Below are 72089 nucleotides of genomic sequence, written 5' to 3' on the forward strand. Positions count from 1 at the left end.
AGAGGAGGCATGAAAAATTAACTTTATTGGGGACATTGAGACTAGTGGAATCTCAGTTTAATATCTTCTTGGTTTTTTTAGGAAGATAGGGTCATGTTCTAGCATTTGTGTAGGCATGATGCAGTATTAATCCATCTTTTCTGGCTACCTTCATTTTTTTATTGACGTAAGTAATAAAGGTAGGATCCATATTAAAGGACATCCGAGCTATCTTACAAGGGGCACAAGTATTAGATGTGTCCTAAAAATGAGACATACAATTGTTAGTATGTAGGGTAAGTAAGCATTAGAGAGTTCTCCATTATCTACAAAGTGCTATCTATACTTATTATAACTTACCAAAACATGCACCTTTATCTATATAGGGAAAACTAGCAGATGTAGTAATGTTAATCAAAAAAATTAGAGAGTGTAAGGTGTGCAAAAATCAAAGTTATAAGTACATAAACATAATTGTAAACCTACGAGCTCAATACCCGTGTATCGTTAAAAGTTGTATCTAAAGATGTAACTATAGACATCTTCAGACAAAAGGCAAAACTTTAATTAATCAGATAAATATATAAGTATATAACTTATGGGTTAACACAAAAAGGTTAAACAACTATGGTAGATTAATTGCAAGATTTATAGGGGGGACATACGCAATTAATGATCCTAAGCCAATGACTACTATTTTTTTAAAACTATAACTACAAGACTAAATGACTATGCAAAACAGAGTATAGGTTAATGTAAAGAAGGGGGGTGGTTTCGAGTTCCGGTTCCCTAGCTATAGTCATAAGCCTAATTAGCAAAACTCTACCTAGAAGACTACATAGCGGCATTTTACTAATTCCTTATTACATTACATAGGGTTGGTAGAGAGCCCCCATGACGAGACTACAGCAAGGGCAGAGATGTTGTATCTTGAAGGACCATGGCAAGTATGGAGTAGGCAACAGGTGCCAGGGAACATTGGCCATCAAAAACCTACGAACGGATGGCAAGCCAGTTTGGTGCCCACGACTTGAAAGGGGGAGAAGCAAGAACCATCGATAGGGATTTAGTTTATACTATGATCAATCGTTTGGGATGCAAACCTCCATAACCGTGCAGTTATATATCATCCTTTAGCAGAGCTCATAAGATCAGAGTAGAAAGGCACATCAGTGTCTTGGCGACTATTGGTTATGAGAAGGCAGGAAGCATAGAGCTGGTCATGAGAGGAAAGGAGGAAAGGTCAGGCCAACCTATGAGATAGATGCGCCAAAGTATATGCGCTAAGGAAGAATGAGATACGCTAGATGTGTAGTGTTGTAACAAGAGGCAGTGGACATGGTGACCAGTCCCATGCAGGTAAGGAGAACTTAGGACAAGATCCGTCTTATGGGAGCCCACTATTAGTCGTAGTCTCTCAGATGGCTGTGTGACGCGAGAAGGGACACACTTGCACGAGGACACAAGTAGGAGCATAGTAGTCATGGAAAGGTGGAGGAAAAAGGCATCATAGCAGTAGACCTTGTGGGAGCTTCAACAAACTATCAAAAAAAAATGTAAGGATAAAACCAAACCCGTAAAACCAAACCCGTCACTGCGTAATAGGATAAAGCAAAGTAATGTAATGAAGCTTCTAGCATAAGCGGATCTACTTGAGAAGTGGCCATGGCAAATGAATGGAACATCATATGGGGGAGAGTTTATGAGAATCACATATAAGAGCAAAGATGATCATACGTCCCATTGCATGGAGCGGGAGTCTTTTTCAAAGTAGGCAGCACCTCCCTCTAAATTAAAGTTGCCCACATGTTTTGCATCATGAGCCAATAAGGGTATCCTTACCCATCTCTAGTCTATCCACACATATCTCTTTAAATAGGATTCAAACTCATGAGCAATTAGGCATCGTAGAACCACATAGGTACCTTTTATAAATCCCTGGGGTAGCATGAGGTGTTGTCGAACCATAATTAGAGATAAATAAATAATAATAAAAAGGGGGGGGGTAGGGGAAATTTTACAAGAGTTTTGGATCCAACCCACAATTCCAAATAGATATTTAGAAGAAATATTTAAATTTTAGTGAGGAATAGATTAGGAACTATCAAAGGACATCATAACAAGTAGGACTAGCACAAGTATGTACTTCCAAATTGAATATTAGAGACGGATAATATCAAGAGGTACATTATGTGTTTGCAAAGCTTTCCTAGGTCTCACCAATGAAGATTTCCGAGGTAAAGAAACATGTGCGTGCATATGTCATTTGTGTGTATGTGAGGGAGTACAAGTTGGATAGAAGTGTGTGTGTGTGTGTGTGTGTGTGTGTGTGTGTGTGTGTGTGCATTTTCAAGACAAAGATTATCCATCTTAGACTTATCAATCAAGACAATCTATGATAAGATAATCTCTACAAAGAAAGTTTATGAAAAAACTATGTAATTTTGCTCAATTATAAATACCGAATGATATTGAAGGACCTCCACTCACCTACATCCATCCACAATAGGGACAAGTTAGAATAAGAACCCTTAAATTGTGGGACTACAGGCTTCAATGCGCAGCTCCACTTATTATCGGTGTCACAATACCATAGGTTATTCTAATATAGCAAATCAAATCAACCTTGGATGGTCATGAGAAAATTCTGTCATAATTAATAAGGTGCCCTTATCAAAGAAAAATTGGCCAATTAGTCAATATATACGGACTATGATCATTATATTATAGGGTTATATCCTTATGTAGAAGCCAGAAAATGCTTCCTTTTACTAACGTATTTGTTGCCTCACCTCCCCATATATCCAGGGTAAAAAAGAGAGAGAGACTCATCATAGTCATTCCCATTTTCTTATCACACATAGATTAGATGGTCTAATATACCTGAATACAGTAGTCCGAGAGTCGATTGGCTTTTGCTTAGCTCTTAAAGAAATGCCTATATAGAATGATCCTCACATATAGTCTCGAAAAGTTTCTACCCACGATTGGCAGTCACGTTATGTTGAATCTGCAATTAGATCTCTACCAAGGGATATGTGAAGAATGTTAGTAAAGCTCATCTAACGAACAAAATATGTTCACGGTATCCGATCAGAGAGCATCAACCTTTCTTCACCAATTTATTAGTGTAGACCTATGTAGAGGTTATCCAAAATCTAATAGAAACTCACTAAATTGAGCTGGTATTTTGTATAAACTACACGTGATGTCGTAGTCACCTTACCTCCAAACATGCAGAGTGGCCGCTTCTTATGGAAAAAACTGGAAAGAAGTTCCCGAGTGATCTTCAACAGGAAATTTGTGCCAGCCATATGTAGATCCGTCCCACCAAACTTGTAGAGTGGCCGCTACTTGTGCATCCACATTCATATCGTGGGATCATGCAATTGCCAGAAGCGACTATTATCACAAATGTGATTGAAGGTAGAAGGCGGAGAGTATAAGTGATGTGTAGGAGAATAAGGACACCTTATTTGTAAGACAATAGCAATCTTACCTATGCATGGCCAATGATCTTACCAGCAGCACAAATGCGCACCGACGTGATGATAAGCCCTCAGTCTGAGATGCACCGTGGTTCAGAATTCTAGTCACAGGCTTGGTCGTCGTCTCCTCTCCTACGCCACATGAACCACGCAGGTCATATAAGCCCGTCTTAGCAATGTTCCATAGTGACTTCTGTCAACAGGCAACAACTCCAAATATCTGATAGTATCCATCAAGCTTAGAGAGTTCCCGTGAAGGATACTAGACACATGCTTGAGTGGCTAGTGTCAAATCTACTATGAGCTCAGCCCAATGACTGTTTCTACGCATGGGAGGGAAGCAAGATTGCTACGAAAAGAGGGTAGAGAAGCAAGTTGTATATCCCTTGCACTAGCTCAGGAAAAAGGCTACGTAGTGAGTATCCATGGCTAACACAAGGGAGGTTTATATAGTTGTAACGTTCCATATACCGACCAATCAGTTCGGTTCCTCAAGTCATTTCAATGCGGAATTTCATGAAAAGTCATGTGCATGGTTATCCTCATAAAACTTTGCGTAATAGGTCTCAAGAGCATTAATTACAAAATCGTAACCATACTAGTGACTTCCAACAAAGTCACTTTTAGTCCGTAGTGACTATACCAGATACCACCATTTTATTAAAGGTATCCCTTTTATGAGAACCTTATGTCAGCATTAATTATAATCACTTCATGTTATACGAGTTTGGCCTTTATCACGAGTTCTTATGGATGACCAATAGTTTGAAAACTATGTTTATCAAGGTCAAATCATAGGTTTGTACCAAGTCTATCTAGTTGCAAATACAAGTCCAATATGGGCCATAAAATATGTTTTAACCAATATAACTTATTGGCGATGTATACTTCATGTTATATGAGTTTGGCCTTTATCACGAGTTCTTATGGATGACCAATAGTTTGAAAACTATGTTTATCAAGGTCAAATCATAGGTTTGTACCAAGTCTATCTAGTTGCAAATACAAATCCAATATGGGCCATAAAATATGTTTTAACCAATATAACTTATTGGCGATGTATACCCATGCTTAGCTAGGAATAGACTTGGAATCAACTCTCTATCAGATGTATATCTTGAGGAAAACACATCACGGTCTAGCAAAGATAAGCTTGCCAACCCAAATCATGTATACACCAGCGTAAGTGTGTGTGTGTGTGTGTGTGTGTGTGTGTGTGTGCCTCAAATAAATTTTATTAGATCTTGAGTATTGATTGAAGTCCCAGGAAATTCACTGTTAAGGAAGTTATACACAACCCTCCTGAGCCTCAAGCTATTACAACCATTTTTAGAAAAGTATTTGAAAAGTTTACGGATAAAATAAGTGCCTGTATGACATTGTTACAAATGTAAATGATAGGCATAATCTGAGAGCATATACCCATATAGCAAAGTTCTGATGGTCTATTGCTATCTACTTTGATGAATCTTGAAACCTTAAAAGGGAGGGAATCCCTTTTGTCATATTTTAGGATGACGAAGGCTCCATCATGTACTGATGTGATAATGATCTCTGTGCTAAGAAACTTTGCACTAGTTCCAATTATACAACCATTCTCCAATCGGCAAAAGGTTGTGGTATCAACAATTATCTCCACGAACTGAAGAGGGTAAATACAATTTTCTCCAAGGGAACAAAATATCATAGGGTTAGGTATATTGACCAAGCAAATGTCATCGATGTATCTAAAGGGATATTGAAACCATTTCAAAATACTCCATTTGCCCTGTCTGGCCAAATTGATGCAGAATTTGTATTCAAAGTAAAACAAGTAAAGATTGCACCAAATGGGTGAGCAAGCTAAGCCCATAGAAATTCCCTTCTTTTGCCTCTAGGTCATGTTTTTAAGTTGAACATACATGTTAGAAATGAGCCATGAATTAATTTTAATGACTGCCTCCATATCATAGTTTAGCTCAAGTTCACCTGTTAAAGTCCATATCATAGTTTAGCTCAAGTTCACCTGTTAAAGTCCATATACCTTCAATTGGAGAGTGTGGCTTTTTTCGAAAAGAGATAAAATTGAAGCCACTATCCTAGAATGTCATAATGATTACCTTCCTTATGATGTTAACTAGACTAAGTTCCCCTTCTAGAGGAATGCTTTCATAGCATTGTGCTATGTCAGTGGAAAAAATACTATATATTTTGTTGGGAAAATTTAGAGTGTAGTCGTAAAGGGATTCAATCCCCCACCAACAAGAACAATTGACTCCACTTCTGAGAAAGAGTTCATGTTGTGTTTTAGCGCATTTACTTTTAAGTTGTGAAACGCATGTTTTTAATATGCATGTATTTTATAAGTCCAATTTCATCATAAGTGCAACCAACATCATTGGTAATCCACCTAAAAGTGTTCTTATGGGCTTTGTATATACCCATAATAAATGGTAATTAAGTGGATAGAGGTGTTATAGAAAATGCCTAGAGTTCGGTTTCAATTTTCGCTTCTAAATTTAATGTATTTACTAATTCAAAATCTCCATCATTAAGTCTTTCGAAGGCCGTCACATGAGCAAATTTTCGACACACCAATGCTATGTTATTAGAAGCCTTGTCAATACCATGCATGAAAAAATTGTCCTTAAGAGTTCTCAAATTTTCCCAAAAATATTTATCACCCCATACATCCTTCATAAATCTCTTATGGTTGGGTAACTTTCTGTATTGGTTCCATAGCCAATCATAAGAGAATTTTTTGAAAGATTTTAAAGTAGTTCGTAGGGAAATGCCAAGTATGAGGCATAAATTTTTCCAAGCTTGTTCAAGTGCTTTATGAGCATCACGTATACAAGGCCTTTTAACTGGTATGTGGTTAAGACCTTTTTTGAGCTCATTTCTTAATGGTTCGTAATCAATTATACTCACATCACAAGTAACCACATGACCCCATTTTTTATTGATAAATTTACCAAATTTGTGGCATGAGCATTATAACTCAGTATAATTGCAAAATGTGTCTTTAGGAGAATAAATATACCCTAGTAGATTTTTGTGGAGTTTCCACGTTAACAAGATTTCATCAAAGATAGTATTTTCCACTATCACTTTGCAAAAATTACAGGCATTTAGAAAAAAAACTCTCAAAATTATGCCTTCAAGTAAGGGGTTATCAAAAGAACATGGATGAACTATGAAAAGTCATTTTCTCTTGTACTTTCCAACACTTTCCTCCCGTGAACCGAAAAAGAGATATATTTGTGAACCTGTGTCAAAAAAGAATCCTTTTGGTAGGATCCCCATCCTCTATTAGAGATATTCTGGAAGAGTTTTTACTACCCTCCTTTGCATCATATCTTGTGTTACCATGTCTTGAGTTGTCCATCACACATGATCCACCAAGGGAGAAATCAATAGTATCTTGTCTTCTCCCAGCATCACTGCCCCTATTGAACCCATAGGAGTCCACTACATGTTGCCCTTTGCCTCTATGTGTAGGAGGGTGGTAGCCTCCTCTTCTTGGTACACTACCACATCTCCCACCACGTGTTGAGTTGTTTCCCCCTCCAAAACTTCTGGGTTGCCTTTCATCTATAACTCTAGCCCACTGTTTTGGGTTAAGAGACTTGAACAAAAAGTTAATCCCTTTTCCATTAAGCCCCTGAAATGGATCAATGTCTACATCACTTACTGTGGCTCTGATACCTTCATTGACTAAATCCCGATAGCAAGAAAAAATCATGGCTTGTTTAACTGAAAATTGAAGAAAAGAAGAGCACCATTGTATGAAGGCATACATTTTGACTGTAAGGGTGTTGCCATGCATAAATTAGTGTACATGATTGAGTATGTATTACATAGCATGGTGAAACCACATTACTTTGTTGGGGCATTGTAAACCTAAATTGTTACAGTTGCACTTTATGTAGGGTCGCATATAATTCCAAACATCCAGCACTTTTTTTGCAGGTAATAAAGTTTTGTGGCTGCAAAAAATTCCTTGTTTTGATGTGCAAAATGACTCTTCTAAATCATTTAGTGCAAAGAGTTCCGACAAGATAATGTTGTCCGTATGTGCTGTCTTCCCTTCAATAGCCATGTTCTTGTATTCTTTTTTAACAGCATCAATATTCTCAGTAATTCCAGCTAAAACTGCCCACATTTCAAATGTGATGGGTGCTGCAATGCTTAAGTCATTGAGTGACCAAAATTTATGATCTACTTGATGTGCATATGTCCCTTCTAATATCCTTCTTGGAATAAGGGGATAAACTGAAATATCCTTGATAATAAGAGCCAAAGTGTCTAGTGTAGGGAAGTCTTGTGTAAGGACATTTCTCTGTTCTTGAGATAAAGTGTCAAAAGGAATCAAAGAGTGTAATTTTGTGGAAAAAGGTGTAACCATGGCATTACGTTTCCTTCCTCCACCATTATCAAAAAGATACTCTGCATTGTGGTAGCGGTAAAAAGATTTAATAACCCCATCAAATTTTCTCTTATATTTCTCGTATTGTGATTCATCATTGCAAATGATATTACTAATAACCTTTGATAGCTTTTGTATAGTGGAAAGGGCATTGTCAGAAGACTTTGCAAAAAGTTCCTAGATGCGGCACCAATCTAAAATACTTGACTGGATCAATAGGAGTTGTTGGTTCTCTGAATCAGTAAAAAGTAAACCATTGTCATGTTGTTGGATGAATTTATTGATGGAGAGGAGGTCTTATCGGAGAGCAACAGAGAAAGAGAGAACACCAAAATTGTGGGTGCTAACTCACCCAGATCAAGGTAAGCTCTTATTATGTATGTATGGTACAAAGGGGTATATACTAGGCCATTGGCCTTTACCCCAACAACCTCCCACTTAAAGGCCAATGCACCTTTAAGGGAGAAGATGGGCATCCTAATGTCATCCGACACCCATCAATACTCTGCAATGTGCAAATCGCTCTGAGAAAAGACTCTTTGTAAGAAGATCTGTAGAGTTTTCATATGTGTGAACCTTGACAATCTGGATGCGCTTGTCCTCAATCACCTCTCTGATGAAGTGATACTTCACATCAATATGCTTTGTCTTTGCATGGAAGACAGGATTCCATGCCAATTGGATGGCACTCTGACTATCACAGTGCAAAATTGGAACCTCTCCTGCAATGCTCAAGTCTCCCACTAGACGAGTAAGCCATATAGCTTCCTTGCATGCCTCAGTGGCTGCAACATACTCTGCCTTAGTGGTAGACAAAGCCGTACATGGCTGCAAACAAGAGACCCATGAAACTGCACCTCCAGTGAATGAGAAAACATATCCTGTAGTAGACCTCCTGGTGTCTACATTCCCTACAAAATCAGCATCTGCATATCCAACAATAGATGTGTCCTTGCTCCCAAAGAAAATGCACATGTTCTTTGTACCATTCAAGTATCTCATGATACCTTTCACTGCCTCCCAATGCTTCTTGCCCGGATTTGCCATATACCTACTAACAACTCCCACTGCAAAAGCAATATCTGGACGTGTAGCAACCATGGCATACATCAACCTTCCTACTGTGGATGCAGAAGGCATTCACTTCCTCTATATTGATCGTGGATTTCTCTTCCTTCTTGGGCTGCACATTAGCTTTGCCTTTGCCTTTATCGTTCTTCCATTTGTAGCAATCCTTTTTGAAATGGCCTTTCTTCCCACAATAGAAGCATTCCAAATCCTTTTTGGCATGGGATTTTCCTCTAGATTTGCTTCTACACTTGCTTGTATTTCTGTCATGGTATTTTCCCCTGGAATATGACCTCCCTCTCACATTGAGAGCACTTGAACTTTTAGTTCCAGCATTGTTCTTTCTATCTACCTCCTCAATGAGAAGGCTACTCTCAACATCACTGCTTGTCAGGCCTCTTGCACGGGCTAAATTGCTTATAGCAGTCCTAAAAGTGTCCCAACTTTTAGAAAGGGTGACCAATAAGAACATTGCCTTAACTGAGTCATCAAAGGTAATTTTTTGAGCTGAAAGTTGACTGAAAATTGTGTTAAACTCATTTAAATGGCTAGACATTGAAGTCCCTTCTTCCATGTGAAGATCTATGAGTTTCTTCAGCCAATAAACTTGACAAGCGGCACTCTGCTTCTCATAAAGATCATGCAACTTTGTCCACACACCATAGGCACCACTTGCAATATCTTTCACATTGAAATACACCAATCTTGAAAGTGTGAGCATGATCGTGGAGCATGCAAGCTCATCCAATTCCTTCCACTCTTCATCATCTTCCTAATCCTTTGGCTTTATGCCTTTGCATTTTATAGGCTTTACTTGCTTCTTCTGCACCAAAACATTGTAGATTTGCTCCTTCCAATAGGAGAAGTTTATGCCATCTAACTTCTCAATGTTAAACAATGCATTCTCTGATGCTGAATCCATCACAATGGATGACAAAACAACAAGGATACACTGCACCAATGTACCAAACTCAAGCCCAAAAAATATCAACTGCAATGACAACAGCCACACTGCCACTATCACAAATACATGTTCTATTGTAAGTGACCTCAGGGCATCCCAAAACCAGCCAATAGCTTTTGCACGGTAGCTCTGATGCAAAAAGTGTAAACAGAAGAAATGTAGCTTGTAGAAAATTCTACAACTTCTCAGTTTATAGTAAGTCCAAAATCCTTACAGATTTCGTTATATCTGCTAATGGAAACCACCACCTATAAACTCTTACTACTATAATAACAGTCTGCAATAGTTTGGCCTGCTAATGGAAACCACCACCTGCAAACTTTCTGCTGTAATAACAGTCTGTAACAGTTTTGGCCTGTTTTGAACTATCAATATCTTCCCAACCGTAACTCAGTTGCCTTTGCTATAAACACCAAAATTGTAGATAACCAATAGATCTACAAACTTCTAGTTTATTGCAGGTCCAAATTCATTATGGATTTTTTTATATTCACTGCTGAATGCAGCCCCCTGCTCACTTTTTCTAGCTACTGTCATAAACTATCAAAACTGTAAATCATGGGCATACCGGGCATCATAACTTTTTCTCTATATCTTGAATTGAAACGCTTTCAAAAACAAGATTGTAGATTGTCCAAAAAACTAAAACTTCTTAGTTCAACTCAGAAGACTTCCTCATGGATTCTCTGATATTCACTTCTAAAGACAGCCACCTGCTCACTTTTTACTGCTGTCACAAGACTGTAAACTGCCAATCACCAACTTTTCCTGAAGCATTTGAGGCATAAACTCCAATGAAATAGCCCAACAATTCTAAAAATTGTTGTCCAAAAAATTCCCTTAGTGAGAAGAGTATTGCACTCACAAAAATAATCCCTTCGTGGGATACAAGACAGCTTCAGAAAAACACTGCTCACTTATGCTCACTTTCTCAGCTAAACAAAGGCTCAAAATGCATCAATTGTAAGCAATCACTTTTAGCCAACCTTTGGCTTGATATGCATCAACTTGAAGGCATAAACCCAACTGAAATCTGAATGTACTAGCCGCCTTTGATCAACTGGAGTCCGCCACAAGCAAAAGATGGTTTTTGCTTTCAGGCCCCAAAAAAGCAACTTCCAGTGGCTGGAATTGCAAAGCAGCAGGTCGTTTTTTACCGTAGATGGATAATATTCCTTCTCCCCTGCTCAAACAAGGCAATAGATTGCTGGAACAGTCGAGGCAACCTGATATATATGGCTGAAATAGTAAAAACGGGCTAGTATATGTCAAAATACAGCTCCCAGGGGCAGCCCACGGGCAATAGGAGACTCCACGCAACAAGTTTGGACTATTGGCACAACAACACCACAATGCTACAGTCTCCTTGTTGGCTTTGCTCAACCAAGCTCTGATACCAGTTGATGGAGAGAAGGTCTTATCGGAGAGCAACAAAGAAAGGGAGAACACCGAAATTGTGGGTGCTAACTCACCCAGATCAAGGTAAGCACTTATTGTGTATGTATGGTACAAAGGGGTATATACTAAGCCATTGGCCTTCACCCCAACATTTATGGATTTCCTTGCTAGAAATAATAGATAAAAATCCTTGGATCCCAATGGAAGGAGCCGGAAGGGGATCAATATAACCCATTTTGTGCAGATCACCGTGCCAAGTATAGTCCTATGAAAGTACATATAGACAAAGAAAGACCAAGAAAAAGATAGGATAATCTTATGGATGGTAATAGACGAGGGTTATCCTCCCTTCTCCATCCCCCAGTTGTGTGTGTGCATTTTCAAGACAAACATTATCCATCTTAGACATATCACAATCAAGACAATCTGTGATAAGATAATCTCTACAAAGAAAGTTTATGAAAAAACCATGTAATTTTGCTCAATTATAAATACCAAATGATATCGAAGGAGCTCCACTCACATGCATCCATCCACAACAGGAACAAGTTAGAACAAGAACCCTTAATTGTGGGACTACAGGCTTCAATGCACAGCTCCACTTGTTATCAGTGTCACAATACCATAGGTTATTCTAATATAGCAAATCAAATCAACCTTGGATGGCGGCGCATCATGTGGTACCCCAATGCTTGAGTTACAAGTATCCAGATGCTCCATGTTATTACTCTTTTGAGAACTAGCTTTGTACAAATTCCCTAGGAAGGGGCCATGAGAAAATTCCATCATAATTAATAAGGTGCCCTTATCAAAGAAAAATTGGCCAATTAGTCAATATATACAGACTATGATCATCATAATATAGGGTTATGTCATTATGTAGAAGCCAAAAAATGCTTTCTTTTACTAACGTATTTGTTGCCTCACGTCCCCATATAGCCAAGGTCAAAAAAGAGAGAGAGACTCACCATAGTCATTCCCATTTTCTTATCACACACATAGATCAAATGGTCTAATATACCTGAATACAGTCCGAGAGTCAATTGGCTTTTGCTTAGCTCTTAAAGAAATGCCTATATAGAATAATCCTCACATATAGTCTCGAAAAGTTTTCACCCACAGTTGGCAGTCACGTTATGTTGAATCTGCAATTAGATCTCTACCAAGGGATCGTGAAGAATGTTAGTAAAGCTCATCTAACTGACAAAATATGTTCACAGTATCCGATCAGAGAGCATCAACCTTTCTTCACCAATTTATTAGTGTAGACCTGTGTAGAGGTTATCCAAAATCTAATAGGAACTCACTAAATTGAGCTGGTATTTTGTATAAACTACACGTGATGTTGCAGTCACCTTCCTCCAAGCATGCAGAGTGGCCGCTTCTTATGGAAAAAACTGGAAAGAAGTTCCCGAGTGATCTTCAACGCGAAATTTGTGCCAGTCATACGTAGATCCGTCTCACCAAGCTTGTAGAGTGGCCGCTACTTGTGCATCCACATTCGTATCATGGGATCATGCAATTGCCAGTGACTATTATCACAGATGTGATCGAAGGTAGAAGGCAGAGAGTATAAGTGATGTGTAGGAGGATAAGGATGCCTTATTTGTAAGACAATAGCAGTCTTACTTATGCATGGCCAATGATCTTACCAGCAACACAAATGCGCACCGACGTGGTGATAAGCCCTCAGTCTGAGATGCACCGTGGTTTTGAATTCTGGTCACGGGCTTGGTCGTCATCTCCTCTCCTACGCCACATGAGCTATGCAGGTCGTATAAGCCCGTCTTAGCAATGTTCCGTAGTGAGTTCAGTCATCAACAGGCAGCAAGTCCAAATATCCGATAGTATCCATCAAGCTTAGAGACTTCCCGTGAAGGATACTAGACACGTGCTTGAGCGGCTGGTGTCAAATCTACTACGAGCTCAATCCAATGACTGTTTCTGCACATGGGAGGGAAGCAAGATTGCTACGAAAAGAGGGTAGATAAGCAAGTTGTATATCCCCTGCACTAGCTGAGGAAAAAGTACGTAGTGAGTATCCATGGCTAACAAGGGAAGTTTATTTAGTTGTAACATGCCATATACCAACCAGTCAGTTCGGTTCCTCAAGTCGTTTCAATGCAGAATTTCACGAAAAGTCATGTGCATGGTTATCCTCATAAAACTTTGCGTCATAGGTCTCAAGAGCATTAATCACAAAATCGTAACCATACTAGTGACTACCAACAAAGTCACTTTTAGTCCGTAGTGACTATACTAAATACTACCATTTTATTAAAGGTATCCCTTTTATGAGAACCATATGTCAGCGTTAATTATAAACACTTCATGTTATATGAGGTGATTGGTGGATGGTGAGGCAGTCATGTGGTTACTCCATGTTGCATGTTTTGTGTGGTCCACATTGTGTGTGGTTATTGGTTGCATGTTTTTCATGTGAATTCTTGTTTTGGTGAATTGGATGGCTTTCTTGTATAGCTAAGATGTGTTTTTCTATATCCATTCAATGGTGCATCTCACGTAGATGGAGACTTAATCAAGCATCAAACAAAATCGCACTCTTTTCGCCATAATTCATCCATAATTACATATGATAAAACATATAAAAGGCATGGAACAAAGATCAGGTCACATTGAACAAGTGGACAACAATTGAAAATAATATCGACCATTACCATAAGGCATCCTTAGTTAGCACCATCAATGTGTCATGTACAATATTCAACAAAAAATTTGTGCACATGGCAGCCCTCATGTGCATGCATAAATTGAAATTTTGAGTGCTTGTCTCTACATGAAATGTGTGCATCGACTCCAATATGTGCATGTGAAAATCCATTTCAAAGGAAATAATTTATCTACACCTAGTAAGTTAAAGACTTTTTGGTAGGTCAAGATCTTGTTGTTACTAAACTCACTATGCTAAGTCTATATTTCTTCAATAGTAGGGGTGAAAGTGCAAATGTGAGTGAAAAGCAAGAAATCGGTACATGTGAATGAAGAAAATTGTGCCAAATTAGCAATAGAAATGTAATAGTATAAAACAATACTTTAAAAAATTACCATAACTCAGAAGTTGTTTGTGACTATGCCATTGAAATCCATTGTACATTTGATCTTAAAATCATCAAAGTAGGCATAAAGGATTTGTAGTCCTATGCAAGATTGGGAGTCTCATGAGTTACAAGAACTCATAGGAATACATCAAAACATTACAATCAAGCAATATTACATCACTAACTTGACCCAAATCCTCTCAACTAAAAGATCAGCTATGCTCAATGACTACTCACCACCACTTTCAAAACTTGCAACCCATTATTCACTCAATTATGACTTGGTCCAAGCTAATCCTTACTCCTCCAATTCAATCTGTATAATTAGTCCAAATAGCGTTTAAGCATGAAAAATTATGCCCATTTCAAATAACTCTAGTAGATACATCCAATGCTAGAGCCGTGAACTTTTTGTGTATGTATTGTTAATATCACTTTATAGGGAAAAATGGGAAGAGCCTCCATCAGTAAATAAATTTTACAAAAATTATTTGTTCTATACGCCAGCAAAACAACTCCATGTTTTTTAATAAAATTCCCCTTTTGTTGTCCTTACAATAACAATATTGCATTTAGAATGAAAAAAAATGCTCTTTTTCCTATTCAAACATATACCAATATGGCATTTCATAAAAAATTTGTAAAATATGTTGCGTTCTTTTAAAAAATCCAATTGCATTTCTAATGATCTTTCATTTCCTATGCCCTCTATCCAAAAACACAACAAAACAAAATCAAGTTACATTAGTTGAGAAATTAAAGAGATCAATGAAAAAGAAGGGATAAAGGTTGAAGAAGATTGATGACGATAGAAGGACCATGAGAGGGGGAAAGGGGAAGAGAATAAGAAAGACGAGGTGGAGTTGAGTGAATCTTGTCATGAGCCTTGGAGCAAGAACACAAAAGGGAACAAGGGGAAGTGCATCAAGGAGGGAGTGGTGGGGCCAAGTGAGCTCTTATATGAGTTGTCATGAGCCTTATAGAAACCTCAAGGGTACTTGAGTAGTTCTAGTCCAAGTGAACTATAGTTTCAGTAGAATGGAGGGTATTTCTAAAATGTGGTAACAGTACTTTAGAGCTTACATTTCAAAATTTGACTTGTTCCTTTCTCCTTTGCAATCTCAAGATTGCAGTTTTGTTCGACACTTTTGAGCACAAACAATCACAACTATAGTGATAGTATTTCAAGTTCCAATATTTATATTAGGGCCATGTCATATGTAGGGTATTTTACACTAACGTAGTTGGCCACTCGATGCATTTGGTAGGAAATTCCATGCAATCATTCAAATTACAAAGAGAAAATCTTCAAGGAAATTTAGAGTACAAAATAAAGTAGACATTTTGTTTGACAAGCCCCCTCCAAAACAAGGGAATAGAGATCCCAATCCACCAGGGGGGAAACTACAATTCCATAGTGCTAAAGACAAGTCACCAAAGTATTAACATGGTTGATAGACCTTATATTTGTTGCCATAATTGTGCCTAGTACTAGAATAGATTATGTAAGATTCAAATAGCTTAATGTCCTCACTAAAGGCCTCTCTAGATGCCAAATATTTTGTAGACAACTAGTATTCTAGCCATAGTGAACATGTGTAATCACACTTGCTCCAACCATAGTATTCTAGCCATAGTGAACACGTGTAATCACACTTGCTCCAACCATAGTATTCTAGCCATAGTGAACACGTGTAATCACACTTGCTCCAACCATTTCCTTGAAAATATTAATGGAAATTCAAGAGTACTAGAACTACATTAGCCTATATTCACAATAGTGTACACTTATGTAGCTTAATGATATCCTTAAATGTATTTGTAAATTTACGTGTGGCATGCTGTAAATGAACAATGTTGGTGAAGGCAAATGATTGGTCTTTTCAGAGTGAAAGGGACATACCACATTGTAGGTGGGTTCGCCTAATACTAATGCAATGGACCTAAACCAAAGTAAGTTGGATTTCCATGGTAGGTGGTCTTGTCATAGTGCAAGTGACCTACTACATGGTAGAGGGGGTTCACCTAACACTAGTGCAACTTCCTAAACCAAAGTGCAATTAAATCTAGCCATGCATTAGTGTAATTAAGGTTATTACTAACTATGATTAGAGTAAATAACTTGGGGTAGTTTGGAATTGCTGAACCCTAACTAGGTTAGTTGAAACTAGTATGGTCAAGATAACTTAGTTGTAATTAAGCTAACTAATTCAAGATTTGATTAGGGTTTAGTCATATCATCTTGAGGTCCAGCTCATGCTACATGTATTTTTTTATTTTCCATTGCTTAAAAGCATTGGAAAATAAAATAAGCAGGTGAAAATTTGAGGATTTAAAACTTGAAGTTGGACCTCATTGAAAGCGGGTCTTCAAGGTTGTTAAGACCTCAATTCATGGTTTACCCACAAACAAATGTCATTATGGAGGATTATTGGGTGCAAACTAGATCTTCAAAAAAGTTGATTTCAATGCATATTTTGAGAGGGATTCGAGGATTTTTTAATCCAATCAGAGGCCAAGAAAGACAAAGGTGAAGACCCAACTTTGACTAGCTATTTAACATGAGTAAATGTTGTGGGTCATCCAAGAGATTAAAGGTAAAAAACATCTACAAAGACAAAAGTGTATCCAATCTAGTCAAATGTGATGCACCTCAAGTCTCAACTATCAACACTTGGAGAATACAAAGGAACATCCACCATTGATTCACGTAGTTGAAATACCAACTTGCTATATGTGGTGAGAAAACCAATGACATGTAGGGAGAATTACCTAGACACTATGTAGATCTTCCAAAGTATGTGACAAGGTTATCTACATGAGAAAACTTCCATCCTATGATATGCTTCTTTGTCCTCTAATGCAAGAGGAGCACAAAAACAAGAATTTTGGCAATAAAGACTCACAAGATTTAAACGAGCTTTGTCAACAAGAGGCAAACATAGAGATGGAAAATAGAATATCGACAATAAATTAAAGCTTGGCAAGTTATGCATGAAAAGCTATTAATGAGGTAGCATATGAAACTTCATCCAATGGTCACAAGAACAAGTGTACTTGGTATCATAACTTGGTTCACAAGGAGAAGCATTTTTTGAACGTAAAGTGCTCTACAAAGAAGCATGAAGTGCTATAAGAGATGCCATAAAGTACTAAATTGATATTCAAAGGGAAAGGGCAATGATGTAGCAAGTGGTACATACAATGGAGTGAACAATGTTGTCAATAGGGAAAATTTAATGTTGATAATATACAAAATTTTGTTTATAACCACTGATCATGTGAGAAGAATGCTAAGGCAAGAATAAGGTACTTATATTAATTGATAATGCTGTCAAATATAATGTTGATACTACACAAAATGTTGTTTACAAGTGACTTATCATGTAAGAAGAGTTCTAAGGTGCAAGAATGAGTTGCTTATATTCTAGAATCGCGCTATTTTTTATGGAGCCAATGTATCTCTTGATGTCGATGCTCAAGTTAGTCAGTATGGTTGGACAAGATATGATAGTAATGCGCTTGTCTTGTTCACAAGATGTGAAAAGTTATACCACTTCGGAAGTAATCACTTTGGGACCAACTTATGTCTTGTTCACAAGATAATAGTGATCTTGTATTGTTCAAAAGATATGATAATAATGAGCTTGTCTTGTTCACAAGATGGTGAAAAGTTACCAATTAGGAAGTAATCACTTTGGGACCAACTAATTGGTAGACTTGGAGCATTTCTCTCAAGTCAAGTGATATGTCCAAGAAGAAGACCTTCGCACATAAATAAGCTTGGAGGTCTATTTCTAATTCATTTGGTAGATGATGTTGTAAGATTTGAGGCTCTCAATAGTGCTAGTGGTGTAAGGGTGGAAAGTAGTCATGTGAATGTCAGTGCACATTTGCAAATCCGGCTCACATGCAGCCTTGGATTCACATCCGTACTAAGGAATTTGTGTGGTTCATCTTTTTCATGTGAGAGGAAGACTAGAGTTGTCCTTTGTTGGCATACATATTGTTCATGTGTCTCCTTCTGCTTGTTCTACTTGTATTTATGGACCTAGTTCTAGTTTGACAAAAGAGGGTCTAGATTGAGAATAATACAAAATGATTGCATGGAATACATATGAGACTGGAATCGCGTGTACACTCTTTGACCATGTTCTTGTTGATATGCCTAAGAAATGCTTAGTGCTAACCATATTAAAATATACACTTTTTCGATAAAAGGATTAAAATAGGTTTTGCATAGCTGGATATATGGTGGTTCCATGCAATGTGATGTGAGCTCAGAGCACTACCACTATTGTGCCGATACACAAAGCCGAGGACCCTATGGAGACTGGGAACTACCGTACCCTCATGATTGGCCATAATCTGGCCAAGATTTATGGATCAATTTTAGAGAGGGAGCTCAACAGTCATACAAAGGCTTGGGGGCAGCCCGCACTAGGACAGGCATGATTCTGGAGACAGCATTCTACCCTAGATCACATCTTCACTTTGAGGCCTATCATTGAGGACGCAAGAAATGATGCCCACATGACTTGATACATAGTGATGTCATGCAACTTGGTGTGAGAAATTATGATATGTGATTTGGGTCCAGTCCCCGCATTGCGTGACACAATCTATGAAAGATGATGTGAATGTAATGTTAATGGTTTGATGTTGGGAGCAATACACTTGCCTAACTAGTATTTGAAAACTTTAACAACACATCAAGGATTATGCAATTTTCTACACTTTGTAGATCTTAACTTGGGACTTGATTGAAACTACATTAGAACATCTTTGACCATGTTTTCTCTACTAAAATGGAGACCTTAATCCTACCTAAACTCCAAAATATCTTTTTTGTGATGAAACACAATCGAAAAAAAATCTTGCATGGCTTGATACATGGTCACTTTTGAGATTATGAGCAACATGCATACACCATTTTAGTCCGATTAAAACCATATCAGATGCTCCTTATCATCAAGCTACAAGTATGCAAGTTTTTATGAAATAGTCGAAATGGACCCCAAAAGGAATGCTACACAATGGGCCATGTATTGTGACACCATCATCACAAGCTACAAGCATTCAAGTTTTTAAGAAACAACAATCAAAAGGGACCCCATAAGGCATGCTTCCATATAGTATGGCACTACCCTACACAATTGAAATCCATTTGGGGCCAATTCCAACCTTTTTCTCTCAAAGTATGGCCCAACCCGGACTCCAATATGCTCTTCTCTCAATATGCACTTCTTTTACAAGTAGTGTGGAGAAGATTTATGGTGGTGACATGGAAGATGAGGTAGCACACCATCAAAACGATTTTGTTTCTCAACCAAAGGTGGTCAAAGTAGTCCTAACATGGCATCATTGGCCAACCTACACTTCAATATGCTCTTCAATATGCTATTCTCTTCTTTAAAAGTAGTGGCGAAAAAATTTATGGTGGCTGCATGAAAGATGAGGTAACACACCATCAAACACAATTTTGTTTCTGAAACAAATCTACTCAAACTAGTCCTAACAAGGCATGATACATTTCATGGACCATCCTATCAAACACCATAACACAATTTGGTCACATTTGTACCCTCTTTGGCCATGTTGAACGTATGTGTTATTTGGAAGAAAGACAATCAATCAAGGTCCATGGCATGGGTCATTCATGGTGATTGCCTAAACAATAATGTGCAACATCATCGTTCATAATGCGGCTCCAATGCAAGTATGTTTTTTTTGTGGAAGATACATGGGGCTTCACGGGGTAGTGGTGTGTCCACAACGCTAGCTAATTTTCGTTCAAACCTTAAGCTTGGTATAGTGAAAGACCTCTATATTCTCTTAATATTATGGTTTTTAAGATAACTATAGCTCATTTAATTGGATTAAAACAATAGTCAAAGTCCCGGAGTTAGCATGTGCAACCTTATGGCAACTTTTAGTGCATGTGAGAGATGTATGATGATAATGGTCCTTAAGATTTTCTTGTTGAAATGACAATTATAGAGCTTATGCTTCATGTGAGCTGAATGAGCTAGTCAGCACTAGCACATGACTAGCAATATCTTCTTTGCATCAAGCAAGACATGGGCATGAGGTGCAATACAAGCAAGAGTATTGCAATTTATGGTTGCCAAAACACAATGATCGTCACAAATGTAGTTATTAAGAGCGACGGTCAATTGTAAAATTTTTCGAAACAGAACTTTACTTGCGGGCAATGTACATTAAGAGGAGCTGCTGCTCCCTCGCACCTTGAAGGCAACGTGCATTAAGAGGAGCTGCTGCTCCCTCGCACCTTGAACCAGGTGCCAACAAGGGTGCCCACAGCCATGGATGGACGCTGGTAGATGAAGCTTCCAGACAAACTAATTCTTTAAAAGATTAAAGGAAATTTTACTAGCTCTTGAAAAAGCAAACATCTCACCATCATTCGTGCAAAAAAATCAATATAACAGCTATTACTTTTCTTTGAAGTATTAGTGGGATAATTTGCCCCAGCTTCCCCAGGTCACCTTATAGCTGCTGCTGAATTTTCCCCTTTTGAACAAAGCTTCCAATCATCTTCTCTCTTATTTTCCATTATGTGAAGCATTCACTGTATTCGCATCAGTTCTACTCTATTAGAAAGCAGTACGCATGCATTTTTCCAGTTTGATCTTGACAAATGTATTCAATTAAGCAGTTCAACATGTACAGTTCAAATGGTTGTTGTACAACTGTTTTAGACGCACACATCCCATCCAAAAGAGCACCTGCACATGACATACCGAACACAGATACAAACATTTGCATGGATGTATGTCAAGAAACACATCCTACATATTACTGTAGATTCCAACTTCAGAGCGTTAAGACAATTCCGACAGTGCACAAATGAGATCTCATTTATCTATCTCATGAGAAGCTGAAATTCAAACAATCCATCCTCCAATGTCCATAGTAGATTAAACTCAGAAGCCTGCAAAAGGTTCTCTCCCTCTATATTTACGTCCATGTACTCAATGCAGAGTATTTATTTTTCCCATTTAAAACAGATACTATACTACTCCAGAACCACAATTTGGTTCTGCCAATCTTTACAATATACATTAACCTACACCCTTGAACACGTTCATTTTTCCCAGTTCCACATACTAATTCCACACAAGATTTCTGCCTTTCTGTAAATCTTGACAATATGAGATACCTGCACCCTTGTACATAGTTATGACCACACCGAAATGATGCAAGCTCAACGAACATTTCTGTACAAGGTAACCAGCTTCATTTTGCGATCTTGACATATGATGCATGCTTCTTGGTTTCCTACAAGCCATGCTGGCTCATTGTTTCTTTCTGATGCCTGCTATTATCTATATTCTGAACAGCAGAAAAGTTTGTTTCATTCTGCTCACCTCCCCTTCTATTAGATCTGATCAGTGAATAAATGAGGCAACCTCTCGCATGATTGGTCACCCAATGACAATTAAAATTTTGTGCTCTGCACTAATTGACAGACAGCATCCTTAATACCCACCATGTTAATCCAATATACCATCGTTTCAGTAGGGCTAATCCTTATACAACACAGGAAACATAGGAATATGCCAAAACCACAAGAAAGGTGGAATCTTTGCAGTGTTAAGTCAGTTGTCCCGCTAAAGCAAGCAACAACACTTATTTGGATTTGGTGAACCTGGAGGCGGCTTTTCTGAGGGGCAAAACAAGGGAGGGGAAAGAATCAATCTCTCTCTCTCTCTCTCTCTCACTCTCTCTCTATCTCTCTCTCTCTCTCTCGGCAAAACAAGGGAAAGAGAAGAATTGAGAGAGAGAGAGAGAATTCATATTTATATTTATAGCCGGGTGGGGGGATTCCTAATGACGCATATGTTTGGCACCACCTTGTCAGAGGCAATACATTAATGTTGGCAACTTAGTGGAAAGAGAAATGCTGAGCAGCAGGGTTGACCATATCAAGGAGGTAGAGTCATTCATTAGGTGGCTGAGCATCCATTCAGAAAAGGGATCAATCCAATCATCCACAAAGGGGGCATAGCCATTCCTTATATAGACAGCATAGCTGACCTCAATACATCTTTGCACAGGCAAAAATTAACTTATTACATCACCTAGTAGCCAGGAGAGGGGTAATGCCCTTGACTTGGCCTCCTAAGGAGGTTCGAGTACTGGCGATGTGTGGAGAAATTAATAGATAACAACCTGAAAGCTAAACTTTGAAATATTCAAAAAGTGTTTCAAAAAACATTAAACTGAATAATAAATTTTTTTGGCAAGAAACCTGAATAATAATTGAACTAATAATTACTTAAAACATAAACTCGAAAACCTCAATAACAATTGAACCGGTAATCACGTCAAACATAAACTCAAAAACCTTACTGTTTAACTTCAGAAATTACATTAATCCTTACTTGGGTAATGGATCTTAAAAGCACTGATGTCCTATAATCAATTCCTAGGTAGATTTGAAGCTAGCATGAGAAGGCTTAGGCAATGTCCTAGCATTGAGAAGAGTACCAACAATGCAATTGCAGAGTTTACATATAAAGTAAAAGCCAGATGCAAGGAACAAGGGCAATGTTAGAAATGACCCAACAGAGGGTACGCACAGCGGAAGACTGATAGTAATGCCCAAGAGCTCACACAGTGTGGTGTGGGATGTGGAATCACAAACTTCTTAACTTATGTGCATAAAATAGATGTGCAAACTCATCAATAGACAATGAACCAGCCAAATAGAGAAAACACCAAAATAATATATTTCCGTCTAAAACTATGGACACAATACAAAAGAGACGGATCCAGAGTCCCACCAATGGTGTGGTCCTCTGATCTTATCACAAGGTACTCCTATCTGCCAGTTATCTCTAGACTCGAGCCCGCGTGCTCCACCTCGAGCGTCTGTAGACTTTCCGTCTAGTGTGTTCTTCTCCACCTTACTGCCTGTGAATCAGCCTAGGTGGGCAGCCCCTGCCAAGCTTTGTCTACAGCACACAGGTCCCCTTGGTCCTCCTGAATGTAGGCCCCAAGATAGCTGTTCCACTGCTCCAACCTGCTTGTGAATGGCTGCTCCAGAAGATATGATGATCACAACACCTTGCTGCCCTAGAAGACAGCCAAGGTCCAGCCTCTAGGGAACTCAGTCTGCAGCTCACCTTCCACTCTCCTTCACCCCCAGGGTGAGGCCCAAGGGAGTGGCTTCTGGCTGCTCCTACCTACTCCTGAACTTGCTGGATAGTTGGATATGAAATGAGGCCTGAGGCCTCTCCTTTTATAGGCCCTCAAGGGCCCCTTGAAGTAACCGACTGGCAGCCCCTTAGTGGCCGACCACTCTGCTGGGTCCATTGGCCGACCCAGCAGCCCTCCCCATGGGCTCACAGAACTAGGCCCCTTCAGGGCCATTTGCAGGGCCGACCTGCCACGTGGCATTGCGCCACTGGCCAGGGCCCTACTGCCCTAGATTCAGGGCCTTTCGCAGGCCTCACACCTGCCCATAGCCTCTGCCATCTGCCCCGCATCTTTCTTCATGCAGGCACCTTCCTGCTGCAGCATCCTTGCCTCCTGCCAGGCCTATACCAGCCCAGTACAGCCACGTATGCATTCCGTACCTTCCCCGTACTGAAGCGCCATCTGTCCTTGCTGGAAATCCCTCTGCAATCAGGCTGCTGCAGGTCCCTGATGTCCACATGTCTGCCCCGTACATCAAGAGCTCCACGACTTGCCAGGTACCCTTCTTTCTTTGTTTGAGGTGCTGCCCATGTGGTAGCCCCCTCCCTCTTTCTTTTCCTAGGTTCACCCCCCCCATGCTCTCCTCATATGGGGGCTTACAGATGGGGAGGTGACCTTTCAAACAAGCAAGGCTACCTTTAACCTATTAACCACGGACATGAGGAAAAAAAATGAGGACGCATGGCAGCTTGGAGGAGAAGAGCCTACCACGTGTCACAAAGAGGGAGCTCTTGGATGGAGGCTGGGAGAGGGGATGAGGTGGAAAGACAAGAGGCATGCTTTGAGTGGGGAAAAGGTGGAAAGACAAGAGGCAACTTTCGGAAGGAGGAGATAGAAGGTCAATGGAATTGAGGAGATGGAAGTTCAGCTTTGGGAGCTGAAGGAGGAGATGGAAGGTCAATAGAATGAAAGGAGGAGATGGAAGGTCTCAAAGCCATGGGTTAAGACTTACCAAAATTTCAAAAGCCAATCCATTCTGACAATTGACAACACGCATCATGACTAAATAAAATCTTGAAGAGGACGCAAGGTGAACTAATTAGCAATTTAAGAACGGATCAATGCATGTGCCAAAAGCATAGTTACTAGGGAACGGGAACATTCCGAAAATTCGCGTGTCGGAACGGGTACGTTCCGAAGGGGAACGGGGAACGGAAACCGGAACGCCACGTCATACACGACACATCATCATTGGCTTAAAACTATGTTAGAAAATGAAAGAAACTAACATTTTACAGCTTTAAACTTTATATACAAGCTCTAAAATACCCATTTGAAACTTTCAAAGAGCCAAACAAAAAAACCACAAAAAAAATTTGACGTTCCGAGGCCGTTTCGGTCCGGCCTGCTACCTAGAACGGCGTTCCAAACGTTCCAAACGTCGGAACCCCGTTCCCTGGTAACTAGAGCCAAAAGGATCTTTGAGTGTTTAAAACATGCACTTGGCCATTTCTCAATTACTTTTTGGTTTATCCATTTCCTTGATTCTAGCAAATCTTTGCCCGTGCAAAGCACGCGTTCAATACTCGTATTCATGATTTCAGAAAGGGAGCCTTACTCAATTACCGAGTATAAATGGCAAAACCTCTCCCATTAGAGACTTCTCCTAAGAAAATAAAGAGTAATCTTTATTAGAATTGACTTCGGTCAAAGAATGGTGAAGTTGGTGAACCAGGAATAAGTTTTATTGTTTTTACTTTTGCCTTGCATTGGTAAAAAGAGAGCTGTGGAGACGCCCACAAGGGACTAAAAATAGGAACTAGAAAGCATGCATTAGTCAATACTCATATTCTTTCGGCCCCACCCTAAAGGGAGCCTTACTCAATTACCGAGTATAAATGGCAATACCTCTCCCATTAGAGACTTCTCCTAAGAAAATAAAGAGTAATCTTTATTAGAATTGACTTCGGTCAAAGAATGGTGAAGTTGGTGAACCAGGAATAAGTTTTATTGTTTTTACTTTTGCCTTGCATTGGTAAAAAGAGAGCTGTGGGGACGCCCACAAGGGACTAAAAATAGGAACTAGAATGCATGCATTAGTCTAACCTTTAACGGGTTAAAGTGTTGGTTTTTGTTTGTGGCAATGTGTAGGACCAAATGGAGTGCAAAAAGGCTCTAGATTTAAGGGAAAAGTGCAAAAAGCAGGTCCTACAAGGAAAAAAGCACCAAGATGTGGGCACCTACTTTATGGAGGACCCCACAAGGCCAAATCAGCAAAAATTCCATCGCAATTTCCAAGAAAAGCCCCCTAAATCTGGTTTTAGGAAAAGCTTAGCTTTCTAAGAAAAGTATGCCTAATTTAGGCTTAGGAAAAAGCTAAAAGCTAGCCCCATCTTATTAGAAAGGTCTTGCTTTCAAGTTGGACGCTAAGTCTATAAAAAAAGAGCCTCAAAGCTCTAGAACACACACATTGTACTCAGTCCATGCTCTTGTGAGAGCTAGTTGTACAAAGCCTTATTCTATTGCAATAAAGACCTTTGGGGGGTCCAGCCCTTATTTCTCGGCCCTAGTGCTGTGTTTTGCTCCTTACTTCTCTCCCAGCACCCTTATCTTATTGGCGATTCAATTTCCACAGCTCCAGCACATATCTCCAAAAGTGTATGGAATTTCCGGCACCAGGTATCCGGTCCCGGGTAAGGCAATTTTTTGGCTCCACAAGAGTCCCGTGTCGTTTGCGAATTGCTCCACGGTACCGAAGTGAATTGCGATTTTTATCTGGTTTGGGTTACATCATAGTGCAGTTTCAATCTCATGATAGTCACTCACAAGGTTGAAAACCATAAACTCCATCATGCATAGCAGGGACTAGCTACTATGACATCCCCACTGACGTCATCAGCGCCCAACAGTGGGTGTAGACCATAGTATAAAAATATGCTCTCACACATACAAATCCACACACCCACACATACTTGGGCATCCATTTATACAAAGTCTTCGTACTGAGTTTCTGTCAGCACTCCGGAGGTGAAGGGCACACTCAACCATGATGAAGGCTAGCACTAAAGGAGAAGGCTAATCAAAAGGTAGTCCAAAATCTCTTCATTCAAGCTACAACTGCTTGTGAAGTCTAAACATTTTCATTTTAGTCTCTCCCCAACGAGCATCTAAATCTAAATCTAGCTGATAGGGCAACGCATTATTTAAGATAGAAAGAATTATCACAATACCAACAGGCCGCAACTTGGACGAAAACTTCACAAGGTGAAATTTGCATGTCCGCTAATACGGCAGAAGCATATACCTAGATGAATCCATGAACATTCCCAAACTCATCCTCTAAAAACACAACATAGTGCACTTTCAATCTCATGATAGTCACTCACAAGGTTGAAAACCATAAACTCCATCATGCATAGCAGGGACTACACATCCCCACTGACGTCATCAGCGCCCAACAATGGGTGTAGACCATAGTATAAAAATATGCTCTCACACATATAAATCCACACACCCACACATACTTGAGCATCCATTTATACAAAGTCTTCGTACTGAGTTTCTGTCGGCACTCCGGAGGTGAAGGGCACACTCAGCCATGATGAAGGCTAGCACTAAAGGAGAAGGCTAATCAAAAGGTAGTCCGAAATCTCTTCATTCAAGCTACAATTGCTTGTGAAGTCTAAACATTTTCATTTTAGTCTCTCCCCAACGAGCATCTAAATCTAAATCTAGCTAATAGGGCAACGCATTATTTAAGATAGAAAGAATTATCACAATACCAGCAGGCCGCAACTTGGACGAAAACTTCACAAGGTGAAATTTGCATGTCCGCTAATACGACAGAAGCATATACCTAGATGAATCCATGAACATTCCCAAACTCATCCTCTAAAAACACAACATAGTGCACTTTCAATCTCATGATAGTCACTCACAAGGTTGAAAACCATAAACTCCATCGTGCATAGCAGGGACTAGCTACTATGACATCCCTATTGATGTCATCAGCGCCCAACAATGGGTGTAGACCATAGTATAAAAATATGCTCTCACACATACAAATCTACACACCCACACATACTTGAGCATCCATTTATACAAAGTCTTCGTACTAAGTTTCTGTCGGCACTCCGGAGGTGAAGGGCAAACTCAGCCATGATGAAGGCTAGCACTAAAGGAGAAGGCTAATCAAAAGGTAGTCCAAAATCTCTTCATTCAAGCTACAACTGCTTGTGAAGTCTAAACATTTTCATTTTAGTCTCCCCCCAACGAGCATCTAAATCTAAATCTAGCTGATAGGGCAACGCAGACTAAAGCGGCCCAACAAATGGCACTTTTGCAGGTAGGGTCCCAAGACCAAAGGGAGCTGGAAAAGTAATTTCTATTGGAGAGACTCAACATAGGAGAGGAAGTCCCCATTGCTGGTAGCATAGCATTTGTAGTTTGATCTTATGTCACATCAAGGGCTTGAACTAAATCCCTGCATCCAATAGTGAGCAAGTACTCCTTTTTGCCCCTCGAAAGGTACGTGGGCTTGAACAAACAAATGCCCCCTTACTTAGGTCTTGATAATTGATTTCATTTCATTGTTTACATGGAGCTGACACGCGGATCGTGCCGATTATTTGTTAGTAACATTGCCCCATCCACATGCACATTGGGAGCCTCCCATGACAATGAAAACTCAAAAAAGCCTATTAATACTTCATAAGTATGCATATAATCAATCATAGGTTGACAACTTGGGCATGCATCTGTAAGAACTCTGCATAGAAGATATGCCTCTTCACAAGCTACATGTAGCCATTCATACGCATTATGTCTCTTCCAAGGTCCTTGTCATTTATGATTAGCACTTAATAGAAGCTATGGAGCATAGGACAATTTTTAAATTGTTAGACTATGAATGTTAATTGTGATATTTGTATTATTAGGACATATAGATTGACATTGTCAAGAATCAAGATGGCCTATTTTGATGGTCATATATTGACTAAGGTTTTTCAACCTTATGGTCCTAATGGGATATTAAGCCATGGGTGTGGTAAAACGTTTATTATATTGGCCAATTCATAATTAATCATGAATGCACGCATATGCATTAGGCACCTAGGGGGGGGGTATTTGTAGTGCTTAGGAGGATGCATATGGGTCCAAGAAACCTTACTCTCTATAAACTAGTAAAAATGTGCATGAACCCCTCTTCCCTACAGGGTGCCAATCTATGGACAAGTCCCCCTCCACTGGGATGCTGCATACATTTGTAACCGTTTATGGGAGATACATTTGTATCTCACGTGTTGTGCACATACTCACGTGTTGTCTTGTGATTCATGAAGCATGTTGTCTGCACAATAGAAATAAATATGCATAGTGGGCACTCTTCCCCATTTGGAGGGACGATCCAACATCAATCAATGTAATGTGTACAATGTCTAGATTTTCTGCAATCTTTTTATCAGGATGTTATAGTATCACATTTGGTATCAAACTGACTTCTCATACCTCCCCCCCCTGCCCCACAAATCTAATTTAAAGCCTTAACAAACCTCCCATGAGAATAGACTTTAAACCGTTGCTATCCTGAAAATAAAGGAAACTTAACAGGCTCTATTCTCTATTATAGGAAAAACATTCTTGCATGAAACTTGATTTGGGGCTGCATAAAACACATAATAGAAGCGAATGTTGAGTATTAGAGGCAACAAGGAGGGAATTTTGATGCTGTACTATTAGAGTGGCATGCATCGAGCAGGAGTAAGGGGAAGCCCCTCTCACCCAACAACATCTTAGTTTTGCTTAATTTAGGAACTCCTTGGTTTCTTACAGCATTTATTTTAAAGCAGCTCTGTTGCCACAAGCACCAAATTAAGCACCTCTTGAAAGGTATGTCACAATGAATACCCCAAACATCAATAGCAAGTCTAGTCTTAGCCACAAATAAATCCACACTCTATTTCATTTCAGACTATATAGAACAAATTCATACAGGCGAAATGAAATCTATCTTGTTGGAGCTGCAGAGATGACTGAGAATTTCAACTCCTTACAAATATTATAAGCCCATAAAACACTAGTAAACTAGACAGATAAGTGCATTTTCCACTAACCAGGGTTTTTGTCCAATGTTGGAGGATTCACCACCACAAGCATGGTAATGACCCCACCAGGAAGCTCAGCAACAGGCACTCTTGACTCAGCCAGGGTCTTGTTATTCTCCAAAATCTTTCCTGCATTAATCAACTTCATGTCGCTTACTGTCCTTGGACCATTTTCCTTCTCTGAAAAATGTGGCACAATGCAAACACAGCTTATTCCCCTCAAATGTTTTAGAGAGTTTCCCTTTGACCTTCATTAAAATAAATCAACAAGAAAATTTTAATTGTGCCAAACTGTGCATGAAAACTAGAACCATAACAGCTTAAAAGATTAAAAACCAGTCCCTTCACACAGGCCCAAACATAGAAAGTAGATTGTTAAGTGATCTTTTCCTGAATGTATTAGCATCCCTAACATACAAACAATTTCGACTAAGAATCCAAATACGTTGATAATATAAGGCAAAAATGATGCGCCTTCTTACCTTGGTGGAATCTTAGGCTTAGTGCACTGAAATTACTAAACAAGGTCAACCAATCCCCTGCTGCAGGCCTATACTAGGCCCTGGCAGTGCTGTACTTTGCTGTCCTTGCCATGCAGACAGATTTGTTGTCATGCAGTCCTGCTGTCACGCAACCTTTCTGCCCCAATGCTGATGCCGATCCTCCTCCAAACCGGTCCAAAATGTTGCACACCATCCCGCTCAAGGTAATCCTACCTACCCTGTTCTATTAACTACTTGTCCTCAAATGGGGGTTCACACTTGGATTAGTGACCTTTCTAACACCTTGTAGCATGCGGGGACTAGCTGTTAGAAATTACCCAACAGAGGGTATGCACAGCAAAAGACTTATCATAATGCCCAGGAGCTCACACAGTGTGCGTGTGGGATGTGGAATCACAAACTTCTTTACTTAATGTGCATCACATAGATGTGCAGACTCATCAATAGACGATGAATCAGCCAGATAGAGAAACCAACCAAATATATTTCCATCCAAAACTATGGACACAATACAAAATAGATAGATCCAGAGTCCCACCAATGGTGTGGTCCTCTGATCTTACCACAAGGTACTTCTCCTATCTGCTGGCTATCTCTAGACTCGAGCCCACGTGCTCCACCTCGAGCATAAGTAGACTTTCCGTCCAGTGTTCTTCTCCACCTTACTGCCTGTGAATCAGCCTAGGTGGGCAGCCCCTGCCAAGCTTTGTCTGCAGCACACAGGTCCCTGTTCCACTGCTCCAACCTGCTTGTGAATGGCTGCTCCAGAAGGTATGATGATCTCAGCACCTTGCTGCCCTAGAAGACAGCCAAGGTCCAGCCTCTCCCTAGAGCTAAGTCTGCAGCACCTGTTGCACTCTCTCACCTCCTGTAGATAGACCCAGAGAGTAGGCTTCCTGCTGCTCCTTTCTGCCCTGGAACTGCTGGCTGCTGGATATGGAAATGAGGCAAGTGCCTCTGCTTTTATAGGCCCTAAGGCCTGTCATAAAACCGACCAGTCAGGCTGCCTATGGCCAACCCAAACAGGCCGACCAGGCCCTGACCTGGACTGTATATAAACACCCCTTTGGGGCTCTCTTTTCTAGGGCCTTTGGCCCACACTTCCATGCAAGGGCTGAGCCCTTGGCCAGCCCTAGATAGGGCCTGGTTGGCTGGCTTTGCCCAGCCCAACCAGCCCTCCATATGGGCTGCCATGTGCTGCTCTATCCCCCACCATGTCAGTGACTTTCTGTCCTGCTGGTTCTGCCCTCTGCCAGGTTCTTCTCCAGCGCCGTACAGTTCCGTACACTGCTGATGTCATCGTGCCTTTTACCTAGGACACCCCACCAACCATGAATGCTCTAGATCTGTCCCAGATCCACACATCCAGGTAATCTCTCTTTGGGCATACCCTACCCTAGGTCTCCCTCCCCCACGCTCTCCTCATTTGGGGGCTTACAGATGGGGAGGTGACCTTTCCAACACCCCCTCTCACCGACACATCTCAGCCCAATGCCAACACGTCGATGACGATGCTCCAGTAACTCCCTGATCGTAGTCCTCTAGAACTTTTCCGTGTCAAAATATTTTCTTGGCTTTTCATCCAGTGGCTCCAACTCCACCAGGTCTGGTTCCGCTTCCGCACACCATCCTGGTACACAAGTCAATCTTTGGTAGCACCTCTTGGCACCACCTCCTTCAGTCACGTTCCCGCCTTCGAACTCAAGCAACCCAGCCTCTATGATCTTCCAATTGTCCCCCTCATAACGAGTGAACAACCTGGAGTCTTCCAGGCACCATGCTCTGAGGGTCTGTTTCAACCCGTCCTTCCTTTGGCAAGGTCTGCAACAAAAGTACATCTCCAGATAACCTGGACCGCGAACTTTAAATGCACCTGAGTGAACCTGAGTCACCCTCCTTCTCGCAAGGGCGCAATCCTCCAGTCGTGTAAGTCGATTCCCAAGAGCTTCTGAATCAAGGTCGTCCTTCAGCAAGGTCCCACACCAGTGAGCCTCCTACTTGGGCTCTGATACCATGTTAAAAATTACCCAACAAAGGGTACGCACAGCAGAAGACTTATAGTAATGCCCAGGAGCTCACACAGTGTGCGTGTGGGATGTGGAATCACAAACTTCTTTACTTAATGTGCATCACATAGATGTGCAGACTCATCACTAGACGATGAATCAGCCAGATAGAGAAACCACCAAAACATATTTCCATCCAAAACTATGGACACAATACAAAATAGATAGATCCAGAGTCCCACCAATGGTGTGGTCCTCTGATCTTACCACAAGGTACTTCTCCTATCTGCTGGCTATCTCTAGACTCGAGCCCGTGTGCTCCACCTCGAGCGTAAGTAGACTTTCCGTCCAGTGTTCTTCTCCACCTTACTGCCTGTGAATCAGCCTAGGTGGGCAGCCCTTGCCAAGCTTTGTCTGCAGCACACAGGTCCCTGTTCCACTGCTCCAACCTGCTTGTGAATGGCTGCTCCAGAAGGTATAATGATCTCAGCACCTTGCTGCCCTAGAAGACAGCCAAGGTCCAGCCTCTCCCTAGAGCTAAGTCTGCAACACCTGTTGCACTCTCTCACCTCCTAAAGATAGGCCCAGAGAGTAGGCTTCTTGCTGCTCCTTTCTGCCCTGGAACTGCTGGCTGCTGGATATGGAAATGAGGCAAGTGCCTCTGCTTTTATAGGCCCTAAGGCCTGTCATAAAACCAACCAGTCAGGCTGCCTATGGCTGACCCAAACAGGCCGACCAGGCCCTGACCTGGACTGTATATAAACGCCCCTTTGGGGCTCTCTTTTCTAGGGCCTTTGGCCCACACTTCCATGCAAGGGCTGAGCCCTTGGCCAGCCCTAGATAGGGCCTGGATGGCTAGCTTTGCCCAGCCCAACCAGCCCTCCATATGGGCTGCCATGTGCTGCTCCATCCCCCGCCATGTCAGTGCCTTTCTGTCCTGCTAGTCCTGCCCTCTGCCAAGCTCTTCTCCAGCGCCGTACAGTTCCGTACACTGCTGATGTCACCGCGCCTTTTACCTAGGACACCCCGCCAACCATGAATGCTCTAGATCTGTCCCAGATCCATTCATCCAGGTAATCTCTCTTTGGGCACATCCTGCCCTAGGTCTCCCTCCCCCACGCTCTCCTCATTTGGGGGCTTACAGATGGGGAGGTGACCTTTCCAACACCCCCTCTCACCGACAGATTTTCGCCCAATGCCAACACGTCGATGACGATGCTCCAGTAACTCCCTGGTCGTAGTCCTCTGGAACTTTTCGGTGTCAAAATATTTGCCTGGCTTTTCATCCAGTGGCTCCTGCTCCACCAGGTCTGGTCTGCTTCCGCACACCATCCTGGTACACAAGTCCATCTTTGGTAGCACCTCCTAGCACCACCTCCTTCAGTCACGTTCCCGCCTTCGAACTCGAACAACCCAACCTTTATGATCTTCCAATTGTCCCCCTCATAATGAGTGAAGAACTTGGAGTCTTCCAGGCACCATGCTCTGAGGGTCTGTTTCAACCCGTCCTTCCTTTGGCAAGGTTTGCAACAAAAGTACATCTCCAGATAACCTGGACCGGAACTTTAAACTCACCTAACTAAACCTGAGTCACCCTCTTTCTCGCAAGGGCACAATCCTCCAGTCGTGGAAGTCAATTCCCAAGAGCTTCTGAATCAAGATCGTCCTTCAACAAGGTCCCTGCCTTCAGGCTCCCACACCTGTGAGCCTCCTACTTGGGCTCTGATACCATGTTAGAAATTACCCAACAGAGGGTACGCATAGCAAAAGACTTATAGTAATGCCCAGGAGCTCAATAGTGTGCGTGTGGGATGTGAAATCACAAACTTCTTTACTTAATGTGCATCACATAGATGTGCAGACTCATCAATAGACGATGAATCAGCCAGATAGAGAAACCACCAAAATAGATTTCCGTCCAAAACTATGGACACAATACAAAACAGATAGATCCAGAGTCCCATATCCCCTCATGAACAGGTGCACCTATTCCAAGGGTCACACCCCTTCGAATAGGCATACCTCCTAGGCCCAAGTACCTACAAAAGGGAACCTAGAGGGGTAAAAAGGGATAAAAATTAAACCCATCCCCTAACCCTAGGTTACCCTAACTACCCTAGGGTTAACTTAACCCCCAAATTAATTTGGGGCAAATAACCCTTAGGCAGCCCAACGAATCGTTGTACCATTCCAGCCAAAACAAGAAAACTGCAACGTACGAATCCGGACAGCCAGCTTGCGCAAGAATTACGTCAGCCGTACGGCCGTACCTTCCAACGTCATTCTCGATCTGCGCCCCTTTCTCGCAACCAGCCGTACACAGCGCCATTCATTCCATGCGATTTGTGGTGCAGGCAGTCCGTACAGGCCGTACAGCCTGCCGTACAGGCCGTACAGGCCGTACAGGCTGTACAGGCCGTACAGGCTGTACAAGCCTGGCCCGTACACACCGTACGGACAGTTCAGTCCATTCCTACGCTGCCCAGCCCTGCTTCGACATTCTGCGCTGCCAGTCCCTGTTCCTGCCAGCCCTTGCCTCGCCTTTTTTGCTGACAGTCCACTCCTTATTTGCAGCCCTGCATACCAGATTTCCTGACAGTCTGCTGCCCTCTCCTTGTTTCGCCATTTACACCCTGCCAATTCAGCACCAGTTGCCACATTTCTCGCAATGAAGACAGCCCGTTGACAGCCCGGACCAGCCCAGCCTCGAGCACTCCTCGCAAAACACTGCAACATGGACCTCCGGACAACGATTTGCAGCCTTCTTCTACGCAATCATTTGGCAGATTAAAGTATTGCCAGGTGGAGTCTTTCCAATTTGCTTTTTCAGGATTCTTTTAACAAATTACAGCAAATGAAAGAATCCATATTAAAGCATGGAAACCCCTGGTAATTCACCCGGCCATTCAAGGACACATCAGGCACCTGCTACTACACAATATCGTGTTCAAATTGCACAGCCAGCCCATTTTGGAGCCTTTGCATCTTGGGTCTTCTGTGTCACGTGCCCTCCGAGTGACTTGGATCACATCCTCTACCTTCTGCGTGAGGCGCCTCAATTACATTATTTCCTCAGCACAGTACAGGTTGTGTTCCACGAGACACGAAGATATCCGGAACACGATATTCCTCAGGAGTTTGCTGTTCATTTTTGGAGAGAGTTCTACCCTTCACCTTCGGCATCCCCAGGGTACTCTCCACCTCCTTCAGCTCCCCGATATCCTCCTCTACAGGGTGTAACTTCTCCCAGTCAGTATTTACATCCTGAAGGCACTCCCTCTCCTGGATATCCTCCTCTTCCGACAGCAGCTCCTTACCCTTTTTCAGATCCGTGGACTCTGCTACCTACCCCTGTCTTATCACGAGCAGTAACACCTTTCTCAGAATCTCCAGTGTTACCTCCGACAGGACCTCCCTTACCAGATTTCCACGGGTGGTTTCATCCTGCCTCGCCTGCCCCCTCCAATATGAGCAACCTCAGGGAGCAGCCCGAATCCTCTTTCAGGGATGGTACAAACTAGAGCGCAAGTTCGCGCCTCTCTCACAGGGATTTCCGACATGTCGCACCGCTCGCGTGAAGCCTCTCCCGAGATTAAAGAATCAAGTCCCAAAAAGACCCTTGAAGGCAACACCCAAAGTGAATCTCTATTGCAACTTCAAATATCTCAGCTTCAGGACAGCATCTCCGACCTGGTTCAAAAAGTTCAACAACTCCAAGATTCTCGAAGTCCAGCACATACAGAGGACGACGTGACGCAACCCGACGACGATGCGGATTCTTTCCCCCCCGAGGTAGAAAATACTGAACTGCGTACTCTCTATCGATTACTTCAAGCTTCCAAAACAAAACGACTTGACGTCAAACTTCCGGAAGCCTACACTGGTCAACGTAATCGCCGAACTGTTGACCAATGGCTCGCCAAAATGCGCATGTATTTTGACACTGTTGACCTCACGGAAGGCAAAAAGATCGCCTTGGCAGCCTCCCTCCTGAAGGATACAGCATTTCTATGGTAGCAAAGACGCTTAAAGGACGGAAAAAGTGTGTTAACTTGGGAACGTTTTGAACACGTGCTCCGTAAGCAGTTTGTACCTGCCAATGCGGACTTCCAAGCACGATCAAAACTTCGACAGTTGGAGCAAACGGGTTCCCTGTCTTCTTATATCTCTCAGTTCACCACATTGGTGCTACAGATTGATGGTTTAACTGAGGATGATCGCCTTCATGCTTTCATCTCAGGCCTACAACCCTCGTTACGCATTGATGTTCTTAAAGCCAATATCACCACCACAGATGGCGCTATTGCTTACGCAGAGCGCATTACAGATTTCCTAAACACAGGGAAGCAGAGTGCTAATCGCACACAGAACTCTCCTATGGCCAAAGGTAGGTTTCGCAAAAACTTCGGTAATCAAGGTCAGCGACAGTCTCAAGATCCCCAGAAGCCTCAGAAATCATTTGCTGGATTCCAACAGAAGCACTCCCCCAAGGATCGTGTTTCTTCTTCTTCACAAAGTCATTATCGACAGCCCCAACATAAAGGTGCGGCCACTGACAAGAAGAATAACTCCAGCTCAAAAGGACTTTGTACCATCTGTACAGGCGACCATAGATGGTTCGATTGTCCCAAGCGACCAAAGCAAAATTCTAATATGGAACCTAGCACTTCCCCAAAAGAAGATGCTACCTCAGCACAAGACAAGAAAGGCAAAGCTGTTCGAATGGCGAATACTATCCACCTGAGCCTTGCCAGCAACCCCGAACCTTCCCTGGCCACTCAAGTACTTTGTATTCAAGGATCGATTCGTGGAACAACGGTCACCATCCTCATCGACAGTGGCTGTTCTCATAATTTCCTAGACAGTTCTGTGGTCGATAAACTTCAGTTGACCACCAGTCCTAGCCTCATGGACTATCAGATTGAACTCGCAAATGGAACAACTTTCTTGTGCAACACCAGGATTAAAAACTTGTCTTTTCACATCCAACATTATACGGACAAGTTGAACTTCGACATTATGCCTCTTTCTCGGTACGATGTCATACTCGGACAACAATGGCTCTACGACTATGATCCATCAATCAGTTTTCGCAGCCATACTATCCAGTTTGTCCACCAGGGAAAACTTATTGAGCTAACTGGTTCTAGGGATTCTCCTTCAACCCCAGTTGCCTCTGCCCTACAAGTAAAGAAGTGGGTTCGTAAATGCCAAGCAAAGACTTCACTTCTGTTGGTTACGGCAGTCGAGGAGACACCAACAAAGGATCCTCCTGAATACCTCAACCAACCTTTTTTCCAGCCTTACCTGGATCTTTTTCCACAGGAATTGCCAAAGCAGTTACCACCTCGACGACCAGTGGATCACCCAATCGAACTTATTCCCGGCAGTAATCCACCGTCGAAACCTCCTTATCGGGTTTCTCACACTCAAAATGAAGAAATCCAAAGACAGGTCACCGAGCTACTCGACAAAGGTCACATTCGGCCCAGTCGCAGCCCTTTCGGATCTCCTGTATTACTTGTGGAAAAAAAGAACAAGTCTATGCGCCTCTGCATCGACTACCGAGCCCTCAACAAGCTCACTATCAAAAACAAGTATCCATTGCCTCGCATTGATGACCTTTTCGATCAACTTCTACATGCAACACACTTCTCCAAGATTGATCTTCGTCCAGGTTATCATCAAATTCGTATACGAGAAGGCGATGAGTACAAGACAGCTTTTCGAACAAAGTATGGACACTATGAATGTTTGGTCATGCCTTTTGGGTTAAACAATGCCCCGGCCACATTCATGACATTAATGAACGACATCTTCAGGCCTTTCCTCGATAAGTTCGTCATCGTTTACCTCGATGACATCCTCGTTTTCAGCAGATCCCTACATGAGCACAAACAACATCTTCACCAAGTTTTTGAAGTTCTCCGCACAAATTCTCTCTACATCAACATTGAGAAGAGTGAGTTCTTCAAGACCCAACTTGAATATTTGGGACATGTTATTTCAGCTCAAGGTATCTCTGTGGATCCCAAGAAGGTCGAGGTAATCCGAAACTGGCCTACTCCTAAGAATGTTCATGATGTCCGCTCTTTTCTCGGATTGGCAAACTTCTACCATACAAAGGTCTATCAGTTTTCCGAAATCGCAGCTCCTATGTCCGAATTATTGAAAAGCACAGCAATTTTTCAGTGGCTTCCCGAAACAGAGTATAGTTTCCAACAACTCAAGCAAGCACTCATTACCACACCAGTTATGGCTATTGCTGACCCAAATCTTCCATTTGAGGTCATGACCGACGCTTCCGACATCGCTACAGGAGCAGTCTTGATGCAAGAAGGCAGAGTTATTGCTTTTGACAGCCATAAACATTCTGATATCCAAACCCGATATCCGGTTTATGATAAGGAGTTTCTTGCTGTTGTACATGCTTATCGCTCTTGGATGGGTGCCGACTCTGTGGTCAAGACAGACCATCACTCTCTCAAGTATATTTTTACTCAGCCAGTCATGAACGCTCGACAAGCACGCTGGGTTGAGTTTCTGGCCAACTTTCACATGACCATTGAGTACCTACCAGGACTACGCAATGTAGTTGCAGATGCTCTCAGCAGGTTACCTCTAGCATCAGCCATGGTAATCTCTACATTACCTGTGGATGTTCCGAATTCATTCAAAGGAAAGTATTTCAATGATAAAGACTTCGGCACCGCAGTACAGGTTCTTTCCAAAGATCAACCTTCGACTTCCGAACAAAAGATTTTCTCATCCTATTCTTATACGGACGACCTTCTGTATTATCAAGATCGCGTCTGTGTACCACATGACAAGGATGTTCGACGTCTTTTGTTAAAAGAGCATCATGTAGTTCCTTATGCTGCCCATCCAGGCATCAATAAGACTTATCGGTTACTCAGTGCAACATACTACTGGCCTCAGATGAAAAGAGATGTCATCAACATGGTTACATCTTGTTTATCATGTCAACAAATGAAAGCAAGTCGACGACTTCCAACAGGACTTCTTCAGCCTCTTCCAGTTCCAACTGAAAGGTGGGAAAGTATTTCCATGGATTTCATTACAACACTACCACGATCCTCTAGAGGTAATACTCAGATTATGGTAATTGTTGATCGCTTGTCCAAAATGGCACACTTTGTTGCTTGCAAAAGCAGTGCACAGGCCCCGGACATAGCCAAACTTTTCATACAACACATCTTCCGACACCATGGATTACCCAAGAATATCATATCCGACAAAGATCCTAAGTTTACCAGTCACTTTTGGATTTCCCTGTTCGAATCTTTGGGTACTACTCTACTGTTCAGCTCAGCCTACCACCCAGAATCAGATGGACAGACTGAAAGAGTCAACCAAGTTCTGGAAGAAATGCTTCAACATTATGTTCAGTCACGCCTCGCAGCCTGGGAAGAGTATCTACCACTCCTTGAGTTTGCTTATAATAACTCTTTCCATAGTGCCATCAGCATGACTCCGTTCCAAGCAGCTTATGGACACACTCCGATTGTACCAACAAATTTTGTACTTCAACATCGCGTGGCCCTAGCTGAGCAATTAGTTCAAGAAATGCAAGACATTCTACTGCAAGTCAGGGATCATATGCGAAAAGCGCAAGAGCGGTATCAACGGTCTGCCAACAAACATAGACGTCACCTGGAATTTAACACTGGTGATATGGTGCTATTATTTGTAGCCCCACATCGCTATAAGACGGTTAAGTCTGTGTTTCCTAAGTTGCGACCCAGATACTATGGACCTTTCCGGATCGTCAAGAAAAATTCACCTTTAAGTTATAAATTGGAATTACCACCATCATGGGGTAAAATCCATCCAACATTTCATATTTCTTGGCTAAAGACGTACATTCCAGGCGATGAAGCAGTTCCTCCTGCAGGTGATTATGTCCCAGAAATCGAAGACGATTATGTTCTCCTTATTCCTGAGCGTATTCTGGACCATCGACAGCGAGAGACTCGACATCGACTTATCACGGAATTCCTTGTTCTTTGGCGAGATCTGGACGACTCCGACGCTACTTGGCAGTCTGATGAAGACTTACAGCATTACCCTGATCTTTTACAGCAGTATTTTCAGAATCTACCATGATATTTTCTACAACGGTTCATTATCTCCACCAGGGTCTTCTTTTGAGTGGGAGGGGATGTCACGATCTGTGACGTATTCCTTTCTCTTTCTAGACTTATGGATGGTTTAATGAATGGACACTTGTCGAAGGGTATGACCTTTCGACGGGACACTTGCCCTTTCGACGGGACACTTCCTAATGAGGCACAACCCTTCACAAGAGACATTCTAATGAAGAGACATTCCTATTGTAATGTACCCTCTCATCAAGGGTCACACCCTTCACAAGGGGTACACACCTCTTCATGCACATACCCTTTGGAGTACACACCTTTTCATGTGTGACTCTTCACTCTCTATATAAGAGAGGCCAAATTGTATGGATGACAATCACATCCACCCTACAGATATTCAAGCAATACAGTTATTCCTTGTTCTCTGCTATATCAGTCTCTTTTCTGTTCCTTAGCACAGTTCTAAATATAGTAAATCTAGGATTTCTTACATGGAGGATAACCGGGAAGTTGTATAGAGAGACAAGACCAGGAGGAAGAGAACCCCGAGTAAAAGGAGGAGTTACTATGGGCGTACAAGGCACATGTGCATACGCTACACAACCAAATGTACGAAAATAGCCCACATCAAGCTTACAGCCAAACCATACTTGATAAGGTGTCATGACTTTAAGAGCCTTTGTGGGACACCTATTTAAAATATGATTTTAGCACATGATGGCTTCCATCCAAAATTTATGTGGCAACCCTTTTGCTTTTAGCATGCATCTCCCCATCTCCGAAAGTGACCGATTTTTCCTTTCGCCCTTTTCATTCTATTGAGGACTATACCTCACCGTAAATTGATGTGTAAAGCCCTTCTCGGCAAAAAATTGTTGCAATGCCTTGGACATATATTCCCCCCCTCAATCTGAATGGAGGGTTTGCAACCGGCATTCAAAGTGATTTTCAACCAAGGCAACAAAGTGTTTGACCACATTGCAAACTTCAGCCTTCTACATAAGAGCAAAGACCCAGGTAAAACATGTGAAGTCATCTATGGATGTAATATAATAAAGATGACCACCAAGAGATGGAGTGCGCATGGGTCCACAAACATCAGTATGAACGAGCTGTAATTTTCGTATAGCCCGAACTAGACCATCTTGGGAAAGGAAAAACGATGCATTTTACAAATACGGGCCTCACATATTTTGTTTGGAGGAGTCTGCAAGGCATCAACCATATTAAGCTTCTGCAATATCTTAAGGCTGCCATAATTTACATGCTCAAACTTGGCATTCCATAACTCTGCATCTTGCATGGCAGAGGTAGAAGCCACAAAAGCTGAATATGCTCTTTTCTCATAGGCATCAAGCTGAAATAACCCGTGACATAATGTACTTAGTGAAAACCAAGGCATAATCTCTCTCCCTGTCACACACCGTGCATCCATCATCCCCAAAGATGACTTGGTAACCTCTTCGAGAGAAAGAAGAGACAGAAGGTGAATTCTTCTTAATTCTATGGACATTCAGAAGATCCTGGATGCAAAGATCTGAACCATCCACAGTTGTGAGTGAAATTTTCTCAATCCCTTAACTCGATAAGAAGAATCATTGGCACAAGAAACCATTTTGCCAATCAGTGCACTGGATAACTTTTCAAAGAAAGATTTATGTGATATGATATGGTAGGAAGCACGCTAACTCCTTGGTCGCCATCTGGTAGGATATCATCTACACCATGCACTCCACCTGGGAGCGTGGGACCCCGGGCTCTAGGGCGACTATCGCGAGGCGTGCACGTTTCTGCAAGGCTTGGCCTGCAGGAGTTTTCTACATACACTCCACAAGGGATTCGTTGGTTGTACTTCTTTCAGCCTTTACCGGTTTTTTCCATACTCAGCACCTTCGAAGCTGCTGTTTTGTATGAAGTCTTTCAAGCATTAATAGAAGTTTCATTTCTTTGCAAAAAAAAAAGCACCGCTATCAAAGTACCATGTCTTAGCCCTCTCATTCACACTGAAAATATGTGACTCCCAAGAAGTATCGTAGCTGCAAGTAAAGAAGGCCCAATCATGCTCAACAAAATTAGCAGAAATATCCTCAGAACTTGCATGATGAGTTAAGCCTGAAATTGCCATACCAGACTCTTTCTTCTTCTCGTTTGCAAGCCTCTTGGGGCATTCACTGATGTGATGACCAAGCTTTTTGCAATAATGGCACTTGCCTTTCTTGAAAGGCTTTGAGGCATCCTTTTTATCTTTGCCACCTGCATGTACATGTCAAGAACCACTGAACTTTCTTTTTGCCCTTATCCTTCGCTGAAAAAGCATGCTCCCCACTACGAAAACATGAAGCCATATTCTTTCACGTCTACTCCTCCTGCAACAAGAGTGCTAGCAATTCTTGAAAAGTGAGGCAATTCTGATTCCCTCGCATCGAAAGGTTGAGAGACGTATGAAAAGAAAGATAAGACTCCGGCAAGGAGTTCAAAGTAATGGTAACAAGCTTTGAGTCTGGAATGACCTCATTAATGTTTAAAAGTTGTTCTTGCAAATCTTGAATGCGGGTGACATATTCCTTGCAATGAAAGGAGGAGGGACAGATTTGGGGAAAGGCCAAAGATGGCAGAAAAGAGGAAAGAGGATAGGGGAGAAGAAGGAGGAGAGAGAGAGAGATAGGAGGGAAGGGGATAGAGGGAGAGGGAGAGGAAGAGAGAGAAGAGGGGTAAGGGAAGAGAGATAGAGAGAGATTGGGAGAGAGAGTGTAGGCAGCACATAGAAGGAGGTGGGAGTATAGATAGGATTAGATGTCACATCCAAAAGTGAGTACAAAGGGTAGGGAGGTGGACTTATAGAGTCTCCCTCCACACTATCTCCTTTTTGCCCTCTCTAGGCCTGAACATCCCCTAGCCTGAACATCCCCTAGAGGAATTGGCCTAACCCTCACTAACTTGGCCCAATCTTGGCCTTCATTACATCCATCCCTCTTAAAAATTGCAGGGGATGGTTAGGCACCAAGGTCCATTTCATTTCCACCTCTAGAGGTACTGGCTTCATTATCCCCGCTAGCCTTCCCTATACCTTGCTATAAAAAGGACATACTTTATCATGCATGCCACCGGGGTCAAGACTCAAAAGGAAATGTGACGTATTCCTTTGCCTTGGGTGTTGTGGCACTTCCGGGGCCATGTGGCTGATAATCCATCCTGGCAAGATCATCATTCATAATCACATGAGTTCCAACTGTCCCCATAGGTTTTGTTCTGTACGATGCATTGTGTTTTGCTGTCCACTTTCGTCCACATGGGAAGCATTGCTTGCTTTTCCACATACCCAACATCTTAGCTTCAATGAGCTGTCTTTGCATTGCATCTCTAGTTATTCTGTCCTTACCAAATGTGAAGAACTGAAAGTCGTCTTCATTATAGCTAATGTGTTTGGACCCAAACAACTCCATGAGTTTCTCTAATCCCTCAGCATCCCCTGGATCTAGAGTTCTCACATATGAGACAACATAGGGCTCCAATACTTGGATGCTAGCATGTACGTCTTTTGTATTTCTCCCAAAGATGGCACAATGACTGAAACATGGTGCATCTAGCCTCTGAACAGCCAAATAACCTGAGAGAGACAAATCAGGCCTGCTAGGAGTCATGTAGGCATGGTCCCATTAACTTTCCTTGTCACTGGATACACCAAAAGTCCAACCCCCAGACAACAAAATAACCAAACACATTGTTTGAACCTATTTTGGTAGACCAAGGAGGGGGCATTAGATGAAACAACAAAATGCTAGATCCCGTTTGACCTCCATTTGCTTTGGGCTGAAAAGGGTTAGCTGTCCATGTTGTTGTGGTAGTAAGAAGACAACACAAACATGCATGGAGAACAAAGGCTATCAACCATGTGCAACCCAAGGTGCATGTGCTGACCCATAGTCTTGCATATGCATGCCATACCGACTGCATCTGAGCATCATTGAGCAAGTCGTTTGTTACGCTCAAGTCGAGGTAACATGACCTCGGAAGGGTCAGTGGACATTTTCCTTTAAAGGATCAATGTTTGTATTATATTTGTTTGGGCTTCACGTAAATGATCAAAAAGGAATCAAGGTCAAGGTCCTTGGTGAGGGTGACATGGCACAAGACTAGGTGGATCTAAGGCTAAGGGGTCTAAATGCATTAAATGTGCCAAGGGGCAAATGATTTCATTGTTATCCCAAGAGAGGGGTAAATGATGCATTGAGGAGAGGCCCTCAAATGTAGACATGTGGCATACTAGATCGATCTAGGAAATTTTTGGGGCTTGGTGGAATTTGCAAGCTTGAGCCTTCACGTTGTTGATTTTTTTTTAGGTTTTGCTCCCACCGAGGTTGGCTAGGAGGAAACTATGTGCGCCTGCCCCGTGATAGATTGTGAATTTAATCTATGAACTGAGAAAAGGATTGAGAGCGTAAGATTTTGGTATCAGAGCAGAAGCGTGGTGATCAGAAAAGAGAGATGAAGGTGTGGACGAACGATGCGCGGAACATCAAGCCGTGCTGAATTTTGGTTGGTGAGCCTGTCGCTCGGCTTCTTCGTTTAGCCTTAGCAAGCTATAGCCGTGAGGCCATTAGAGGAGCAAGTCGAGGCTTACTACAAGCCTTTCAGCTACAAGGACTACTACATCAACTTCAGAGTTACCAGCCGCGCAGGCCTCGACGCCCTCAACCTCTATATAAGGATCTTGGTGGTCTACAGCTACTACGGAGCAAGGATGACGAGTAGAGAGTAGTTAAGCCCAAGCTGATGCCTTCGTCGTGAACGTGGGTGATGTCGTGAAGAGGATTTGTTCTTGATTGTGCACGGACTGAGAGAAGCTTGTGCGGGAGAACTGCATGTACACAAGGAATTTGAATCGTGATTCTTGGGGCTGATTCCTGAGGCGTTGTTGTAAGGCTAGATAGGATTTACGGTGGCTCACGGAGCCTCAAACAGAGTCGGCGCAATTGATTTCTTATTGTTTGGATTGAGTGGCGCATGTGAAGGGTCATGGATTGGTGCCTTCAGGGCTCCTAGGCATCGCAGGAGCTAGGTGTGAAAAAAAACGATCGTTCAACTATTGCACATAACGTGCACTCCACGAGATGGCATCGTGACTGGCTGGACTAGGAATGTAACTGGGATTTAGAGAGGCACTGCGCTTGGTCGTGAGCTCGTGGGAAGGGGTAGACAGTCCCGCATGTTCGTGGTCTAGGCATCGTTGCTATTTCTGGGGTGGCTTACACGGACTAGCTGATCTCTTCATGCAGCAGAAATATGACCACGGAGCTTTCTATGCCTTTTAAGTTTTGTTGGGGTATATGCTAGTTTATTTGCCCTCGGTGTTTGAGTTATTTGAGATTGCAGATATTTCCCTAGTATAGGGAAAAGATATTCATTTTAGTTCTCAGCTATTTTCAGTTGATGGTTATGTCTGTTTAGACACCTTTTGTGGTTATGAGATTGAAAAGCAGTTTGTAAATACAGTTTTAGGCGGTGTTTTATTTATTTATTTATTTATTTTGTTTTTATCTTATTTTTTTTAAAACACCCCCATCGACCTAAATGGAAGTAGAAGAAGAAGCTTCTAGGGTGGATCCCGTAGAGTCGGGAGTCCGGCCAACTCCGCAAGTGTCGCGCCAGCAAGCCATACACTATCTGGTAGAATTGCATTATTGAAGGATGCCTTGCAACAGATTTTAGCGCAACAGTTACAAGCAAATGTAGGGCAATCTGAGCTCAAGAAAATGGTTTATAGTATGTCTACTAGACCATCTTGTGAAGAGAAAGATAAAGCTCCAATGGAGCCTGAATCCAGTGTTCATACGGTCGAGCCTAGGAGTGCTACGAGACCTAATATTATCAATTATAGGCCAGAAAAGTATTCTGGTCAGATGTCTGACCGTAGTTCCGATATCATAGAAACCTGGTTACACAAATGGACGAGGCCTTCGCCATTTGTGAAATCAGGAATGATATGAAGAAAATCCGCGAGGCCACCCATATGTTTAATGAGGCAGTGGATCGGTGGTGGATAAAACAACAGAAAGATGGAGTGGCATCCACTACTTGGGAGGGGTTTTAAAAAGAATTTAGAAAACACTTCTTACCTCCTGACGAAGCATCCCGAGCTTGGGATCAGTATCGAAACCTTCGTCAGAAATTTATCAGTGGCGGAATACACTGATAAGTTCAGAGAAAGTGTAATGAAAGTTTATGAACCTCTACCTCAGTCAATCCAGGTAAAAGATTTTATCTTTGGACTGAATGATCGGATCAAGATGGAAGTTCGGGCTAAGTATGCGAACACGCTAGATGAAGCAATTGCCATAGCCCTGAACTATGAGGATCCAAAAGGGAACAGACCAAGTGTATTTGTGTAGGTTGGGACTCGGTATGAGTACCCGAAGAAAACTAGGTTTAAGAAGAAGTGGATTAGCAAAGGGAGTGCCTCACAGCCTAGTGGTCAAGCCAAGCAGGTGAAGCTAGTTGAGACTCCTAAACCAAGTACCACCATTGGAACGAAAAGAAAAGTAACACCAATGGCAGCCCGGGCTTGGTCGAAGTCTTCTTTGAACCCAGAGCAAAGAGAAAAAGCGAGGAGAGAAGGCTTGTGTTTTGGATGCCTTCAGCCTCATCAATGGAAAGATTGTCCACGAAACAAGGATCGTTGGATGGCTGAGATGGTGAATGCGACGTGGAAATGGAGGAAAAGTCCCAGAGCAAAACAGATGCAGAGTCAGCTAGCGGGATCTTCTCAAAGGTCGATACCTATTTTGTTATGTGTGTCTGTTGCTAAGCTAGTAACTAGTGCACCTGATAATGTCCTGTCAAAGCCCGCAGCAACAGGGTATACAGCCTTTAACGATACAGAGTTAATTAAGATGAAAGGGCAAGTAGCCAATCATGATGTCATTGTGTTGTTTGACTCAGCGTCAACGCACAATGTAATTAACTCCAAGCTCATCTGGAACTTCAAATTCATGACTATGCTGAGAAGCTTGATTTTGAAATGACCAAGCTTGCTCACGCTGACATAGCCTTAGGTAAGGCTTGGCATTCTAGGAAGAATCTAGCCATAGATTGAAAAAAGCACATTTATCAATTCAAGATGAGTGATGTGATGTATGTTTTACGAGGTGAAAAAGATATACCTCAAGGACCGTTGGTATCCGTAATGGAAGTTCGAAAAGCTCAAGAAGAGTTTCTGTTTCTTTGTACAGCATCAGTAGAGCCAATTGATGGTCCTTCGGCTAGCATTGATGTTACCCAAAATGGAGAGATGGCCAAGTTGGCTGATGAAATAGCAGAGGAGTTCTCTGATTGTTTTAGGGATGAGTTACCTTATGGGTTACCTCCAGAGCGGAATGTTCAGCATAAGATTGAACTAATCCCGAGGACAGAACCTATAAATAGGCCTCCCTATGGGTTAAGTTTTACCGAAGAAGCAGAAGTACGAAGACGACTGGAAGAATACCTCAAGATGGGGCAGATTCAATCCAGTTTCTCACCTTTTGCTTTGCCAGTGATATTGAAAAAAAAGAAATATGATACTTTTCGCCTTTGTATAGATTACACAGCATTGAATAATATCACTATTAAGCACACGTACCCGATGGCTCGGATCGATGATTTGCTAGATGCGTTACATGGGGCCGTAATTTTCAGTAAGATAGATCTTAAATATGGCTACCATCAGATCCGTATTAGAGCCGAGAACGTGCATAAAACCGCTTTTAGAAGCAGCTTTGGACATTATGAGTTTTTGGTAATGCCGTTTTTAGAAGCAGCTTTGGACATTATGAGTTTTTTGTAATGCCGTTTGGACTTACCAATGCTCCAGCTACATTCGTCATGCTTATGAACGATTTACTACGTCCGTATATCGGAAAGTTTATAGTACATTTTATTGACGATATTCTTGTGTTCAACAAAAGTATTGCTGAGCATTACGAACACTTAAGAATAGTATTCAATACTTTGAGGAAAGCCAGTCTTTATGCAAATAAAAAGAAAACTGTACTGTGTATGGTAAGACTTGAATATTTAGGATTCATTATTACTCCTGAGGGGGTAGAAATGGATCCAAACAAAGTGGCTGCGATACTGACTTGGCCTATCCCTCAAAGTTTGACCGCTTTTGCGATCATTCTTGGGATTTGTCCAATTTTATCGAAGGCATATCAAAGGATATTCCGAAATAGTATCGCCATTGACTGATTCAACCTCAGATAAAGTACCTTTTATATGGAGACAGAATCAACATGAGAGTTTTAACACTATAAAACAAGCTGTGGTCTCAGGACCGGTGTTAAAAATAGTTGATCCCCAAAAACCGTTTTTCCTTGAAACCGATGTGAGTGGCATTGCGGTAGGAGCAATTCTCCTCCAAGAGGGAAGGCCAGTAGCCTTTGAAAGCAAAAAGCTTTCTCCCTCTCAACGAAATTGGCCAACTCATGAATTAGAGTTATATGTTGTTGTCCATGCTCTGAAAACATGGAGACATTATTTGTATGGGTCAAAGTTTTATGTTGATGTTGATCATGATACTCTGAAACATTTATGTAAACAACCTCACTTAAGAGGCCACCAAGCTAGGTGGGCACAACTCATGCAGGAGTTTAACTTGACGACTCGGTGCCGAAGAGGGAAGGATAATAAAGTTGCTTATGTGTTATCACGCATTATGCATAATATGAGTTTCACGGTATTAGAGAGTGTTCTAATAACCGAGATTAGAGAAACTCAAAAGGTGGACAAGTTCGTCCAGAGCCTTTGGCCTAAGGCTCATGTATTCAAACCCGGGGAAAAGGGTGACCTGGCATCCAGAAAAGGCCAAACTTATGCAAGATATACCATAAGAGATAGTATGCTGAAAAGAAATGGCAAGGTAGTAGTACCTAATCAGAATGATCTCAGACAGAGAGTCATTCAACAATGCCATGATAGCCCATGTATCGGACATCCAGGAGTCGAGAAAACATATGATCTCGTGAAGCAAAATTTCTTTTGGCCAAAAATGAAAAAACATATTCATGAATATGTGACACGTTTTTCGTGTCAAGTAAGTAAGGCAGAGCGGGTGAAGCCACCCGAACTTTTACAGCCTTTGGAAATACCACTAGATAGGTGGGAAAGCATTTCCATGGACTTTATTGTAGGTCTGCCTACGACACAAGGTGGATATGATTCTATCCTTGTGATAGTTGATCGTCTTACCAAGATGGCTCACTTCATTCCAACTAGAGTCTGTTAGTGCCCTGCAAGTGGCAGATTTGTTTATTAAACATATATTTCGCTTGCATGGATTACCCAAATCCATAGTGTCAGATAGGAATGTCAAATTTACCAGTCATTTTTAGACTGCAGTGTTTGAGACACTAAGGATTGAGTTGGGAATGAGTAGTGGGGATCATCCAGAAACGGATGGTCAAACGGAAAGAATCAACCAAATTTTAGACGATATGCTTAGAGCATATGTGTCATTGAGGCAACATACATGGGACAAGTGGTTGCAACTGTTAGAATTTGCCTACAATGATAGAAAACATTCCTCTACAGGGTTCAATCCGTTTGAGCTGAACTATGGTTATAGACCAGCAAATCCAACTACAGTTGGAGTACCTCAGAAAGTGCCTAGTGCCGCGAACTTTGTGGTTCAGATGCGGGAGATGCTAGCACTTGCGAGAGCTAACATCCGCCAAGCTATGGATAGAGCTAACGCGTATGCGGATGAAAACAGATCCGTAATTTAAGGAAGGAGAAAAAGTTTTTCTCAGAGTTCCTTCGCACTGTCTTTGACTGCATGAGAGTGTGCTAAGTTATCACCCCGATATTGTGGGCCGTGGTGTTAAACAATTTCATTTTAGTCTCTCCCAAACAAGCATCTAAATCTAGCTGATAGGGCAACGCACTATTTAAGATAGAAATAATTATCACAATACCAGCATAAAGAAGCATAATGCCTTGCTGACAAATATGCCAAAATTTGTGCCCCAAAAACATCAACATCACACTGCATTAGGACAGCAATCATAACAGCTGTATCTTGAGGCTTGTCTTGCTGGCTTATGTCTGCAACTTGCTGGACAAAGAACCATTTTACATATTTCTAAATTTCTAGCTCATAGGCTTAGTGGCATCTGCAAGTTACTGGTAGGCGACTTCAATGAACTATAAGTAATAGTCCTGACATTACCCTCATGGGTCTGTTCAGTCTCATCATGTGCACACGGATTTGCTTTTGTGAGTGCCAATACATGGCAGCATTTACCACATGTTGTACCAAGCATGAGGACACCCTTACAAAGGTCTGCCCTTGCATTTACAACAATCCTACGAGATGCCATTGTTCTCCTAATGGCTGCTCAGTGTAGCAAGCAAAACTGCTAACTCCCAACTATACTCACCTAGTGAGCAGCAGTGAAGGGCATCAATTATGTTGAAGTTGTGGCCATATTCCCCACTGTCATGCTCCTGAAGTGTTGTGTCACAGCTTCAGAAGTAAACCTGTCTTGCATATCTTTTTTCATGCTGCACAACCTGCTCCTTGGCACTGTGCAGTGTGGGTAAGTCTACTTTGGCATCCCTTGCTGTCATCTATGTGGTCTTCTAGATTTTCATCCTTAATGGAGACCATACAATGCTGGATACTCACCTCAAAAACTTTGTCCTCAAAGTTTGCATGCCTAGAAGGATCGAGTGTAAGTGCATCCACCTCCTTATCTTGCTGGTCAACATCTGCATCTTGATCAATATCCAGATTTGCTCATCATTGCTTGGCACCTCATCTATCTTTTCACCCATCAGGCCTGCTTCATTGTCACGGTTATGTAGGCTACTCTGAATATAGGCATTTCTTCCATTAGTGTGATGAACTGCCATGGCATCATCTGGAGCAATGTATCAGTCCTGCAAACTAATATAACAGCCCCCTTGCTGTCCATATTTGTTTCCATCATGTGGGCTGCTGCTTTTATTTGAGCAGCTATCCCAACATAACCCTTTTGTAATTGCAGCTGTAATAGACTGGAAACAACCAGATTTTTGTCCTGCATATTGAGGCATCTTCCACGGCTTTGAAGCATGATTTAGCTGCGTACTAGGGAGAGGCATAGCATGGCTGGGCTGCATAGCTCCTCTAGACATCATAGTTCCGAGAGAGACTTTGGGTGGAGCAATGTATCGGTCCTGCAAACTGATATAGCAGCCCCCTTGCTGTCCATATTTGTTTCCATCATGTGGGCTACTGCTTTTATTTGAGCATCTATCCCAACATAACCCTTTTGTAATTGCAGCTGTAATAGACTGGAAACAACCAGATTTTTGTCCTGCATATTGAGGCATCTTCCACGGCTTTACGCATGATTTAGCTGCGTACTAGGGAGAGGCATAGCTCCTCTAGACATCATAGTTCCGAGAGACACTTTGGGTGGATCAATATCCTTTCCATCCCCATCATTTTGGTTCATAGGAGGAAGCATGGGCTGCTTTCCTATCGATTGCATTGCAATGTGCACAACCTCTCCGACCTTCTCACAAATTTGTTCACCGATTTGCTGGCCCATCCGCTTCTCTGCCTCAGCTTGGGTCGTGCTCTGAAGCATCCGTGAATTTAGCCCTTGTGCCATCAAGCGTGTGCATTGCAAAGCTAGGAGGTATACCCTCGGGAGCAATCCCGAAATGACAGCTTTTGATTCTTGCTGTTCATAGCCATTTAAGCTGCTATTTTCATTCGAGCACTTCTCCCCACAACATCCTTTAGTATTTGCAGTTGGAGTCACTTGACAACGACCATAGTTTTGTCCTACATCCAAAGGCATCAACCATGGCTCTAAAGCATGGTTTGGCTGCATGCCAGGGAGTGGCATAACATGGCTAGGCTGCATTACAAGCATTAGCCTGACTACATTCTCCCCAAATGTTGGGTGTCAACTATTATAGGCTTGCATAGCCTTTGGCATCACTCCCCTCGGCATCATAGCTCCACAACTGGTTGCTTTATGGCATTTGTATCTCTCGACATTTAGCATAGGACATCACTGTCAAATCTAACAGCTGAATATGTAAGGTACAACCACCATCATAAACATCCCGACCATGCAAGGTGTTTCGTGCTTGTAGTGCACTAGCCTGTGAGGCAAAATCCATTTCAGCTTGCAGTCCACCTGAAACTTGATGCATAAAAATCTTCTCAATAAGCCGAAATACCTGATGCAACACATCCAATGTAATGGGGTACAACATCTTGTGGATGGTAACCGAAAGGATTCCATGCGGCTGTGAATCATCCTCACGTTGAAGGTGCCCTAAGCCTTTTGCAAGCTGCTCAAAGCCCTGCATAAGCTGCGCAAAGCTAGAGGCGTGTCGCCCCATGCTCCCTCTGTAGGCACTTGACTGTGTGTAATAAACCTTTGCTGCTGTTGCACTCTGTCAAATGCATGCAGGTGTGCTGGAGTGCTGTCGATGAATACCTCTCTCACAGCTTGAAATGTGATGGGGTGGAAGACCCTGAGGCACTGCATGTAGCTATTATGGAAACTGAATGGTGCCCTGGATTGGTAGACCCAAGGGAAAACAATGTCTGAGTTGCTGCAAAATAGTCCACTAAACTGTGCTCGGAGACGGAAGACTCCCGAGCAGACAAAGGACTGCCTGCTGATGCACGGTCTGTGGGTACTGTGGATGAGGAGAGCAACTATGAGCAGGCCATGAGAAACTGCTAATGCTGTTAAGGCATCTGCTCTAGGTCTCGCCTGTGCTGGACCTCGTGTGCTGCCAAGTCAGCACGATGTCTGGATCAATGCTCTCGGCCACCTCAAGGCATTCTTGTTCCAACAGAAGCCAGAAACGGTCCAATGTCGTTGCATCCTCCTTTGTCCTCTTTTCCTGCTCAAGTTGCTCAGACAAAAGCCTATTCTGCTCAAGGAGATGATCCTGCTCCCTGAACGTTTGCCTGAGAGCTGCTCTACTGGACGGGTCCATGATGGAAGACTGGTTGACCCATCAATTGCTGCAACAATGACTACCAGCGGGGGGAAGGGGGGAATCCCTCCTAGCCTTGCCCCGCAAGCTGTAAACGCATACAGGTGAAGACAGGAGCCAGCCCGATGCGCGATGAAGGTTGGGAGGGAGAGGCTAATGGAGTATGGTACTACCACTAGTCCCGGGTAGAGACAAAATACAAAATTAGGTGATATCCCAGACATCATACATGTTCCCTCCTTTGCTAACTGAGTCCCCATAACTAAGCTCTGGTGCCATGACTCCCTCCAACCTACTTCAAATCAAAAGGAGCCATATTGCTCTGATACCAATGTAACATGCAGGGACTATCTAAGTGGAAATATAGATGAAATGTAGAAGAAGAACTCAAGCATGAGAGACACCAGAGAACTTCCTAACTATAGTACACTGCTTTATTATACTGATGGTGCAAATGCCCTAACTACTGTTGTACGTGCTTGCCAAATCGGCATACAAACTGACTGCGGAGCTAACTACTCCTATTCGTCTACTTACAGGGAGCAAAAGGGCGCATGATCTGTGCTGGAAAAGCCTGCAAATTGGGCGACCACGTGCCCCAAATGGGGGCTGGACTGTCCTTATATAGGGCTGGCCTCTAGCCGACTTGGCCGACCAAGCTGGTCGGTTTGACCGACCTGGCCGACCATGTGGTCGGACCAGCCGACCCAACCAGACCAGTCTTGAAGGGCTGGTGCTGGCCCACCCAGCTGGGTCCCAAACATCTATCAGCTTAGATGTAAATCTTCGATACTCAACTTCAGCCCAACCTCCATCAGTGTTGCTGCCGCCTCCATCTAGAACCTAAATGTGCTCCCCTTCCAGAGTGAGGCTCATCTAAACCCAATCTCGGACTTAGCATCTAGTTGGAGTAAGAGCCACCAATTGCCCAATGATTGCTCTATCATTGTGCTCCTGTACTGCAATTGTCAACTTGCTCTGCCAGTCCTCTAGTATAAGTGTGATGTGGTAGGATTTGGGAGAATGCTATCATTGGAGCTCCTTAATGACTTCCAAATTGCTGCTGGCCTTTAGCCCAACAAGCCCGAGAATCATCACATCAAGGTCTTTCCATGTACATCACCTCCTAGCAAAAATCCCTATCATCTCAGAAACGCTATGGTTGCAAAGCCAGCCCAGGAGCCCATGCAAGCAGGATCATTTCGTCTAGCACTTCTCCATACGCATCAAAAATGGGCCTGTGCCTTTGTTTGGATTATAACTTTTAACAACACCACAGTCGAAAGTCAGTTCCCCTACCATGCATTAAGTACGTTTTTTAGCACCTTGATAGTATCAAAATCTTCTCCAAGGCTATTTGAAGAGAGACCATCATCAAGTCTACATCACAAAGCGAAAAGGCATAGTATGAGTCTGTGGTCATGTAGTTTGACCAGAGCTCCATGGATCTTCAACAGAATGATGACACCGCTCAAAGTGTCTTTCTTTCTTAATGGCATTTAAAGCATGCAGTTGTAAGGGACCCAGATCTGCATTTGGCTACACATCAACAAGGGAGCTCGGGGTGCCAAGAGCACTACAAAAAGGGGGATAAACCTAGGCACAAAGTGTGCACAGAAAAGTAAAGGTCTGCATTGCAACACAATCGCGACAATAAAAGATAACCATGTGGAGTAGAATTGGAGTTGATAAGGAGGACATTAGAAAACTCAAAACACTTCCATTATCACTGCATTAAGGGCAGTGCTAACAATCAGCGAGTTAACCTTGGCTTTAAAAAGTTTGACGAGTGAAGTTCCAAGCAGTGCCCACGACCTTTTGATGGCACATTTGCCAGTCTTACGGGAATCATACTCCTAAAGGTTTCTCATAAGATGCTTGCACCACCCTAGTGACAGTAACCTTCGGCTTCAAAGCTTCACAGATTCATACTTGACAGGTAATATCTCTCCCACTGGACCTTAGCTTATATTTCATGGCTGAATTAGGAACAAGCAATTGTCTCTCGCTCATCCTGCGAAGCTGAAAGCTGGACACGAAGCAGCAAACACAGCCCCTCATGTGTGCTTGTGCATTGGTTGAGGAAATTGAGGCATAACATACCTGATGGCACCCCTACTAGATTCTGAAAGTCAAAGATGCATTGTCATGACTCATCGCTACAAAACCGTCTTTCCTGCTTGTTAGAAACACATTGAGATATGGGAATGCATGGCAAATGGCACCATCGACCTCACCTTCCGTTTCACCAAGGATGATACCTTTGCTAAGAGCCTTGCAAGGAAAGATTGACGTCTTAAGGAATGGGAGAAAATGACAAAATGGCAATGGGGCTAGAAGGCCAGAACTAGTAGGTGAGAAAGAAAGGCATAGGACCCATGTTACAGACAGCCAGTATAGACGTTCTGGTTTACCGCCAAAATGCCCTAGGAATATCACAACGTCTAGAATAGTCAGGCACCAACATTTTGTACGGCTGGAGCCTGTGCAGTAAGGCCAATTGCCTCAATTGTAGTGTAGCAAGCTGGAACAGAGAAACTAGACGTATATATCGTCCCTGCAAACGAATTCATGACTTCACTTTAACAGTAGAGAGCTTTAACTGCACTGACACTCAAAAACTTCTAAAGAGCAAGGTAAAGCGAAAATACATTTCCCAACTGTAAAAGCAAACAAAAGGAATATATACACATTTCAATCCTCCCTTAGAACTGATCCACGTCAACTGTAAAAGCAAACAAAAGGAATATATACACATTTCAATCCTCCTTTAGAGCTTCGTCCATACATGAGGCAAATTCTATTATACCTGTTGGCCATTGTCTGAGAATACTCTCTTTTAAGGTAGCAACAGTGGTCGCAGGCGCATATCTACTGGGTCCAAGGTCTGTACCATCGTGCAGGCGAAACTTAAGCTCCAAAAGCTCCTCTCCCGCCATTCTGAAAACTATACGATAGTTTATGGATTTTTATCGCTTTGCAAGATACAGCTTCCTGTGCTGCCGATGTTATGTAGGCGTATTTCTTCACGCCTTGATGACAATAACTTTGATTAGCTAATAAAATAGTTTTACTCGCTCGATACTTGGAGTTGGTGGTTCCAGCCTTGTATGCACTTGAAAGTGAGTGATCAAGCATACTTTCAATGATAGAGAATCGCCTTAGCTATGTGTTAAACTCCATGATCCTTGAGATAGCATAAAAGTCCACTCTATTCTTTGCTTGGCTTGCATCATCATTATGCCACAATCTGCAGGTCTTTGCAGCTTGTATGATATCCGCAAGTTAATGTCCGACTTCCAGCCCATTGTCATTCAACCATGCCAATGGCACTTGCTAAGAACTGCTTTTACTGCACAAAAACCAAGAGTTTTAGCTACATCAGCCTGATCTCTGTTGCCCAACGCCAAACAAAGATTTGCCTTTAACACACAATCTGCGTTTTGCGAGAAACCGGCCGGAGGGAGGGTCTCAAAGGGTACGAAGATCGACAAAGAACACGAGGAAGGAAGCACGATAAATGAATAGAGATGGGTTTGATTCATGCGGCGTGGGTTAAATGCTATTTTTCGAAATGGAGCTGATTTCGGTGAGCGAAGGAAAAGCGAAAAAGGGAATAATGGGTCGGATTGAAAAGACCTCAAAGATGGATTAAACGATAGGCAGATCCGGATGGGCAAGCTTGAGATGGAAGGAAACAAGGAGAGGAATTGAAAGAAATGGTGGAAGCAAAGCATCGAGATTGTCACTAGAAAACAATCGAGCAATTGTAAGCAAGTTTGATTCGGTCGTTGGCAAAAGTGAACGATGGCAACGATACAAGAAGAAGCTCCACTTCCATCTCGTTACTCTCTACCCCAACCATGGTCCCCCTAACCACCCTCCCACTTCACTCTACCTAGCTTACCCATTGTCTCATCATCATCATCATCATCATGCTCACCAGAATGGCTCCACTCACTCATCTATACATTATCCATTTGTCTTTTTCACTCCAATCTATCATCTCTCTCCTCCCCCATCTTACCATCTCCCCACACCTCGATAGTCCATGTCGCCCTGCCGATTAAATCCATGTGTCGCCGCCCTGCCAATTATGTCTTGTGCGTAACAACTTCACCACTTGCAACATCAGCCTTCAAAGTCACTTTAAAACTCGGCAACATCGCACCTATCCCCTCCTCCATCCTTGACTTGCAAGCACACGGCCTCGATCCGCACCTTCCCTCCATTCATTGCTTGTAAGAACAACAAATATTGTAGATCACTAACTTGAAATGAGAGACTAAGTCTCATGCCCTTGACATTCTAGTCTCTACGAGCACATCATATTTGAGCAATGTGGCAATGGCCTTTTGAGTTAGCATTCACATTAGTAAAATGTAGATTTCACTCTATCCCCTAATTGCCATTCTAAGCTAACTATGGTGGGGTCGATATAAATATATATGTAATGATCTTAGGCCCACGATAGATCATTACTACCAACAAGAATTGTGACTAAAAGAAACCTTTTATAATTGTGATTTCAAGGGAAATAAATCATTGCCTTGCCATGGGACCCATCTACCTCCACATGTTTTATATGCCATGGGAATTTACGTGTACTAGCCCCTATGCTACAATTGCACAACTTTAAATTGACTAAGATTTTATTCTGTGTATTTGAACTGTGAACCACCTTGTGGACCTACTCAGATTGAGAATGTTGAGCCATTTTGCATGTGATTCCAGATTTAACCTCGTGGGAGGCCCCTTGTATTTGTATGAGCTAATTGGCTTCCCTTGGCTTGCTCTTGTAGGATGATGGCCTCACTATTGTCACTGTCATGCTTAAGCACATTTTCTCCAAATGACAAAAAGTTAAACCCTTCTTTATCACATTTATACCAGGTGACCTTTATGCTTTGAAAATCTTGAACAAAGTTTGATGGCTTCTAACACATTTTTTACAAAACAATAGAAATACTTACTTTGAAGTATGGAAAAACAACAATGGTGTGAACTCCACATGTGTAGAGTTGAAGTCCAAAGTGATCAATAGGAATGAGTCACAACACAAAGAGATGGACACACTATTTTTGCCCTCTAGACGAGTGCGTTTGTATGGAATCTCTCTCTCTCTCTCTCTCTCTCTCTCTCTCTCTCTCTCTCTCTCTCTCTCTCTCTCTCTCTCTCTCTCTCTCTCTCTCTCTCTCTCACAAAATAATGAACTAAAACAAAATATTGAGTGTTATCCCACGTGGATGAACATATGAGGGAGTGTGTGAACGTGTCGCTCTTACTTCCCCCCTTCTAAAATTTGTACAAAGCATGTTGTGAATGCATGAGATTTGGGCAGATTCCCTTGGGCTCCTCAAATTTCTAAAAAGCATGTTGTGAATGCATGAGATTTGGGCAGATTCCCTTGGGCTCCTCAAATTTTGGCATGCTATGTGGGATTATACCATATCCTACAAATTTCAGAGTGGTCCATTCATTTGGCTCATCTCCATGGTGGATGATAAACCATAAATCAAGGAGGCTTAAGGCTCATGCAAATAGATTGTGAACATAAAAGATGAATACCCTGCATCCTCCCCTCCCCCCCCCTCCCAAACGGTCTTGTTGCCCCCTTGGCCTATCTTCCACCCTTTCCAAGGGAATTGTAAATAGTAGTGTGAAAGAAAGACAACTTGCTTCTTTCCTTACACTTCACAATAGGAGCTTCCCTCCCTTTTTTGTTGCTTTGCTCTTGACTTCAAAGGCTACTTGAGAGTTGCCTCATTCAAAGTCTTTGCATGCACACGTGTGCATACATGGACATGCACACACGCTCACACATGTGCACACATGCATATGCACTGACACACACACACACATACACACACATGGGGGGGGGGGGGGATATCCTGATGAGCATTTTGATGATTATAGTATAAGTAATGAAGAGAAGTGGGTAAGGATGTAAGTTGAGGACAAGCATAAAGGTCATCTACTATAAATGTGATAAAGAAGGGTTATACTTTTTTTCATTTGGAGGAAACGTGCTTAAGCATGAGACCAGTGGTGGGGACGTATGTATTTTGTATCATTAGTTAGCCTTTTAGATAGATCCTTTTTTTTTTAAGTTTTAATTGTTTTTGGCACACTTTTCAATGAATATGCATGTAAAAATTTTATTCATTTTTTACAAATTTATTCTTCTTGGGCAATTAGACTCCACTACCTTGGAAAAGTTCATGCTTTCTTTACTTAATAGAATATTGCTTCATGTTTGTATTCAATTATTATTCTCTTCGTTGTATTAGTATCTCATGAGTATGTGCAATTATTGTATTAGTATCCCAATATTTTTCCTTGAGTATGTACAATTACTGAATTAGAATCTCAATATATATTTGCACTTGAGTATATTTGTACACTTTCATTTGTATTGGTATCTCAATATTTGTACCGGAGTATTTGCAATTATTGTTTTGTTGTCTTATAATTAATTATTGTATTAACTTATTTTATGTTTATCGATAGTGTATTTGTTAAGGTCATGTCTTCCAAGAAGACACATTCATGTCTTTGAAAACCATTCCATTGAAAGGTGTGCTCCTAAGGGGGTCATCCTCCTCATAAAGAGCACCTGCGATGGGGCCTATTCAAGCAATCTTGCAAATTGTTAATATGCTCAATTTAAAACATGATTATCATGTGGAAGTTAGAAAGCTTAGGGACAAAACAATAACAAGGATTGCAATGAAGTAATCCAAACACTTAAGAGTCGTTTGTGCTTTTGCCAAAGCAAATTGAAATCAGAAATGTCCTTTCACTAACAATAGAAATAGAAGGCATATCAAACACGAGAGCATATATCAAAGAAAGGGTAAATACTAAATTTCAAAGAGTAGAAGATACATCATAGAGTGGGTCAGTTTATGGGGAGGTTGAGATGTTAAGATTGGATGCTAGTAGGGTGGCTTGCATTTATCATGGATTGATAATGCATGTGTGTGTGTGTGTGTGTGTGTGAGAGAGAGAGAGAGAGGAGTGCACACAAGATAGCTAATTGTACACTAACTTGTATTCCAATGAAAATAGGACTATATACAAACTCCTTAGGGTTAGGATTAGGGTTTGTCCCATAACCCTATGGCGCAATTTACACCATTCTCAACACCCCCCACAGGGTGCTTTACAAAACACAATTTCTGGATTTTTTGAATGTTGCATGATGGCAATAGAAATAAAGATCAGCAAAGATGCACAAGAGTACAAAAAGAGCACAACGAAAAAAAGTATGTACAAAGGTGTGCAACTTAACCTTCATTTCCCCCTCTTAAGTTGCAATTGGCGAAGACCAAGCTGATGTCAGAAAGTGTGCAAACTTATCAAGGGAAAGTGTCTTAGTGAAAAAATTTGTGACTTGTTCTTGTGTTGGACAATGTATCAAGTCGATTTCTTCACTAAGAACTTTTGCACGGTTGAATTGATAATACACTATGTGTTTTTCTATCTGGCATAAAACACTGGGTTCCTTGCTAGTTGGATGCTACTCATATTATCTGAATAGAGCACAATATGGTCTCCAGAAAGGATCTCAATCTCCAAAAGAAACCTTATGAACCAGAAAGGATCTTTTGTCATTTACATTTCCTGCCCAATCAGCATTTGTGTATCCTTGGAAATGTAAGTCGGATGACTTCCCATACTGTAGTCCATGATCCCATGTACCACGAAGGTATCTGAGTACTCTCTTTGCTGCAAGAAGGTGAGTCTTTTTGGGATTATCCATGAACTAACTAAGCACACCAATTGCACATGAGAGTGGTGATTGTCATGTGGATCATGTAAGAAAAACAATACAATGTCTATGCTCAACAGATAATAGGATCTCGTACGCAAGAGAGAAAAGCAGATAGTATGGAGAATCAAAAATTTGATTACTGTAGAGCTGATACAATAGATGGCGCTGCCTCCCAACCATGCGCTCCTATGAAAGAAGCTTCGATGGCGAGCTAGAAACAGTAGAGGACAGAGGCTAGATGCTAAGGAATCAAGGTTGCTATAGCTAGTGATGAAATGGGCTTCACGGGCTTGCTCTTATATAGCCACTAGTCGTAGTCGGTTAGACCCAATTTGGTGACCGACCCAGTCTACCCAAAACAGTCGACTAGGGGTCGGTCCCGAAATAGGCCACCGACCACACGATAGAACCGTGGCATAAAATAGAGCAACTAACCTACGGAGTCTGTTCGGCCTAGAGCCCATCCAGGATCATCTGGGGCTCCAAACGGGCCCTGCAACCCGAGAGTGGGCTGCCCTAGGAAATGCTCCATCTACCCTAAGTGCGGTCAGTCATGGGATGCCTTCTCGCACTTGCATGTAGCCTAGTTGGCAGTGTGCCAACTCCGTCTAGCCATCAGGCCACACATGGCCCCCATTTGGTGTCCAAACCAGGACCTACCGGATAACCAAGCTACTCAAATGCCTTCTCCTCATATGGGGGGCTTACAAGTAGAGTTAGTTGGTTCTTGCGTAGTTACACGAGAGTGGAGCATTGATATCTAACACCCCCCCTCAATGTCCACCCACAAGTGAACTTACTTTTTCGGCCCAATGCCAAGTCGATGAAGATGCCTCTCCAGCAAGTCTCTTCCAAGAGCCTTCGTGAAGATGTCCGAAGCATTCTCTGTAGTCGGATAGTACACCAAGTCAACCTCTCCATCCATGATGAGCTCACGTACAAAGTGGTATTGAATCTCAGTGTGTTTTGTGCGAGCGTGGAACACAAGGTTCTTTGCAATCGCCATGCAACTCTGATTGTCACATGATAACTGCGTAGGCTTGTTTTGCACTGCACCCATGTTCCCTAAAATCCTCCTCAACCACACTGCCTCGCAAGAAGCAAAGCATGCTAATTTGTACTCAGCCTTAGTAGAAGAAAGAGCAACTATGGGTTGCTTCTTGCTGACCCATGACACAGCTCCAGATCCAAGTGAGAAATAGTAACTTGTCACTGATCTCCTGCTGTCCACGTCCCCTGCCCAATCTGAGTCACAAAATCCGGTCAAGATGTTGCCCTTGGTATAGGTGATGCCATAAAGAAGTGTGCCTTTGATGTATTTCAGCACCCGCATCCCTGCCCTCCAATGGTTCTCCCGGGGCTTATTGGAAAACCTGCTTAGTACACCAGTCGCAAAGGTGGTGATGAATCCTTGTTTGAGAGCTTCACGTCAACCTCCATAGGGGTACCAACTGTCTTGCACTCAGCCATGCCAAATGCCTTCAGTATCTCTCGAGCATACTTCAGCTGTGAAATAAAGATCTGTTTTGGCTCTTGCCAAACTTCAATCCCCAAATAGAAATGCATCTGTCATTTTAAACTCTCTTCCTAGCAAATGCTTTGTCTGCAAGATCTTCTCTTCATGGTTCCGTGTTATGACAAGGTCATCCACATAAAGGACCACGATCATACACCTGCCTCCTTCTCTGAAGATATACAAATTTGCATCAGATGGGCTCCTCCTAAACCCGTTTTGCAGAAAGTAGGCATCAATCCGTTGGTACCACGCTCGTGGGACCTGTTTCAGCCCGTGAAGTGCCTTCTTCAATTTACATACTTTACCTTTTGAAGCAGGGATCCGGGGATCACAAAACCCGGTGGTTGTTCCACGTATACCTCCTCCTTGAGATCCCCATTCAGAAAGGTAGATTTTACATCCATCTGAAATACGGGCCAACTTCCTTGGGTAGCTAAAGCCAAAACACTGCGAATTGTGGTTAGTCGAGCTGTGGGAGCAAAAGTATCCTGATAATCAAAACCATGTACCTATGCGAATCCTTTTGCCACGAGCCAAGCCTTGTACTTATCCAACGTGATGTCGGACTTGTATTTGGTCTTGTACACCCACTTGGCGCCGATTACCTTGCGTTTTGGTGGACGATCCACAAGGTCCCAAGTGTTATTCTTCATTATGGAGCCATACTCCGATTGCATAGCCTCCATCCACCTATCATCACCCTGTGCCTCTTCAAGACACTTGGGTTCATCAACATGGATCACCTCAGTCATCAAAGCGTAGTTGACCAAGTGTTCCTGTGCCTTTCTTTGCTCCTCTAATCTCTTGGACCGGCAGTGTTCGGATGGTTCCTCCTCAATGGTTGGAGGTTCTCTGCCGTCCAAAAGCTGCTTTACCCACTTCAAGAATGGCCGTTGCCATTGTGGTTCTGTAGGCTCTTCTTCATCTTCTTTATCTTGAATCCTCCCAAGCACTATTGGGGGAGTTCGATCTGCTGTTGGTGGTGGCACTGGATGGATATCTTGGTCTTGGTTGTTTGGGAAGGAAGCATCCTCCTCCAATTGATGCGGCTGTTCTAAGAAGACCACATCGCGACTTACAATTACCTTCTTGGTAACAGGGTTATAGAGACGGTAACCCTTCGCCTCTTCACTATAGCCCAAGAAAATACACTTTCGGCTCTTCGGTTCCCATTTGGTCCGATTAGCATCAGGGACATGCACAAAACAATCACATCCAAAAACTCTAAAATGTGCAGCTGAAGGTTTCTTACTGGAAAAGGCCTGCAGTGGAGTCATCCCATTCATAGCCTTCGTGTAGCTATGATTCAGAATGTAAACTGTCGTGTTACATGCTTCAGCCCAGAAAGTCTTTGGCAAATCTTTCCCTTTCATCATACTCCTGCCCATTTCGCAGATGACGCGCATCTTGCGTTCTCCTACTCCATTTTGCCTCTTGATCGCGTGACTTTTGCAGTAACTCTCGAATTCAGTTGATGTGAACTCTCCACCTCTGTCTGATCTCAATTTGTTTACCTTCCTTCTCGTTTCTTTCTCGACCATTACATGCCATTCCTTGAACTTACTAAAAGCCTCATCTTTAGTCTTCAGGAAGTATATCCATATCCTTCTACTGTAGTCATCGATCAGCATCATGAAGTAGTAGGAACCACCCAAAGCTTCCATCTCCATCTTTCCGCAAAGGTCCGTGTGAATGAGCTCTAGAGGAGCCTTTGCCCTACTGGCCTCTTTAGGAAAGGGCTGCCGATGCTGCTTGCCCATCATGCAAGCTTCACATACATCAGGCAGATCTGAAATTTCTGGTAGGTCTGCAATCATTCCACTTTTATGCATCTCCTTCAAAGAACTAAGGTTTAGATGACCAAACCTCTCATGCCACATCTTAGTGTTCTTCACATCGGCTCGAGCACTGAAAGCTGAGAGTTCGTAGATGTTGTTGCGCCATGTACCTTTACCAACGACCTTCCCTTGAAGATCCAAAATCTGTGCGCCATTCTTATCGAATTGAACTTTGAGGTCCCGATCTGTGATCGCAGAAATGAACAACAAGTTCCTCTTGATATCTGGCACATAAAGAACATCGGACAACTATTTTACAACTCCATCTGACTTGAGAGCAATCATACCTTTTCCTTTTGCTGGACATTTTGCATCATTGTCGACTACTACCAGGATGTCATTCCCTACCGGCTGTAGAGAGGTATATCAATCCTTCCGACTGGTCATGTGGCGTGATGCACCGCTATCAATAATCCAAGGTTCATCCGCAGGTACATGAATTGCCTCCATGCAAATCTCCTCAATTGCTACGAACAGCTCTACTGGTACTGCCTATGCACTGTTGCTGGACTCTTTCTTTACTCCGTTCTTCTCATCTACAATCTTCTTTCGGCACTCATTCTGCTTGTGCCCTGCCTTATTGCAATAGAAGCACTTGATCTTCTTCTTTCTCTTTTTATCATCAGAAGAAGATGGGTTACCAGAGTCCTTACCCTTACCTTTCTTGGATCTAGTGTAGAAAGCCGAATCTTCTCCAGTCCTCGTCTTTGGATGCATCTACTCCTCCAGAAGCATCATGCTAAAATCCTCAAAGTTGAGGGGCAGATTTTTGTTCTGCGTATTCAGTGCCGTAACAAGACCGTCATACTTTGGTGGGAGAATCCGTATGCACCTTCGTGCTAGATTCTTGCTGGTGATGGTGATGCCAATCGCAGTCATCTGATCACGCAGATTCTTCACTTTGGTGATGAACTTCTCTATTGCTTGAGACTCAGACAATTTCTCGTTCGTGAGTTGAGTCTCCAGATTCTGAATCCGCATCTGATTCATGGTCTCATACTGATTTTTCAAGACCGTCCATGCCTCCTCCGCTATGGTGACATGTTGAATTAACGCCATGATGAAATCACTTACACTGCAGACAATAGAACACAACGCATCTGCATTTCTTCTTGTCCACGCGAGAATCTCATCCGCAGTTGGTACTATTTGTTGTCTTGCATTGGCTGGATCCGGTCTCGCAACCGGCTTCACATCCACCCCAGTAGTAGTATCCCAAAGCTCGTATGCGCTTAGGATAGTCTTCATCTTGAACTTCCAGAGTGGATAGTTAGAGCCATCCAACTTTCCGCTTTCGCCAAATGGTGGGATTCGCAGTCTTGTGGGCTGGGCCATCTCTCACAATCTGCTCGCAAACAGAAACACACTACCAAATCTTCTTGCCAAAGTCCATGCTCTGATACCATGTAAGAAAACAATACGTCTATGCTCAACAGATAACAGGATCTCGTATGCAAGAGAGAAAAGCAGATAGTATGGAGAATCAAAAATTTGATTACTGTAGAACTAATACAATAGATGGCGCTGCCTCCCAACTGTGCGCTCCTGTGAAAGAAGCTTCGATGGCGAGTTGGAAATAGTAGAGGACGGAGGTTGGATGCTAAGGAATTAGGGTTGCTATAGCCAGTGATGAAATGGGATTCACGGGCTTGCTCTTATATAGCCACTAGTTGTAGTCGATTAGACCCAATTTGGTGATCGACCCAATCTTCCCAAAATGGTCGACTAGGGGTCGGTCCCAAAATAGGCCACCGACCACATGATAGAACTGTGGCATAAAATAGAGCAACTCACCTGCGGTATCCGTTCGGCCCAGAGCCATCCGGGATCATCTGGGGCTCCAAACGGGCCTCGCAACCCGAGAGTGGGCTGCCCCGAGAAATGCTCCATCTACCCTCAGTGCGGTCAATCATGGGATGCCTTCCCGCACTTGCATGTAGCCTAGTTGGCAGTGTGCCAGCTCCATCTAGCCATCAGGCCACACATGGCCCCCATCTGGTGTCCAAACCAAGACCTACCAGATAACCGAGCTACTAAAATGCCTTCTCCTCAATTGGGGTCTTACAAGTAGAGTTAACTAGTTCCCGCGTAGTTACACGAGAGTGGAGCATTGATATCTAACAGATCAAGCTGCCAATGAGTTGTTTGTACTGTAGGGGATCTGAAGCTAGAGAAGCATCAACTTGATATTGCATTCCATAGCACAACGGAGTGGCTTGCAATCATGTAGGTGAAACTGCTTAAGTACCATATGAGTGTACTTGCCCTTAGAAAGTGTAATCCATGTGGCATTTATCCATATTTCTATCCCAAGAAAGTCATGGAGTTCTCCCATATCCTTCATGTCGAACTCTAAGGTGAGCTGACTCTTTGCTTCTGAGATGAGAAGTCCATTGGAGCCGATGATGATCGTCATCAAAATAAAGCACTACAAGAGGCATGTCTTCTATAGCCTAACTGATGTAAAGAGATGGATTTGAATTTGATGGCTGAAAACTAGATGCTAGAAATTCACAATGAAACCTCGCATTGCATGCACGAGGAGCTTGTTTCAAACCATAGAGTGGTTTCTACAACTTGCAGACCTTGTGTTCCATCCCATTAATAGCATATCCCAGAGGTTTATCATGTAGATTTTCTCCTCTAGAAAACCATTGAGGAAGGCATTCTTCACATCCATCTGGTAGATTGTCCAATCAAAGTGGGTTGCAAGAGCTATGGCTATTCTGGTAGTGGTCATCTTTGCAACTGGTGCAAAGGTCTCCTCATAATTTGTACCATACTCTTGGGCATATCCCCTGGCTACTAACTTGGCCTTGTATCTGCCAACCTTGAGTTGAGTTTGACTTTGTAAATCCATTTGCATCCTATGGGCTTCTTCTGTGTAGGAAGATCTATCAAGGTCCAACTCTGGTTCTTCAGAAGAGCATTGTACTCTTCATCCATTGCATGTTACCACTCAAGCACTTGCATTGCATCTTTGACTTTGGCCATGAATCCATAGTTGCTCTTGTAGGTCCACCTCTAAGGTGCCTTTGGATCCATGAGTAGATCTTCTGAGACTTAGAATCTGAATGATATGACTGTGGTTCTTGTTGTATCCCCTATGTCAAGGACCTTCTCTTTGCCTTTACTCTGAGTGGTCATTGTGGACTGCATACTGTCTGATGTATCATTGGCACTATTGACAAGGGCTGGGTAGAAAACGTAGTTGGACTATCAAAGTATATAAAGCCTCATCAATGATAACATCCCTAGATATGATCAATTTCTGCTTCACTGGATCATAGAGTCAGTATGCTTCTGCCCAATACTACTTGAAACATATTTCTCTTTTTCTGCAACTGGATTTTGCTCTGGAGTACGAGGGGATGTAAGCTCCCTCTTAATCCCATGAGTATCACAGAAATGCTGAAAGTCATGAGAGAGATACTCTCCACCATTGTCAGTTCGTAGGCATTTAAGCGTTCTACCTGACTGATTCTCAACCAAGGCCAGCCATTTCTGAAATACCTGGAATACATCACTCTTCCGAGCTATAGCATAAGCCCACACTTTCCTAGTTGCAATCAATGAATGTCACATAGTATTCAGCCCCGCCTAATGACCGTGTAGGCATGGGACCACATACGTCTGAATGCACCAAATCAAGCATTTCAAACTCTTTCTTTCCCCTTCTTTTATGGGCTGATTTAGTCTGCTTCCCATAGAGACAGTGCTCACAAAATTCAAAATCAGAGAAACTCAAATGCGGTACATAACCCAAACGGCATAAGAGTTTCATTCCATTCTGGCTCATGTGCCCCAACCTGCAATGCCACAAAGAAGTGCTTGGCTGCTCGGTTATTGCAACAACATGATCAAATACCCCTGATACATGTAAGGGATACAAAGTCCCACACTTGGCACCCCTGGCCAAAAGCATAGAGCCCTTCTGAATTTTCCAACTCTGAAAGCCAAAAGTGGTGTGAAAACCAGCATCATCTAGCTGACCCACTGAAATAAGACTCTTGGTCAGCTTAGGCACATGTCTCACATGTTTCAAAACAAATGCAGACCCATTTGCAAAAGAAAACTTTATGTCACCTGCTCCCACTATGTCACATGCATAGTCATTTCCAAGATGCACACAACCTGTCTTTCCACTATCATAAGTGGAGAACCATTCCCTATGGGGAGTAACATGGAATGAAGCACCAGAATCCAAAATCCAATCCTGGGAATATGCATCATCTGAAGTGGTAAGCAACTCTGCAGATAAACTAGACATGAAGAGAACATCATTGTCACTATCACGTGTGACTGCATTGATTTCCTCGATCTTCACTTTTCCTTTGTCCTCCCTTGGACTCTCTTCCTTTTGATTTGCACCCCAATTTGCATTCTTTTTCTTATCCTTTTGCTCTCTTTTCAACTTGTAGCAATCCTTTTTCATATGGCCCTTCTTGCCACAATGGTAACACTCAATGTTCGTGCCCTGGATTTGCTACGAGACTTCCCTCTTTCTTGGGACTTCCCCCTGAACTGTGATCTGCCCCTTTGCACATTTAAGGCTGCATCCTGCTTGTTGCCATCCATAGACTTCCGTCTAATCTCCTCGGCCAACAAGCTACCCACAACATCATCAAATTTCAGTATTCCACCAGGTGCAGAGTTACTGACAGCTGTACGGAAGGATCCCATGAGGATGGCAATGAACATAAGAGAAATATTGCCTTAGTCTCCGCATCAAAATTCATTTTCTAAGCCTGAAGCTGGCTGAAAATAATATTGAATTCATTCAAGTGAGAAGCAATGGAGACCCCTTCCTTCATCTGCAGCTCAAACAACCTCTTCATGAGGTAAACTTTATTAGAGGCAGTTTCCTTTTCATAAGTGGCACACAATTTCTTCCACAAATCTTCCATAGTCTGCTCATTTACTACTGTGAAATAAACTGACTCTGCAAGATGAAGTCTAATAGTAGACTTTGCTAATGCATCCAACTCATTCCAATCATCCTCAGACATATTTGCAGGCTTAGCTTCAATCCCTGCCAAGGGTTTAATCTGCTTCTTTTGAATAAGCACATCCCTTATCTGTTCTTTCCACAAAGAAAAGTTTGTCCCATCAAACTTTTTAATGCTGAAAAACTCATTTTCAGGCATGGAAGAGGATGCCATGATGCAAATAAAGCAAAATCCCAAATGCTAGTGCCTGCAAGAGAGAATCACACCAAATACCAGGTGCACCCAAATGTGTATGCCACAATAGAGTGAAATATCACCAAAACTCAAAACTCAAAGCATCTGACTCATGTGCATATACTATGCATCCATATGAGCAAATCTGGCCCAAAAGAAAATGCCAATAAGTGCCAAATGACTCAAGCATAAACACTGTCCACTGGCATATGCATCAATAATGTCTCATCCAAGAGAGCATAGCACTATCAGTGCATCACCTACAATGTGTCAAAGCTGTCCCTCAGCATAAAATAGCATCCATGTGCAAAGCGTCCATAAAAATAGCATCCCACAAGGCAATTTGGGCCTATCAGCGCATCCAACAAGGACCGCAATGCATCCAAATGGCCTATAAATCATCCACTGCAACCCAATGCATACCACGAATGAGCGCACACTGCTCAAACTGCAACCAGAGTGATCTGCATAAGGTATGCTCAAGAAATCATAGTCCCACGGTAATGAGCGCTACTGAAAATAGAACCTGAGATGCTTCAAAACATGGGCGCCATTGCATAATCGGACTCAGCAAGAAAATCTGCAAATATCTCTCTTCTGCCAGAACTCCAAAATCCCAACCGATGAATGAGAAATGGGAGTCAGCACTTATCCATTGCCATGTGGCATAAATCTAAGGTTTCAAAACCTTAGCATGAAAAATGCATAACAGAAAGACGAAATCGAATACACAGAGATTTATAACTCTGAAAATCCTCCACCGAATCACGCAAGAACTGATAGGTAGGGGTTTTTGGGCATCCGGAACGCAATGGGACAGACGGTTTTGGAAACCGTGGCCTCAATCACTGGGTCCAACACACGGACTGAAAAACGTTTTTGGAAACAGAGCTATCTGTAAACTCCACCGGAGTGCGAATGATGAGCAACATAGAAGTTTTAGGACCTCTTGAGTCCACCGGAACTGACAGATCTGCAAATGGTTGCTCCAAACTTGAGTTCCAACACCCGGGCAAAAAACGCAGAAACTGACACAGAGAGCCAGAAATCCAATGAAATGATCGCGGATTCAAGAATAAAGGTGTTTCCAGGCTCCTGAAGTAATGTGGACACCAAAAGCAAGTAATAGTTGCCTCCACAAGTCAATACGGAGTCTCTGTCATCGAATAGAACAGGGAAAAGCTCAAAAAACGACTTTTTCTTTGAAAGCTCTTAACAGGCTCTCAAAACCACTTCGTAAAGCCAAAGTGACTTTTCCAAAGGTTCCTCCAAGGTCTCTGCACACTCGGATGCAAGTAAAGTCACCCACAAAGCTTCCCACAAAGCTTCTCGTTCCTCCCACAGAGCTGCTGAGCTTCCAAGCATTCACGCACGCTCAGCTAGATCACCCGAGCTCTGATACCAGTTGAGAGTGCTCTCAACGGAAGCAAGAACGGAAGAAGGAGAGAGAGAGACGAAGAGCCACACAAGTTTTGGTGGGTGCAGAACCACCCTAATCTTCTTTTTCATTCATTTATATATGTGTTTGAGTGTTGTACATAACTGGGGTTAAGGCACAGTGACCTTTAACCCCCACAGTTCTAACACCTTGCAAGTTATCTTTTGGTATGGAAATTATTACGCCCATGGAGTATGTGATGCCAAGCATCCGCATTATGGTTGAAGACAGGCTACTTCTATAAGAGTTGATCGAGTTCTGGCTAGAAGTGCTGGAGCAGCTCGAGGATGATCAGACGGAGGGTTATTACTTGACATAGGTAGTACAATCATGAAGAACAAGTAGCATGACGCGTCTATGACGGTTAGAGACCCGCTCCGCTGGGTCTCAAGGTTGGGATCATAGGGTTTTTTTAATTTCAAGGAGTAAATGATTTTATGGAATTTCAAATTGGATATTAGCATCACTTTTATTTGGAAAAAATGTTTGTGATAGCATTGCACTCTTTCTCTCTCTCTCTCTCTCTCTCTCTCTCTCTCTCCATCCATGTGAAAGTTTACAACTCCCAATATTTGTATACTATTAACAAATTTTTGAATCAAATCCAATGAAGCTGCAATACTGCCTCGATTTGGGAAAAATATAATTATATACCAATACTACCTCTCTCTCTATATGTGTGTGTGTGTGTGTTGGGGGGGGGCTGGAACCACCTACTATATGCATATGTATTAATGTGTATACACACATATACATTTGCATATCACACGTGCACATGCTCAAGTGTATGTATGCTCATGTACATGTGTATTCCAATATGTCCACATGCATATGTGTGTTTTCCTATATATGCATATAGGTCATGTTGTGTCTACACACTATACATGTGTATTGATTCTTTGGGCATATTTGCATGTACGTCTCTATCTACATGCACACACATAGGACACACATTCACACATTCCTAGAGAATCAAACATACACATGTATACAGACACTTGACCATGTGCATGCATAATTTGGTGTATGCATGTGATTTTACTGTATGCATGTCTATTTATGTGTTGTACATGTGTTCACTTGCA

The 72089-nt window shown here is 42.4% G+C and overlaps 1 protein-coding gene across 4 annotated transcripts; it reads right to left on the reverse strand.

Annotated features, from left to right (window-relative positions):
• Positions 1-21230: 21230 nt before the first annotated feature.
• On the reverse strand, positions 21231-57058 carry LOC147895921 (membrane-anchored ubiquitin-fold protein 3-like). 4 transcript variants are annotated; one of them, XM_087382949.1, is made up of 4 exons: positions 56892-57058; positions 56062-56604; positions 29643-29813; positions 21231-22051 (listed from the first exon to the last, which is right to left on the reverse strand). In XM_087382949.1, exons 2-4 carry the CDS (start codon positions 56189-56191, stop codon positions 21999-22001), a joined length of 354 nt encoding a protein of 117 aa, XP_087239075.1. In that variant the 5' UTR covers positions 56192-56604; positions 56892-57058; the 3' UTR covers positions 21231-21998. The 4 variants fall into 4 exon arrangements, with proteins under 4 accessions (XP_087239075.1, XP_087239074.1, XP_087239076.1 ...); XM_087382948.1 differs by having other exon boundaries at positions 56707-57058; XM_087382950.1 differs by having other exon boundaries at positions 29643-29762; positions 56062-57058.
• Positions 57059-72089: the final 15031 nt, after the last annotated feature.

The sequence above is a fragment of the Dipteris shenzhenensis genome, chromosome 12 (assembly GCF_047967505.1).
Source record: "Dipteris shenzhenensis isolate YYH24624 ecotype China chromosome 12, Dip_SZ_1.0, whole genome shotgun sequence".
Taxonomy (NCBI): domain Eukaryota; kingdom Viridiplantae; phylum Streptophyta; class Polypodiopsida; order Gleicheniales; family Dipteridaceae; genus Dipteris; species Dipteris shenzhenensis.

Bases quoted from the DNA above. Each gene is read 5' to 3' on its own strand.
- LOC147895921 (XM_087382949.1), bottom strand. From the start codon at position 56,191: ATGGCGGGAGAGGAGCTTTTGGAGCTTAAGTTTCGCCTGCACGATGGT. The intron at 29,814-56,061 runs GTATAATAGAAT...CACATTTTTCAG, and splicing joins TCTCAGACAATGGCCAACAG to AGAAGGAAAATGGTCCAAGG. The intron at 22,052-29,642 runs GTTAGTGGAAAA...TTTGCCCCTCAG, and splicing joins AACATTGGACAAAAACCCTG to AAAAGCCGCCTCCAGGTTCA.